At 36.0% G+C, this 72,089-nt stretch overlaps 4 protein-coding genes and 1 long non-coding RNA gene across 9 annotated transcripts; 2 read left to right on the top strand and 3 right to left on the bottom strand.

Annotated features, from left to right (window-relative positions):
• The first annotated feature begins 13,099 nt into the window (after positions 1-13,099).
• Positions 13,100-18,686, top strand: LOC133869798 (uncharacterized). Its single transcript, XR_009900542.1, has 2 exons — positions 13,100-15,982; positions 18,417-18,686. It is a non-coding gene; the product is annotated as an uncharacterized LOC133869798 (long non-coding RNA).
• Positions 18,687-21,729: 3,043 nt separating this feature from the next.
• LOC133868463 (protein NARROW LEAF 1-like) lies at positions 21,730-34,549 on the bottom strand. The gene is made up of 6 exons (XM_062305364.1): positions 34,292-34,549; positions 32,967-33,467; positions 32,052-32,195; positions 25,056-25,296; positions 23,856-24,356; positions 21,730-22,564 (listed from the first exon to the last, which is right to left on the bottom strand). The coding sequence occupies exons 2-6, from the start codon at positions 33,453-33,455 to the stop codon at positions 22,128-22,130; spliced, it is 1,812 nt and encodes a 603-aa protein (XP_062161348.1). The 5' UTR covers positions 33,456-33,467; positions 34,292-34,549; the 3' UTR covers positions 21,730-22,127.
• Positions 34,550-43,348: 8,799 nt separating this feature from the next.
• LOC133869439 (uncharacterized) lies at positions 43,349-44,267 on the top strand. Its single transcript, XM_062306432.1, has one exon. The coding sequence runs from the start codon at positions 43,457-43,459 to the stop codon at positions 43,715-43,717; it is 261 nt and encodes an 86-aa protein (XP_062162416.1). The 5' UTR covers positions 43,349-43,456; the 3' UTR covers positions 43,718-44,267.
• A 2,682-nt stretch (positions 44,268-46,949) lies between these two features.
• On the bottom strand, positions 46,950-52,614 carry LOC133869438 (uncharacterized). 2 transcript variants are annotated; one of them, XM_062306431.1, is made up of 7 exons: positions 52,479-52,566; positions 52,221-52,285; positions 49,527-49,751; positions 49,267-49,443; positions 48,928-49,152; positions 48,669-48,797; positions 46,950-47,340 (listed from the first exon to the last, which is right to left on the bottom strand). In XM_062306431.1, exons 3-7 carry the CDS (start codon positions 49,737-49,739, stop codon positions 47,107-47,109), a joined length of 978 nt encoding a protein of 325 aa, XP_062162415.1. In that variant the 5' UTR covers positions 49,740-49,751; positions 52,221-52,285; positions 52,479-52,566; the 3' UTR covers positions 46,950-47,106. The 2 variants fall into 2 exon arrangements, with proteins under 2 accessions (XP_062162415.1, XP_062162414.1); XM_062306430.1 differs by lacking the exon at positions 52,221-52,285 and having other exon boundaries at positions 52,479-52,614.
• Positions 52,615-61,923: 9,309 nt separating this feature from the next.
• On the bottom strand, positions 61,924-70,559 carry LOC133868691 (pentatricopeptide repeat-containing protein At4g19890). Of its 4 annotated transcripts, none has more exons than XR_009900372.1 (5): positions 70,393-70,559; positions 69,062-69,570; positions 65,525-67,961; positions 64,006-64,135; positions 61,924-62,803 (listed from the first exon to the last, which is right to left on the bottom strand). XR_009900372.1 is itself a non-coding variant. In XM_062305666.1 (3 exons), the coding sequence occupies exons 2-3, from the start codon at positions 69,350-69,352 to the stop codon at positions 65,862-65,864; spliced, it is 2,391 nt and encodes a 796-aa protein (XP_062161650.1). In that variant the 5' UTR covers positions 69,353-69,570; positions 70,393-70,559; the 3' UTR covers positions 65,387-65,861. The 4 variants fall into 4 exon arrangements, 1 of the variants encoding a protein (XP_062161650.1); XR_009900374.1 differs by lacking the exon at positions 70,393-70,559 and adding an exon at positions 69,890-70,018; XR_009900373.1 differs by lacking the exon at positions 64,006-64,135.
• Between the last annotated feature and the right edge of the window lie 1,530 nt (positions 70,560-72,089).

Here is a 72,089-nt window from a genome sequence, read left to right as displayed (position 1 = left end):
TTATTTTTGTTAACACTTTGTGCACACACTTGCTATTTATTTTAGAAGTCAATTCCATTTTTCACAAACAGTGTCGACTTCTGAAATCCAACTCCTTGTTGAATACTGATTGACCTGGTATTAAGATGGTGTTGCTCTGACGTCCGAACGTCTTCAATTTTTATCTATAAGACACTGCAGGGCGTCTAGACGGAAAGTTCTCGTCATCCAGACGAATGTTGCTAACTGATGAACGTCCGAATGGGAACACCACATCGTTCGGACGGTTTCTTGGGAGCCGGCTTCTTAGAGTTGGAATCTGCACAGAATCTTCCTTGAACACTGAAATAGCCTTCATGAAGCTTGTGACACTTGCAACTTGTCATAATACGGCTCTTTCCATATCAGAGAAATAAACTCTAAATATCTAAAGACTCTAAAATATATGGCATCCCTGTGAAAGCAGCAACATTACATAATAGTGATTTTGTCAACAGAATGCTACCAATCAAAAACTAACAAGTGTGAAGCGTCCGGACGGTCTCCTTTTGCAACCAAACAGGTGTAGCTCAGACGGTAGGACGATTAGGTGACACTTCCAGATGCGCATGGCTCTGTCGAATGTTTATATGGCATCCCGCGTCCAAACGGGTACCTTACAGGGTTAAATATCGCATTTCAGCCCTAACCGCCGCACCCCATTTCATTTTTCTCTTGATTTTTGTCGTCTTGTTGCGGTTTTCTCGTAGTTTCTCGCATATTCTCGACTTATTTTGTCCTTTTCTGTCCTTTATCTCATTACCAGGTATGTTGCCCCATCCTTTAACTACTTTTCAATTATTTTAACTGTTTATGTATTTTTATGGAATATTCTTGAGATAAAGACTGCATATTTATATTTATGATATCTGTTGCTGAGTTTGGATTATCTGTTATGGCATTTATTTGGACTGTGTTGGATATATTGCTTGTTTGAAATTTTTGGGAAGTCTAGTTTACTGCCGTTATAATGCCGACTTTTTTTGGACTAACAGAACCTAATATCCTTGATGTTATTTTTGGCAAATATTTTTAGTTATTCTTTCCAGAATCATGTCTGCCAACAGCTCTCAGCGCAGAGTCCGACAGAGGACAGAGGAAGGCAATGTTGCTTCTAGAGCCAAAATTGCCAACAGATCAGTCATTCCAGAGCGGAATGTAGTCAGGGCTAATGTTATTGTAGCTCCCCTAGACGTTACCAGTGAGATTATTCAGACATATAACTGGGGCTACCTCCACAATTGCGCCTGCATCGTACTCACCAGACTATTCAGAGAGTTCTATACTCATCTGGAGGTTGTGCAGGATGAGGACAATGGCATTGTCCTTCAGTCTAGAGTTGAGGGGCATGTTATTTTGGTTGATCCTCAGGTCATCAGCCAGATCATTGGGATGCTAGTGCTTCAGATTTTAGCCAGCCCTTTTAATGAGGTTTTGGTGGCTCCCTCCTTGGGTGATCTTAGGGAGTTCTTTCATACTGTTCCACAGGGCGAGGAGTGAGCTACTACTATCAGAATCTGTGTTTTTCCTCCCCCGCACTGTCTACTCGCGAAGATTGTCCAGCACAATCTCTAGCCTATTGTTAGGAAGAGTGATCTAATCCAAAAGAAAGCTCAGTTCTTGTACGCCATCATTATGAGATTGTCATTCTACTTGTGCAAGCATATTCTTAATATCATGTTGGAGGCCTAAGATGTGAATACGACAGGTCTTCCTTTCGGCTACTTGATCACGCAGATTATTATGCAGTCTAGTATAAGCATCTTAGGAGAACCCAAGATGAAGATACAAGAACCCCTCAGCAATCAGACACTTATGAAGTTTAATGCCTAGCAGAGGCATGAAGGCCAACATGAAGCTCCTCAGGCTCCTCCTATACATGTTGAGATGCCTACTGTAGCATCTTCTTCACAAACAGCTCCTCCACCTCCTCAGTCTGATACGGTGTTGACCCAGATTCTAGCCTCTCTGGAGTCATTGCACAAAGGTATGAGCTCGATGCAGCGGGTGGTTCATTCTATTAACCTCCGTGTGGAGCAGTGTCAGCTGGATATTCAGGAGTGTCTCCAGCACCATCATTCGTCTCATGATGAAGAGGACTATCCTACCCTAGCTGAGGAGGATTGATTTCTTTTTGGTGCTTTGGTTATTTCTTTTGAGACAATTTGTTTTATTCTATTTTTGGATTTTTGTAAAACTTTATAACTCTTGGATTTATTTATTTACTCTGTTTAACCTTGTCCTGCTGTGACATTGAGGGGGAGTAATTTTATTGTGGTTTTTCTAATACTCTATTTTACCCTTTTTCTTTTTGAGACAAAAAGGGGGAGTATTTTTTGATTTGGACCGGGATTGTATTTTTAAAACCAGTTAAGTGATTTTTGTCCCAGCATGGCCACAGGGGGAGTTTGTTAGATTGTGATTGGCTGCATTCTGTTGGACAAAATCACTTCTATGTAATGTTGCTTATTAATCATGGATACTGTTATATTCAGAGTCTACACTTCAGTTATGTGCTTCAAGAAGACTCTGTGCAGAATTCAAGACAGTTAAAGTGCAAGTCCCTTACATCCGTCTGGATGACATGGTATTCCGTCTGGATGCTCATCAGTCAAGCAACATCCGCCCGGACAACAAGAACCTTCTGTCCGAACTCCCATCTGTGTCCAGAAGCTTCGAACTGTTCCAGGTTGCATCGGTTCCAACGTCTCAGCAACACTTCCAGACGCTATTCAGTGTTCTACAGGTAAAATGATTTCCTTTCCAAACATAAATATGGGAAGACAGCTGTAACTGTCAGGATGACATGGTATTCCGTCCGGACGCTATCCTTGATAAGGCAAGACGTGCAAAAGAGTTGCAACCGTCCGGACATTAGTCTCCACTGTCCGGATGCTCAGACCTTATTATTGAAATTGTGTGTAGCAGAAGTGCAACAGTTCGGATGCTAGGGCAACATCGTCTAGACGCGGCTCTATTCAGGAAAGAATTTCAGGGAATTTGGAAAGCCAATTGCACAATTTTCTGTCCGGACGGCCTCAACTACTGTCCGGACACCGCCTAGAGAAAATTGTTTCAAACTCGATTTAAGTCTTCTGTAGCCTATAAATAAAGGCTTCTAGGCATGTAATTTTTAAGAATTCAGTATTGAATCCTATATAGCTTAGAGAGTATATTTTAGGAGTTGTTGTGCTGATCTAGTTGCTCTCAAGCCGTTGCCGAAGTGCTGTTGCTGTGTTCGTGTGAAGTCTATCTTAGGGAAGAGCCCTAAGGTAAAGGATTCCATTGAAGACCCCTTCAAGTAGGTGACTTCGTTGGGAGGCGTTCGTGTTGGGTTACACGTCAGAGTTCAAGGTACGACCACTGCATAAGGGTATGTGAGTGCTACTGCTTTGTAACTAGCTTTGTCTTCTAAATAGTGGATATCCTAGGTTTGGCTGCCCTGGAGTGGTTTTTCTCTTAATTGAGTTTCCACTTCGTTAACAAAATATTTGTGTCATTTAAATTCCGCTTTTACAGTATTTTGTTACACGTGCACACACGCACGTTAAATTAGAAGTCACTTTATTTTCATAAACTAAAGATTCTTGAGTCCTCTTTGGGAAATGGTTGGATAAAGGTATGTGAATTAGTGTTGTGAATTGGATTGTTTTGATGAGCCTATGGTATAGGCCTAATAGGATCCTTGGAAGTGATGATGATCCTAGGTGCGGGATTAGAAATAAAATAAAGTGAATTAAGTAATTAAACAACCAATGCATTTATTCATGTAGAGTAAAGTAGTTGTGTATCATTGGATTAGGCTTAGGCGTTGTATGTATATGTATATATGTATATATACATATACATATATACATATACATATATATGAATTAAATATATATATCGTTTACTTAGTAAATGAATAACAAGCTATAAAAAGAATTAACAATGATAATGTAACTTAATAATAGTGAGGAGACAAATAAAATAGTAAACGTGTCTTAAAGATAATAAAAGGGATAAAATATGATCCTAAACCTAAATGTTAACCTAATAATAGTCTAGGATACTTGACTAGTTTTAGAAGCGGGTAACGCGACGTGTGAGCACGCGGGTAGTTTATGTGTCATAGATTATTGGTTCAATAGCGTAGTCTAACATTGCAAATGTTTGCAAGATCGTGTCCAAATTGGAGACTTTAATTGTTTCTCCAATATAGAGTTCGAGTAACTAGAATCCAATGGAATGTTCGAGTCAAGAGTCCAATGCAACCAAGGTGATATTCTACTCACTGAGAAACTATTATTTTCATATATTATAGAATTGTAAAATATATATATTGTTTTATAAATCCGAACCAACTGTATGTTAAATGTATCTGTTTTGGTTGATTTGAGTACTTTAGAGTATGTTCAAATATATCAAGGATAGTTTTAGAATCTAGTATTGTGTGTTGCATGATTTGGATGAAGTATTGAATTGTTTAGAAAAGTATAATTTAACAGCATGATACAATAAGGCAATACTTACTGGTCAGGCACCGAGCATAGAGCATACAGCATGCAGTAACCCAATAACCCAACAACAGCCCAGTAACAGACCTTGGGGGACCCAAGCCCCACTTCAGCCCAGTTGCATGCATAGCATCTATAGCATGATTTATATTGTGTGATTTTCATAATTACTATGTATAGTTTTTCTAGACGTATTAGTATGCCTAAACGTTTTCTGGTTGCATGATTTAAGAACATTGAGCTTGGATGTGCAAGGGCATTTTCATTGTTTAGGTATGAGTAATGCAGTATCTTGGGAGTAGGTAGGCAAATGTTATTGTCCTTTAATGAGACGTGCTTGCATATTGGAGTTTCACTCTAATGCTCGCATGATCACCTGGCGTTCAAGGCATGACACTGTAATGCCCTAGGATTCGGTGTTACCTGTATTCGGGGAATGATTGTATCTTCGTACTAAAGAGCAAGATTGTAATACCCCGTATTTTAAGATATTAAATAAAATATCTTAAAATAAGATTTAAGATCTAATAATATAAATAGAATAAATATGAATATTTATTAGATAAATATTCATCAATCTTTTTATTCATCAATTTTAAGTATAAACGTTTATAAGATTAAATATTTACTAGAAATATAATAATGAGTCTAATTTATTAAAGAGATTTAAATAAAAGAAAATTTGGATGAACAGTATGTCGATCGATCCACCAAAAAAGTTGATCGATCGACTTTCTACATAAAACAAATTCATGCACTGAATCACCTGGGATTCAATTTTTATTACAAAATCTACCCGAATCTTCATCCTAGCCGTTGGATACGATCGTTTTTGGACGATCTTGGCTGTCCAAACCACTATAAAACAGAACCCACCCCTCACGTTCAATTCATGCTTCAATTCTCTCCAAATCTCTCTCGTTTTCTCTCCCGATCTCTCTCAAATTCTGTCTCACTCTCTCTTGGGTCAGTCCAACAAAGAAGAAGAAGAAATTAGGAGGATCCTTACTATAAGTCTCTTTTCCCCCAAGCTCTTCTCTCCTTCTCTCCTTCTCTCTTTCTCTCCTTCTCTATCTCTCTCTCGGCTCTACCGGCAGATGAAGAGGAAGAAGAAAATAAAAGAAAAAGAAGGAAAGAAAAAGAAAAAGAAGAAAATATAAGGAAAATGAATTTAGTTTTAAATAAAGAGTTATTTTAATATTTTGGTGATTTTATAGTTTTTATTATTTTAAGTATCTAATTTTTTAAGTTGTGTTTTAATAGGGTATTTCAAGTGGCGTATTTAACTAATAAATCACATTGTTATAATGCCCGAGTAAAAAGTCATTATTTTACAAAAGCACCATTACGCCGCCCAAATATTTTAAAGTATTTTAGGTGTTATTAATACTAATGCTGTTATTCTGCCCAGATTTTATAAGAATAAAATAAGGTTACTATTCTATTCACTTATTTTGAAACATAAAGCTCATTATTTATATTTGGTAAGTTATTATGTTTATTTGATATAAAAATAAATATATATGTTTTTTAATTTTAAAGCTTTTATAATGTCATTTTAACTAAAATGGGTATTCTGATTATTATTTATAAATGCTATTATAATGCCCGCATGAAATATGTGGCATTATAATTAATCATTTTTATATGCCGTTATAATGTCCAAACAACATTATATTAATTAAAGATCAATAATGGAAAAAGAAATATTATGCTTAAGGATCTAAATAAATGTCCTGATAAATTCCGCGTAAAAGATTAGTAACAAAATGTAATTTGATCATTTTTATATGCCGTGTTAATATTCAAGTGAAAATAGGAGATAATATTTAGATAGAAAATTATATTAAGGTTTAAAAGTCAGAAATGAAGACAGGATTAAAATGTATTTTTAGTGAATTATATTAATTCGCTATTTGCTTGTATTATATATGTATATATTGCAGTGATTATATCTGTGAACGTTTTCTTGAAGCCAGAAGAATACTATGAGTATTTCTTACTCACTGAGGATGATACGTGTGGTTTAGTCTTTAATGACTAGTGATTGTTGTTTTATTTAATTGTATGCATATGGTTTGGCATTTGATATATTTAACATGCTTCGGTTGGAATTATGTATATGATGTTTGCATGATTATACTGTGGAAAAGTTATGAGTTATGAATGGGTTAATAAAAAGATTGGAGGTTTAGGTACCAAAGCGTCAGTGAATTGAGGAGACCAATGGATGAACTGAGATTTAAGTACCAAGGCATCAAGCAATTGACTAGACCAATGGATAAACCGAAAGTTTAGGTACCAAGTACACTAATAAGACCGACGAATAAACTAAAGGTTGAAGGATTAATGATAATAAGCTGTCGGGCACAAGGCCCCGTGGTAGACTGGCGAGCACAAGGCCCTAAGAACCAACAAGCATTACAGTTTAATGAGCACAAGGCTCATAGATAACCCCTTAGCTAAGCACAAGGCTTTAGTAAGAATGAATGCAATTATATGACTTAAGTAGATAAAGAGCTAAAGTAGATAAATGAATGTGATTAAATGCATGGGGTGGATATAACTATCATAATTTGATTGCAATGTATATGGTTAAATAGATCAGTGTATCATTATGGTTGAGGACCGTTGACTCACTCGACCACAGCATGAGATTGTGGTGTTAACCACAATCACATGTGAGTTTTTGCAGGAATAAAGGAAGCAGCTTAAGGACAGGACTTTTAGTGTATAATCATTATTTGGAGAAAACACTATTTATGTATTTATTAAGTGCCGCATGTGGCACATATTGTATTATTTTGGAATGTGATTATTATATCATAACAAAAGGTTATTATTTTTAAGGTTATTCAGTCATCTCTGATGTGTCATTGTTAAAGAAAAATTATATTCCGCTGCTAATTTATAAATCTGATGAATTAGTAATGTCACGTGGAAATCGAAAAAATTTCACTTACGTTTTTTTGTAAAAAGCGGGGCTTTACAAAGATGGCATTTGTTTTAAGCTTGATGTACCTAGATGTTGACGTTATTGGTTGGGGTATCAGTGTGTTTTTGTTGGGAGTAGGTAGATGGATTGTCGTTGGTACATCAGTAAGATGTGCTTGTATATTGGAGTTTCACTCTAGTACTCGCATGATCAACTGTTGTGCCATAGTCATGAAGTCGTAATGCCCTGAGGCACATTGTTGTCACAGTTGGTACCGTTGGATCTCTATGCATTTGGGCTACCAACATAAAAGTATTATTGTAGATGAGTCTATATGTAGAAGCTTCCAAGGTGGGATGATTGGAACTTTTATATATGTTCACAGCTACATAGTATGCTTTAAATGTTTTCTTAATAGTCAGTGTTTGCTATGTCAGCTTTGGGGGTTTTTCAAACAAAATTTTATAAAATCGGTAGCTGTTATAGTGTACGCAAGACTAAAAATGAAAAGTTAGTTCTTTGCAAAAACTCAATCAATTTTTTATCACTGAGGTCTCGGTATGTTTTATACTGAGACGGTGAACTCATTCTTTCACCTATGCAGGTGTGGCTACCACCACAACCGTGTAGATGATGTTCCTTTGGCTGTAGGTACTCCGGTATAGTTGATGGTTTGGTAGCAGTGTACTTAGGATGTTATAACTGAAGCTTGCCGCGACGGTCGTAATTGCTGGACCATGGGTGTTCTCTGTTTTATAGGTTTTATTTATGGCTTGTAACGCTTGTGTCACTTGTTATTGTATAAAGCCATTTATGTTATGTATTTAATTTGAAGAAAGACTTAATCAAATAGTTATTAAATGGCTTTTTATTGTAAATAATTTGTGATAGATGATAAGTTGTGATTTCCGCTATTCAGGTTTATGTTTCCCGCTGCATAGTTAGATAGACGTTACTCTGATTATCAGGTGCATGTTATGGGGCATGTGCCATGTTGGCTAAGACATGTAGTCATGCCACTGTGATGACTTGTTTTATGTTTGTAAAAAAAAAAAAAATGGTCGTCACACATGTGGCTTAGTTGTTTGGACGGTTAAGTTACACGTCCGAACGCACGCGGTTCTGCCGAGTGCTGATCTGGCAATGGCCGTCCGGACAGGTAAGTTGTGCATTCCAGACAGATGCCCTACAGGGTTAAGTATCGCATTTCTTCCTAGCTGCCGCATACCCTTTTTGTCGTCTCTCTATTTTTCTTGAGTTTTTAGTGCTTTTTGCTTGCTTTTTCTCGTGCTATCTCACGAGTTCTCGTCCTCTTGTCTTTTTTACATATTATCTCCATTCCAAGTACTTTATTCTATCTTTTAAATTCTTTTCAGTTTATTTGAACTGTTAGAATTTTTAGACTCTTTTGGAATATTTTGTTGAGATAAATAATGCATGGATTTGCTTTTATTTTCTATTGCTAAGGTTGGTTTAATTTTGTTCTGTCAGTTATTTGGTTTGGGATATTTGTTGTATATGTAATTTTTGGGAAGTCCATTTTACTGTCGTTATAATGCCAAAATTTTTGGGGACTAATCAAACTTCTTTAGAATTATTTTTGGCAATATTTTTGGTTATTCTTTGCAAAACCATGTCTATTGGCAATTCTCAGTGCAAAGTTTGACAGAGGACAGAGGAAGGCATTGCTGCCTCCAAGGCTAGAATCGCAAATTGGCAAGCTATTCTAGAGAGGAATGTGGTTCAAGTTGATGTCTTAGTGGCACCTCTGGATGTTATTGATGACATTATTCAGACTTATCACTGGGGCTACCCTACAATTGTGCTTGCATTGTGCTCCCCGGGCTGGTGAGAGAATTCTATGGGCATTTGGAGGTTGTAAAGGATGAAGACAGTGGCATTGTCCTTCAGTCCACTGTAGAAGGACATGTATTTCAAATTGATCCACAGGTCATCAACAGCATTCTTGGTGTACTAGTGCTTCATATTTCAGCTAGTCCTTCATATTTCAGCTAGTCCTTTCACTGAGGTTGTGGAGCCTCCTACTTTGGAGCAACTTAGGGAGTTCTTTCATGCTGTTCCACAGGGCGAGGAGCGAGCACATACGAACATCAAAATCAGTGCCTTTTCTTCCCCGCACCGCTTGCTCGCGAAGATTGTTTAGCACAATCTATTGCCCACAGTTCATAGGAGTGAGCTGATTCTAAAGAGGGCTCGTTTTTTATATGCTATTGTCATGAGATTGTCATTTTGCCTGTGCAAGCACATCCTCAACATTATACTAGAGTCCAAAGATGAGCATACTACAGGGCTTCCTTTCGCATGCTTGGTCACGAAAATTATCCTTCAGTCTGGAATAGACATCTCTGGAGAGCCCAAGATGAAGATACAAGATCCCCTTGGCAGTCAGACCCTAATGAAGTCAAATGCCCAGCTAAGGCATGAAGGCCAAGATGAAGCTCTTCAGCCTCCTTCTCTTCATGTTGAGCTGCCTACTGGAGCGTCCTCTTCTCAGACTGCTCCTCCACCTTCACAATATGATGCAGGTTTTGCTCAGATTCTAGCTACTCTAAAGTCTCTTCAAGGAGGTATGAGTTCTATGCAGCGGGAGGTTCACTCTATCAACCTCCGAGTGGAGCAGTGCCAGCTTGACATTCAAGAGTGTCTTAAGCACCATCATCCGTCCCCTAATGATGAGGATCATCCATCCCTTGATGAAGAGGATTGATTATTGATTTTTTTGGTGTTTTGGTGTTTTATTTTTTAGACTATATTTATTTTTATTCTTGTTTATTGTTTATAAACTTTTATAACTCTCGATTTTATTTACTCTGTTTACCCATGTCCTGCTGAGACATTGAGGGGGAGTAATTTTTAGCTGGTTTTTCTATACTCTTTTTTACCATTTGTCCTTTTGAGACAAAAAGGGGGAGTAATTTTTGTTTTAGACTAGGAGTGTATTTTTAAAACCGGTCAAGTGATTTTTGTCCTAGAATGGCCAAAGGGGGAGTTTGTTAGTTTGTGATTGGCTGCATTCTGTTTGACAAAATCACGTTTATGTAATGTTGTCATTTTATTAGGGATGCTGTTTATTTCAGAGTCTTCATTTCAGAAATGTGCTTCAAGAAGTTCAAAGAAGATTCTGTGCAGATTCTAAGTCAGAGAAGTCGGATCCCAAAGCTTCCGTCCAGACGGCCCAGTCATGCGTCCAGACACCCATCAATGTCCAGAAGTTTAGAACTGTTCAAGGTTGCATCCGTCCGAACGTCTCAGTAACGCGTCCAGACACTCATCAGTGTTCAACAAGAAATCAGATTTCCTTCTCAAACACAGATATGGGAAGACAGCTGCATTCTTCTAGACGACAGGGCAACACCGTCCGGACGCTATTCTTGATAAGGCAAGACATGAAGAAGAATTGCTACCATTCGAATGTCAAGGCAACACCGTTCGGACGCCAGTCCTTATTATGTAAATTACGTGCAGTAGAAGTGTAACCGTCCGGATGCTAAGGCAATACTGTCCGAACGCGGCCCTGATATGGTATTGCGTGAAGCGAGTTATGGAAAGCCAGTTGCACAGTTGTCCGTCCGGACGGCCTCAACTTGCGTCCGGACGCCACCTAGAGAAATCAGAGACAGACTCGATTTAGGTCTTCTTATCCTATAAATAGAGGCCTCTAGGCATGTACAATTTATAGAATTTGGTATTGAATTCTTCATAGCTTAGAGAGTATATTTTAGGGAGAAATTGTGAAGATCCGCTAGCTCTCAAGCTGTTGCCGTTGTGTGCTGTTGTTGTGCTAGTTATTAAAGTCTATCTTAGGGAGGAGCCTTAAGGTAAAGGAATCCATAGAAGACCCCTTCAAGTAGGAGACTTGGTTGGGAGGCATTCACGTTGGGTTACGTGTCATAGTGCTAGATACGATCGCTGCATCGAGTATGTGAGTGTTACTGTCTATGTACTATCTTTGTCTTCTGATAGTGGATTTCCTGGGTTTGGCTGCCCCGGAGTAGTTTTTCTCTTAATTAAGTTTCCACTTCGTTAACAAAATATTTGTGTTCTTTAAATTCCACATTTACAATATGTTGTTACACATTGTGCACATACACACACGGTAAATTAGAAGTCATTTATTTATCATCCTTAGATAGGAGGTGGCTAAAGCGACTACTTCCCACGGACCGACTTCTCAAAGTCGGAAGGAAGGTAGCTCGTAAAGTCCTCCTTCAGATAAGGGGGGGTAGCTCGAATATCGAAAGCGGTTATCCTCCCTTGGATAGGGAGCCAGCCCTGACAGGTACTCTCCCAAGTATAACTCTAACGAATTTACAAAAATTTGCCTAAGTTATTGGGGGGTAGCTCACAAATTTTATTATGACAACTTAACAAGCTTTGTTTTGTTCTGGGAATCCTTTTATGTGGATTCGGTTGTCCTCCCTCGGATAAGGGGGTAGCCTTGAATTGACTATCCTCCTTCGGATAAGGGGGTAGCTCAGAAAACCAAACAAGAACTATCCTCATTCGGATAGACGGGCAACTCAAATAAATACTCCAACATCTATCATAAATGAGTTCACGAATACCAAACTCATGGAACTTGTTGAAGTCTGCATGAACAATCAGACTTATCTATCCTCCCTCAGATAGGGGGGTAGCTCAGAAACTCAATCATGGCTTGATTCATATAACTTCAAAAGTCATAACCGGAACACTCACGTGGAAATAAATTAGAAAAACCATTTTCAAACTTATTGAGGCGTAGGTCGGTATTATCATACCCACCAAGTACCGAGAGAACAATTTTTCATTCAAACGGAAATTTCATTACAAGAAGTTGGAATTTTCATTACAGGGAATTTGAAACAGCAAAATTCCAAAACAAAATTTAGAAAGCAAAAATCCACAAGACAAACAAAGAACAAAAGCCTAAGATGTCCTATCTTCAGTATATACACCCCAGAATCTACGACACCAACTTCACCAACGCCTTTGGTTGTAGGATCAAGGTCGTGCCTGGAAATTAAGAGCGGAGCTAGCCTGGCAATACCACGAGGACACAAGGCACTTTCACTCTAGTCGAAGACATTTAGAAAATCGGACGACCGATTGCTATGAAGTTAACGCTTGGGATTCGAAGTACCCCTCGTGTAAAGACTAAGAAAATAATAGGTAACTTAGCAAATTAATAAATATAATTTATTAATTTGATGGGACCAATAGATAGATTTTTAGTAACAATATTTATATTACCAACGTATAAATGAGTTGTGATAAATAATGGAATAAAATAATAAAATATTTCTAATGGGTCTTTAGAAAATAATAATACATAATTAATCGCATTAGTAAGATGTAGTTGAATAAATAATTAATTATATTAATAAAGGTGTGGTTTAAATAAATGAGGGGTTACTTATTAATTACTAAATGATAGAAATAAAATAAGGTGGGGTCCTACTATAATAAATAATTGATGGAGGCTTTAAATAAAAGGAAATCCTAGCTTGCCACATGTCACCACCGGGTTGATCAAGAGAAGATTACATTATCCTCTCAACCAATCCCAATGTGACACATGGCCACCTTATCCATTCTTTTCCTTTTCTTTTTCTTCCCTATCCGGTTATACCCCCCCCCCCCCACTCTCTCTCACACCTCTTACTTTCTTTTCTTCTTTTTCTCTCCTCTTCCCCCTCCCCCGATCCCTTCTCTTCTTCCTTCCTCTTCTTTTTCTCTCTTCTTCTCCCTTCCTCCCTCACTGTCACACTCCAGCCGACAGCCCCTTCTTTCTCCCTTCTCTCCCTCTTTCACGCATAGCCCCTCCCTTGTTTTCCTCTTCCCTTATCGGCTAAATCTCCTCTCCCTCTCCCTGTTCTGCATGGCCCAGCAGCCCACCCGAACCCTCTCTACCTCTCCCTCTCCTTCTGTCTGACTCACCCACCCACACACACACTGGTTGCAAACCCAGACCGTTCCCATTTCTTTTCCCTCTCTTCCCTCCACATCACACACACGCACACCCAAGAGAGATCGATCGAGGGAGATCATCGCCGTGAGAGATGCTGGCCGTGTTGTTGAAGAAGAAAAGTTGAAGGAGAAGAAAACTGGGATTTCGGCCATAGGGGAAAAATCACGAAATCATGTTAGGATCCAAACTCCACTTTGTGATTTCTTTATACCTGTTTAAGCAAGAGCTAAATTATTGGATCTCTTGTGCTTGAACCAATTGTGGGAATCAGTTTTAGGTCTTATTTGAGTGATTGATTGTTGAGGGTAACCGAATGGGTCATGGGTGTTTGATTTTATTATGATTTTGGCAGTTCCTTGTCTTGAGTTGATTATGGGTGTTGTTGGGTAAAACTGGTTGGGAATCTTGAATTTTTGAAGCTACAACTGATTTGGTATTTTGGATTATTGATTCTTGACCGAATCAGTGAGTTCTTGGATGTTGGGTAGATGCTCTTGTTATAGTTGTGTGCCTTGTTAAGTTATATGATATTTTGGAAATATTTGATGTCTGTTTTGGTTCACAGAATGAGTTGTTAATTTTGAACATATACTTAGCCTTGAAGATGGATTTTGGTTGATTAGGCTTTTGATTTTGTAGTTCCTGTAATCCATGGGCCTTAGCCGATTGGGTGGTTTTCTTGGTGTGTTTGAGTCTTCAATGGTTGTCTTAGATGGTGATTTTATGGGTGCCTCTAGGGATTTCGAGTTTGTGATAATATATTTATGTTTTGATAATTCTAGTCAGGTTTTGGTTTGTATTTTAAAATCATGGTTGATGGAACCTTTGGAGTTTAACCTAAGTTGGAATCTTGGAGTTTTTATGATTATTGGTTTAGAAGATTAATTTTATAGGGATTGTTGTTGTTGTGGAAAATTCTGGTTGGGGTTCTTTGGGTTGGCCGAATGGTGTTTATTTTATGGGTTTTGATTCTTGATTTTTGTAACCTATGATTAATGCTTTAATGTAAGTGGTTGATGTTTGAATGAAAAGTGATTATGAAGGGTAATTTGATGGAAATTCAGATCTGGTTTGTGTTTGTAAATTGGGGGATAATGGTGTTAATTTATGGTTAATGCCCTATGGTAGATTATAGAATATTGGGTTGGATTAGATCCAATTTTGGAAAGGAATTTGGTGAATGATTGAGGTTTATGATTGTTGAAGTTTTGATAGTTTGATGTGAAGAATTTTAGAGCTTAGCTTGGTGATTTATAGTTGAGCTTTGAGGAATATATGGGCTAATTTTTATGAGTGATTTAATGGAATTCAACTCTGATTTGGATTAGTAGTTTAATGATGCATGATTAATGTTTATGTGATAGGGATTGAGGTTAATGTTTGTGGTTGATTGATTGGTATTTTGGTGTTGATTTGGAGTGAACTATGATGTTAAAGTTAATGTGTTAGATCCTCTTGGTGTAAATGACAAACGGGATGAAAATAGAGAATGGGTTAATAGTACTATATGTTAGTATTTTGGCCTCATTCTGTGTTTGGACAAAATCACTTAAGTGTAAAGATGCTGTAAACAGGGATTCCACTATTCAGAGTCTGCAAGTCAGAAGCAATTCAAGTTCCCTGTCAGCCATCCGAACGATCGAGCCATCCCGTCTGGACGCCCATCTGTCCACTGTTCCATCTGTCCGGACGACGTGTCATCCCGTCCGGACGCTAGACAGACCAGCATCGTCCGTCCGGACGAAGTGTTCATTCCGTCCGGACCCCATACTGTATCGAGAAGTTTCTGTGCCAGCTTGCATCCGTCCGGAAGTTTCAGCATCACGTCTGGACGCCTCCTAGTACTCGATCAGCTTCTGATTTCTTTCCAAGTTCCAAGAAAGGGAAGAACAGTCAACCGTCTGGACGAAGTGGTATCCCGTCCGGACGCGCGTCTCCTTAAGGCAAGAATCACAATTCAAATATGACCGTCCGGACGTCTGACAGCTGTGTTCCGGACGTGCGTGCATCAAAGAAGGAAATTGTTGATTCGACTTCAACCGTCCGGACGACTGCCTATCATGGTCCGGACGCGCGCATTACCGATATGGAAATTGCGTGTTGAAGAATAGCCGTCCGGACACTGGAGTACCTTATAAGGAAATTACTTGCAGCGGACGTGCGACCGTCCGGACGATGTGCCATCCCGTCCGGACGATGTCCTCAAACAGGAAAGATTTCCAGCGAAATTTTCGGAAAATCTTGTCGCACAGTTGTCCATCCGGACTGCCCATGTCCACCGTCCGGACGGTGCCCAGGTATATTTTGCCTAACGCTCATTTGAGCCCCCAGCCTATAAATAGAGGCCCCTGGGCACTGAGAACTGCAAGAATTCAGTGTGAATTCCATTAGAGCTCAGAGAAGTCATCAATCCCTCTAAAGCCGTTTTACAAGTGTGTTGTGCTATAAACCGAAGTCTATCTTAGAGGTCGGCTCTAAGGTAAGGAGTTCCATTGAAGACTCCTTCAGGTAGGTGAACCTGGTTGGGAAGCGTTCGTGTTGGGTTACACGTCAGAGATCAAGGTACGACCACTGCATCGGTACATGTGAGTGTTACTGTCTTGTATCTAGCTATGTCTTCTGAATAGTGGAATTCCTGGGTTTGGCTGCCCCGAAGTGGTTTTTCTCTTAACTGAGTTTCCACTTCGTCAACAAAAATTTGTGTGTCATTTACTTTCCACTGTGCTTTAATTTTTGTTGACACTTATGCACACACTTGTTGTTTAAATTAGAAGTCATTTCAAATTTCAATTTTCAATATACAAAAGAGAGTTCAAATGATTTATTGAAATCTAATAGGTTCCCTACTATGAGTTATTTTAGTGTTGTAAGTATGCTTTGGGGCTTGGATTGATTAAGAGACTATCTATGAGGATTTTGGGTATTGGTTGTAATAGAAAGTAAAGGCTTAAATTAAAAAGTAAAGTAGTCAAATGGGTAGGGTTATGGAATTTTAGTTAACTCGATTAAGCTAACCAATTGAGTCATTAAGGCCCTATAATACCTAATTAATGAATAAAGTTGTAAATGAGATGATTTCTAAGGTGGAAGTGTCATATGATTGTGATATGCCCTAAAATAACCTTAAGACATCAAATGTAAATTAGTAATATTATGGAGGAAATAAATAAGCTCTGGATTTATTAGTAACGTGATTATATGATTAATGCGTCTCTCTATGTATTATGGAATACCTAAGTGTATTGGTGTTGTGCTTAGCTTAATAATCATCCTATACATATATGTATGTATATACCTATATGTATGTATATACCTATATGTATGTGGACCCAATACACTTAGTTAGCTTAAATAGATAAACAATTATAGACTTATAGATAATAAAAGAAATAAATACGAACCTAAAATCAAGGCTTAACCTAATAATAGTTTAGGATGCTTAACTAGACTTAGAAGCGGGTAATGAGACGTGTGAGCACACGGGTAGTTTATGAGTCATAGAGTATAGGGTTCCATAACGTTGTCTAACGTCATAAATATTTGCAAGATCGTGTCCGGATTGAAGACTTTTTAATTGGTTCTCCAATGTAGAGTCCAAGTAACTAGAACACGAGAGAAATGTTGGAGTCATGAGTTCAATGCAGCCAGGTGATATTTTACTCACTGAGAAACTGTTATTTTTATATATTATAGAATTGAAAAATGTATATGTTTTATAAATATGAACCAACTGTATGTTGAATATATCTGTTTTGCTTGGTTTGAGTACTTTAGAATATGTTCAAATAATATCAATGATGTTATGAAATGATGTATGGATGGGATGTGTTGTATTGATTTAAAGTGTTCGAATGTGAGCTGCGGTTGAGATTTAAATTATGCAAAGTAGAATAATAAAATTTCATGTTGATTGGTTTATCGTATTTGAAGAAAGCATGATTTGCAAAGAATAGGAGTATAGAGTTTGAACCGTAAAGCATAAAGCATGAGCATAAAAAAATGAAAGGGAGGATAAACCTCGTAAGGATGAAAGGAAGGGTAAGTCTCAAAGGAATGAAAAGACAATCATGAGCATGCATATCATTGTTTAAATTGTGTAATGTTTTCATGATATAGAATATTGTAGTTTTGATGCTAGACGTATTTGTATACCTAAGAGTTTTACTGGCAAAGAACTTATGTATACTTCTATCGTCTAGTTGCATGATTTAAGAACATTGAGCTTGGACGTACAAAAGTATTGTCATGGTTCGGTATGAGTAACCAATGTCCTGGGAGTAGATAGATGAACTATCGTGGCACATCAGTAAGAAGTGCCTGGATATCAGAGTTTACTCTAGTAACCGTACGGACAACTATGTGCCTTGACATGAAGTTGTAATGCCCTGGGATTCGGTGTTAACCATATTCGGAAAATGATAGTAAGCTCGTACTAAAGAGCAAGATGGCATGTTTTAAGCTTGGTGCACTTGGTTGTGACGCTATTGGTTGTGATACCAGTGTGACTTGGGAGTAGGTAGATGGAGTGTCATGGTACATCGGTAAGAAATGCTTGGATATCAGAGTTTTACTCTAGTAACCGCATGGACAACTATGTGCCATAGACATGAAGTTGTAATGCCCTGAGGTACGGTGATATCACAGTTAGTAACGTTCAATCTGTGTGCATTTAAGCTACCAACATAAAAAGTATTATTGTAGGTGGGTTTATACGTGGTTGCCTCCAAGCCATTGGAACTTCTACGTATGGGTCCAACTACATAGTATGTTTTAAATGTTTTCTAATAGTCGGTGTTTGCTATATCAGCTATGGGGGTTTTCAAACAAAATTTTATAAATTGGTAGCTGTTATAGTGTACACGAGACTAAAAAGAAAAGTTGGTTCATTGCGAAAACCTAATTAGTTTAATATCACTGAGGTCTCTGTATTATGTACTGAGGCAGTGAACTCATCATTTCACCTATACGGATGTGGCAAACCCCCACAACCGTATAGATGATGTCTCTTTGGCTGCAGGAACTCGGGTCGTAGACGTGCATTTGGGATATTATGACCGGAGCTCGCCGCGACGGTCGTAACTGCGGGACCATGGGCGTCCTCAGTTTTATAGGTTTTGTTTATGGCTTGTGACGCCTAAGTCACTTGTTATTGTGTAAAGCCATTTCTGTTATGTATTCATATTGAGAAAAGACTTAAACAGATAGATGTTAAATGGCTCTTATTGTTATTAATTTATGATATACGTTTAAGATGTGATTTCCGCTATTAGGTTTGTATTTTCCGCTGCATAGTAGGTAGATGTTGTACTCTGATTTACCGGGTACATATTATGGGGTATGTACCATATGTTGGCTTTGCGACACATCGTCGTGCCACTGTGAGGATCCATTTGTATTTTAAGAGATTAATGATTAAGCAAATGATTTGTATAAAAAAAAAAATGGGTCGTCGCACCTCGTCATGGATATTCATGAAAGGGCAAGAAGCCACAAGTTTAAAACTACAATACATTACAAGAAAGACAAATATTTTTGAGAACTCCCAACAGGAAGTTCAAGCTTGTGAAGGTGCGAAAATAGTCTAAGGCGCGACTTTTACCTTCCCAAGCCTTCGTGCACAAGATATAGCTTGCCTCCACCAATGGACCCCGCACCATGGGAACCTCACCAGACGATCAACGGCGTGGAATCCATCAGTGGAAAGGCAAGCTATAACGTCAAACACCTAGACTTGGGTAGAGAAAAATCGGTTAGGAGACTTCGCTATTCTCAGTAATCGATTCAAGCTTGCGGGTACACGCAAGAGCCTTCTGCACTAACTTTCGCTACCCAGGCCTGCATGCACAGGATGTAAAGCATCAGTCGCACAAGCTTGGGCAACAAAAGCTGGGCAGGAGACTTCACCTACAGAATCTTCAAAGGAGAGCATTTTCTAAGAGGAGACTGGTTTGAAGAAAGTTTGAGAAAATTGGGAGAAAAGAAGGGTATTTATAGGGGAAGAGTCATTTATGTATTTGCGGATTATGGGACAATTAATATGCCAAAGGGTCACGCATTCACAAGAATCGAAGGGGCGTCCATCACTATTTCAACCGTCGCACTTCGAGTCGCCGAAAAAAGTGCCCCTCATCAATACGGACCCTCGAGCCCAACGACTCGAAAATCAGACCGTCATCAACCTTAAATGCTTCGAAAATAGTTACAGCTGGGAAATTAATCCCTAGAAGGATCTGGCCCTTAATTCTCTTCATCTCAAACCTAAGATAAGAGAATTAAGGGGTAACTGTTGGGGAAATATCATTCCCCAAGCCGAGCGAACCGTGTTCAGAACAAACCCGATTAGACCTGCCTTGACTATAATGAATCAGCCGGATGGACAACAGCCCGGATACAAGTATTTGTACTCGGAAGGTGTACCAATTACCTTACCAAGAGTGCACCTCGGTAGTTGAGGTAGTGGGAAGCTTAGTGCTAGTAGATGGTTGAACCGGGAATGTTGTTGCCCTATGTAACACAAAGTACACCTACCCCGATGAGTATGGGGATTCAGTGGATAGAATCTTCAGCATTTATTAAGATCTCCAGCATTTACTAACCTAAGTGCTCAGCGGGGTCAGATCAGGCCAGAGGATAGGTTAGGCATCAACACAGTACACCTAACCCAAGCCCTGTACGCCATACCAATAGTTTGGATGACAAGCCTAGTCACTATTTGCATTGTACCGAATCACTGTACATCCCATACTAGATGATCAACACATCCCATACTAGATGATCAGCAATCCCGCCAGCCAAACCCCGGCATGCCTCTGTTGTTTTGTAGATCTCTATCCGGACCCCCAAAGAACTAATCAGGAGCTGACACGTCACCATACCAGAAACTATATCAACAAGTATTATTCAAAGTATTTCTTTCAGACATTTTATTTGGGGTTAGGTCCTGAGTTTATGCTTTTTCTAATTTTCAACCCTCTAACCATGCATAAATTATAGGGATTTTTCGATAATGTGGTCTAGAAATAGTTGTTAGTGTGCAATCGTGGTATATTAGTTGTCTTAATTATTTTTTGAAAAAAAGTCCAAATACTCTCTTCAAACTACCACCTAATTAACAATATCTCTCCAAACTACACAAAAATTATCAATATGCCCCCAATGACGAAAATACCCTTAATAAAAAAAAATTAAAATATATATATATAAACATCCACTCCCTAGCCATTTGGAGGCGGTTCGGAAATATGTAATGAGGGAGAATCGATTAAGTGTATATGGCCATTTGGATGGCGGCTCATCAAAGTGAGTAAAATTGTTTTATGCTTTGTTAATGCAGAAAATCATCCGTGACTACACACGCCTAATCCTTGATCTGGAATCCCTGGAAGACAACCAAACATCAGAGTGGTGTGCCGCCGAAGGGGGAGGGGGCGGCGGTACCACCTCTAATGCTTAAGTCAGTAAATATATCAAGGAAAGAATGAAAAAGATAAATAGATATTAAGGCATGAGAGAATACATGGTACTTGCTTTTAGCCAACCTTATATAAATGCAGTCTTAGTTTGATTGGATGCCTTAGTAAGGCAAGTATCTCAATTAGTAAATTATTTGACCGAGTGGGCCTTTGATCATGTTGGGAGTTTCCTTTTGCATTCACTGCTCTTATGAATATTCTTGTCTTTGTTGAAGTACTCTTATTTTAGATGATTCCATTTTGTAGACGTTCCTTTCCTTCTTTACGAGAGTGCTTTGTAGTTTTCATAATCATGGAAATTTGTTGCCTTCGGCGACATGTGTGTGCCTCAAGTTAGGTCCTTGCTGGGTTTGCAGGCTTCTATGTGACCCAAAAATTACGCTTGGGCTGTATAGATGATATTGGGCCGACTGTTTGTCGGGCCGATGGAGAATGTGGGCCTAGATTCCAGAAATCATTAGGCAACATGAGGTGCTAAATACAATTGGCAATCTTTTAACTTATACAAATCACGCACACTCACCACTCACACCACTCACCACTCACCATGTAGTGTGTATGTGCGCGTGAGGAGAGACACAAGACTCGAGAGAAGAATGCAGAAGTGGAAGAAAGTAGGTATGTCCAATTTTGTCCTTCTCTCCATCCTTCATAAATTTGCAATAAATAAATAAAAAATACAAAAATTAAGGACTTCTTTGAGAAATCCAGTAACAACATTCGTCAAGGAAAATTATGAGTTTGCTTTATTAACCGTAGGATACATATACAGTGTCTTACAATTGAACAAAAAAAAAAAAAAAAAGACTAATTTGGAAGTAAATAAACAAAAGCCACTAGCCAAAAATAACATTTTACATTCTTTAACTTTCAGTAGCTGTTCATACTCCGATTTGGGGAGTGCTTATGGTACACTGACTTTACCAAATGATACAGATCCAAGAAAAACTAAACACAAGTACCACCTACACATTTCTCTATGAAATATTGTATGAACATATATAACCTATTGTTGTAACCTTCACCAAAACATGCTAAAAGGAATGGTAATTGATCCAAAGGATGCATGAACCTCATATTTTTGTAGCAGTTTTGACACTTGACAAAAGATAATAGTGCAATTCAGATTTCATAGCCCAGCAATTTGAAGCCGGAATGGAGGAATAATTATAACTCATTCATTCATCATAAGACAGCTCCTCCAAGGAAAACGAGTCCATCGTCTTGTCCCCACTTCATTTTGGTTCTTCGATGTTAAACGGAGAATTAGAAGGCTTTCTCCTCTTTGATTCAGACTCACCTAACTGCAAAGAAACAAAAATCTCTTCATCAGAGCCATTCCTCAATGTTGAGAGATTTTTGGATTCTGGATGATGATTCTCTTGGTTATTTTGAAGAACTGGAGATCTGGCCGCAAAACTTGAAATGAACTGGTGCTCTACATTTGGAGCTGTTTCAATCCCATTTTCTATGCGAAACTCCGTACGCATGAATGGTAGATTCTGTCCATGATAGGACTCACTTTCAACTGGAACATGCTCGAGATTCAAACCAAGTGGCTCAAAGATCTGTTCAAGTTTATCTTTTGATGGCACCCGGTCAGCAGGAGATGACTCCCCAACTGTAGAACCCATCCCTGCTGCTGAAGCATTCCTCTGCTCTTGCAATGCAACTATATTACCATAAAACAATTAAGAAATTATCACTAGTCAGTAATAAATATGCAGACGATATTTTGGGTATGCAGAGAATATTTTGCAATCACATACTTCCACCCCTTCTCCCAAGAGGAGTGACCTCACAAGTTTTCTCAATGCATGTCTCTTTCAGCTGATTAATACCAACCAATCAGGCTTAACACTCTATCTTATCTCGAAATTCTCATCATTAAACCCAAAATGAGTATACTTAGCAGCATGTAAAAGCATGTCATCTATGCTTGAATATTCCTCTTAACCAGGGTATCACAATTATAAGAGAGATTTGAACCCTATAGCTTGGTCCTAGATAAGATAAGATAAATGCTCTACAAAAATTACATGCCAAAGCCTAATCTTCCAGGCAATCTCTTGGGTGAATGAATGATTGGTACCAAATCACAAGATGCATATTCTTCAATTAGAAAGTAAGTTTACAGAAAATAAAATAAAATAAAAACAGTGACCTCAATTTTGACCTAGTTTCAATTCTAGCAATGTTAACCCAATAGTTCTCGGTAAATGTTTCTTTTACACCCAACCATTTAACACCATCAACTGAAAAGAATGGGAAATTGGAAGTGACTAGCACGACTTTTTGTGCTTTCTAGGAAAACTTGTATGAACAAGACAGTATTCCAAGAATAAACAAGGGTACTGTTATATACTCCTTGTGTATTATTAGGGTTGCGTCCCTCTGCACTTTATTAATGAATTGACATTACTTATCAAAAAAAAAAAAAAAAAGCAGGGACTGCCTACCTATAATATCACAACTCTCCCTCTACGAGTCTCTGATTCACTAATTTTCTCTTTTTGCCATATTGTTTATACTAGTAGTAATCAAAAGAAGTTTGCAGAACTGTGTCTATAAATAATATGGTCAGATGCCACCCACGTGGTCAATCCCCTTACAAACAAATGCCACGCCCATAATAGCTTGAGTCCAAACCTTCATCTTTGGAAGGAGAAGTAGCATTGGGCAATAAGGCTATTAATTTCTACCTTTTCAACTGAAGGATCTTCATACTAAGATAACATTGCTACAATCCAAACTCCTTGGAAGAAATAAAAATTAGGGCCAAGTCAGAGGGTCAACTGTAATTAAGTACTTAACCAAAACGTTATATACATAAACTTATCCTTGCTTTGGGTGATATGAGAAGTATTCCCCTTCATTCCGCACAAAACTGGCCACAGAAGTAACCAGGAAGCTACATACCAAAAAAAATAAAAAAATAAAAAGTATGGCTCAGAAGCACAAACCTTGAAGCCCTCCACTGGTTGTGATGAGATCAAGTTCAAGAAGCTCAAGAAGGCGCCCAAGATCAACTCCACTAGTCCAGTTTTCTGGGGGTTGTCCAACTTTTAGTTTTAGTCGACCCCGGTTAGCCGTCCCACCCCAAATGATCCCAACCGGTCGTGGCTTCTCCCTATTCTGACCAGTTAGGAGAATGAGGCTTCCACTATCACCTTCAAGGTCAAATGTCTGCCGATTCTCTCCAACAACAAGAAAATCAGTAAAGAAACAAATTCCTTTTTCATCGTTGTATTCTAGGGCATAGGCCAGTATGGTCCCAGTAGTCAACCCAGAACTTCTTCCAACTTTGACCACTTGCCTTCCAATGAGACTGTTAATGGGAGATTGTAAATCTATAATGTTGACATCACCTATCTCACCCACACCTTTTACGGATGTAGTTACGTTGTTCATGTTAAAATCTTCTGTAAAAGGTATGAAGGCCCCATCAGCTCGTACGAATGTTTCTGCAGGGGCACCAAAATGTAATGGGCATGTATGGGGATCAGAACGCAATAAGAAACCCATTAGCACATATGTGAAATTATCGAAAAATCTTGCTTAGTAAGATATTCAATAGAAAAGGGGCAGGTCCAACGAGGAAGGTATCCAAAGTAATCAACAATACTCCCAAATTTCAAAGTAAGCTTGACAGATTAAACCAGCACAAAACCAAGAGATCCACAAGGAAAAGGAGGATAAAGACTTCTGCAGGCAAAGCTAAAAGAAGCCCTCTCCCTCATATTGCAATACATAACAAAAAAATTCCATAAATTTAAGCCAAAAGTATTTCCTGCCTTGATGATTTTACACCCCAACCTAAAACCTTTACAAGCAACATTAAGTATCTACCATCTCTCTGAGAAAACAGCAAGTCATGAAAATCATAACAAGCATTAGAACACTTGCTAGCCCCAGTATTCTAATCTAGTTTCATATTCTTTTTTAGCTTTTCATAGTCTTCTTCAAGAAGCATATTCGAATCAATGATCTCAAATAATAATTTTAGACAGCAAAATAGCACCTTCCTGGATTTTACTGAAGCATGGTTCCACAATGGGATTCATAAATTTATAACAAGCCCATAAATGAGAAGATCTTGCTCTTTGCTAATGACGCCATGGGTCCACATAATTAATAATAACTGCAAATTGAAACTACATTACCTGGGTTTGTTCCAGCAAAGATGCCATACCAAAGATCGTCTGTAATAAATGATGTTGCCCTCTCCACAGCACCAAGATACACTCCAGGTCCAAGGCTGGGTGGCAACGGATGAAACATTTTCTGGTTTGGGTAGTCCAAATCAACTGCCACATGCCGATTTGTGAGAAAACCAGCCTGCCTATTTCCTGTTCGGCTTTTCACAATAGCACCCAAGGTTCCATATGTCTCTTGGCTTGCAACCTACACAAGAAAAAAGAAATTAGGTAATTTCAGGAGTGAAACAAGACACAAGTCACTAGTGAGCAACAGATCTCATTAGCAAAATTGAGATTCAGGGCATAAAAGAGAGTAAAGAACCTGGGAAAAAGATTGTAAACTAGTTTCAATTAAAAATGGATATTGAAAAGAATTCGACCAAATATACTATTAAATATCATTGAATAGAAAAAATAAAACCAAATAATGCCTCCACCAATGATTAAAACAAAACATACTACACAATTTGAAGTTAATAGATATAGATAAGCTAGAGATAGTTGGAAAGATTAACCATATTCTGGAGCATAATGACCACATTCATCTACAACAATAAATGACCACCAGTGTTTGGTGCAGCACCTACATTTTGTTGCATTCTTCTTTCTTTCCTTGGTCTTTCGTTCCGTCATATTCCTAATAACTTATCCAATTACACCGTATTAATGCACCTTTATTTTATCAAATGGACATGGTCTAATCATGTGGGTGGTATTTTATCACGGTGTCGCATCCCAAGTTTTTATGGATTCCTTCTTTGTTACCTGGATCAACCCCAAAGCCATAATGTCTCAAAATGAGGAGGCCTAGCTAAGCTTGAGATAGTTGAAAAGATTAACTATGTTCTAGGGCATAATGATTAATCCAGAAATCACAATACTATATGGATGAATCACCAAAACAAGGATAAGAAGCTTTACAAATACCAAGCAATAGAGTTTGTGATAAGAACCCAAAAATTGGGAACTCAAAAGGACTTGTTATTGATAATTTTCTTGATGATGAACTCGTGGATTCAGGTTACACTTATAGGCTAACTTATTTGGGTAAACAAGGAAAGGAAATAACATTACAAGGAAAGGAAATAAACTTATTGTCTTGCCATACTGAAAATAGGTTGAAGGGGGAAATAGCCGTTGGAGGCTGGACAGGATTGGCGCCAGCTGCTACTTCCCTTATTGGACAGCCGCCTGCCTTGGTGAAACCCTAATTGATAATCCGAAACCCTAAGGCCTCGTTTGGTTTGCGGATTAGACCCATGGAAAGGAATAGCTATTCCTACGGAATAGCTATTCTTTTGTTTGGTTGTATATTATTTAAGGGAATAGTTATTCCCACGGAATAGCTATTCCCTTACGAAGAGGAATAGGTATTCCACTCAAAAAGGAGTGGAATACCTATTCCTTTCCTATGGGAATAAATTAAATTCGTCTTTTGCCCAAAAACCCCAACCCTCTCAACACCCAAGTCTCTTATCCCTCTATCTCTCTGTTTCTCAACTCATGGTGTGTTTGGATACGAAATTTTGACAATAAAATATAATTCTGATTCTACTTTTTTCAGAAATAAATCATATTTTATTCAATTTTTTAAAAAACAAATTATATTTTATTCAACTTTTTATAAACAAATCATATTTTATTCAATTTTTTCTAAAAAGTCAAATCTCAAAATTCGCAAACAAAATAAGAATTTAATTCTGATTTCAAAAATTCATCACTCAAGTGCACCATCAATATCTTTCTCCATCTCTGCAATTATATTCTCATCCCCCTCTCTCTGTTTCTCAACCCAACTTAATTTGTTGTGGGGTAGTCTTTTTTTTCTTTTTTTCTTTTTTTTTTTTTTTTCTTTTTTTTTTTTTCCTCCTCCTATGATTTAGCCTACAGAATGCACTTAGACGTAGCAAAACGAGTACCTCTTAATATCGGGGGAACTCCAATTGCCTTGCGGATGTTTGAGAAAAACTTTGTAAGCAAAGAACGAATGTTTGTTACTGAAAAACAAATAATAAAATAATAAAATAAAAAGGGCTTTGTAGATGATTTATTTTTTTATGATGATTATGTTTTTTTTTTTTTTTTTCTCTTATAAATCATTTTACTTTGTAAGCAAAGAATGAATGTTTGTTGCTGGAAAACAAATAAAAAAGAATAAAATAAAAAGGGCTTTGCAGATGATCTATTTTTTTATTTTTTTATGATGGTGATATGATGATTATGTGTGTGTGTGTGTGTTTTTTTTTTTTTTTTTCCTTATAAATCATTTTGTAGCGTAATTGTATATGAAAAAAAAAAAAAAAAAAAAAAGAAGCCATGAACTCTATGAAATTAAAAAAAAAATAAAAAAAACAAAAAAAATAAAAAAAAAAAAACAAAACAAAACAAAAACAAAAAAGGTCATAGTATGATTGTTTATGTTTCTTAAATAAAGAAAAAAAGTTCTCAAGAATACAAATTATATTTGTATTATAAGGGTATTTTAGAAAATTTGATTATAATATGATTCCATTCACCAATGTATTGCACTGTATCAAACAAAAGAATACATATGCAATGTTCTATTCCACCGTTACAACCAAACAAAAGAATAGGAATAGTTATTCCATTCCACCTTCATCTATTCCCATGAATAGTTATTCCTTTTCCTAATGGAATAGACATTCCGCAAACCAAACGAGGCCTAATTGATAATCTGGAACCCTAGTTGACAGTAGCCGTTACTTGCCAAATATAGTTCCTATCAGTTTGCCAGCTAAAGGAAGCAGGTAGCAGAATATAAGCAGCCAAAAATCCTATTTCATAACCTTCAAAAGACAGCCAAGACTATAAATGACTTCCTAGCATACACCAAGTATCTTGGTTTTATTTTTCTTTATCTTTTTCTTTTTTACCTTTTTCTTTTCTGATTCCAAGATTACCTTTTCACCAAACTTATGTTTTACCAATAAGTGATGTCAGCATATTATGGAAAATGAAGTATGGAAGAAAGCATTTGAAATTAATTGCCATATCAGGAAACTCACTTGATTGTTACAATTATAAGATTGCACATAATGGTTGATTTGTATCACTTTTTTTAAGGAATATAAATATTCAGCAAAATCTGTTAAATTAAACTTATCCCAAAAGCTTAAGCTAATACGAAATGATGAATTTAATCATTTAATTAATACCTTAACACTCCCCATCGCATGTGGGATCAACCCCCTTCGCCTAATAAGTGAGGCCCAACACATAAAATATTTATTTGAAATATGAGGTAAATAAGGGATTCAGGGTTTGAACTTGTTACGAAATGAGAAGTGGAAAGAAAGCTATAAGATGGAATGGAGCTACCGACTCTGCATAGCTCATTCCTCCTCCTCCATTCATTAAATAGAAAAGACAAAAGACAAAATACAAGAATATTATGTATTATGACAGCTATAGGAGGATACCTCACTAGGACACATGGCCTTCTTCTAGAAGGTTTACATATCACTCCTTATACTCTTAGGTTACATATTATTCCACAGACATTTATATCTTCACTCCAACAGAACATTTTACCACATTAAATCACCACTTACCCTAAAAACTTAATGATATAAAAAATTGTGAATTTAATCATTTAATTAATACTTCATTAAAATATACCTTTCAATAACAAAAGAATACATGTCTAACTAGGTCATCACAAATCAATTAGAAAAATTATAGATTTTCATTTTAGCAGGTTTAAGTTCAATCCCCTTGAGTGCAAACAATTCTTTGAGGCCACCCCCGCGAGAGAAAGCCTGAGGTTTACCCGACTCATGTGGAGGAGGCGCTTTGCACAATGTCCTGGGGATCTAGTTGTGTTGAAGCCCCGGATACCCAAGTTATAAAAATTAAAAAAAAAATAAAATAAAAAAATAAAAATAAATAAAAAAAAATAGTAATATCCCTCGCCACCATCAAATTGTTTCCTGATACGTTGTACCATTTATTAAATGTGCAAGAGATAACTGAGAAATGTTTTGCCTCACTGAATCAACAAGAGCATAAAATGATGACACATCACTAATTGAGATATAATTGCAAAAGGACGTTTAAGAGAAATTCATTAACAGGACTACGTGTAATAACGAATCTAGAATGAAATCAATTTGTTTTGTCCATTTTCCTACCCTTAATTGTCTTGTTCTATGCTAACAAACAGCAAGCTGTTCAAGTTCATATTTACATCATAAAAACAATTTATTTATAACGATGAAATTAGAATGGAACAGGTTTGCATTCAATACTCATAGCCATATCAAAGGGCAAGAGGCAAACACATCTGTTTTCTTCCCACATGGAATGAGGTGCTAGTCTCAATGATGACACTAGAGCTATCCAGTGTAACATTGCCATTTGCTAATACAAGCTTCCATACTATACAATCCCTCTCAGAGGATATATTAAGTTAACAATCAGGTCAATTAGAAAATGAAATTTATTCACTCAACTAAATCTCTTAAAAATAGGGTGCTTATTAATAACAAACTTGTAACCCATATAATAAAACAGAAAGAAATGAAGATTCATGTCTTCTTTAAAAGCATAAAATTGTAGTGTTAATCAGACATAAAATTATGATGCGTTGTTAATCACACATAGAAAGAAAGAAAGATTCATGTCTACCCCAAAGTATAAAATTGTGGTGTTAATCACACAGATATCTGCACTAAACCATCAGCAAACGTTATTGATCTGGAATCTAATTGTTGGCCATGCAATTATTCACCATGTAAGATAGCCAGAGGCCAGATTGTATTTAATCAATGCTGTTGCATCAACAGCAATGGCGACAGGACCAAAGAAATTCAGGAAGAACCCTTTTTTTTGTGCTAACTTATCGAGGCAAACAAAATAATATACCGATAAGAAGAGAGAAAAAAAAATGTGAAATAGTTACAAGTTGAGATCTTCTCATTGCTTCAGGTGAGTACTTGTTACCTTCCCACTCTAAGGTGGTCCAGATTCGCCATTTAAACAGTGCTGATTTACAAAGGGCTATATAACTAAAAACTTCACTTTTTCAGCCCAGAAATTAAGGCCTCGATATTTCGATTCAACCAAATCACAAAAAAAAAAAAAAAAACAAAAAAAACAAAGGACTTGAAAAAGAGCTTAGGTTTTTATCATTTCACATTTCACTAGATGGAAGAGGATGTATTTTTCAAACGGTGAGAGGGTGACCTTAATCAAAAGTACTTTATCTAATCTGCCTACTTACTTTATCTCTTTTTACCCTCCCAGTAAGTGTTGTCAATCGCATAAAAAAGTTGTAGCGGGACTTTTTGTAGGGTGGTATTGGTGAAGAGTTCAAATTCCATTTAGTTAATTCGTCTAAGGTGTGTTCTCCGATCTCAAAAGGAGGGTTTAAGGTCCGTAATTTACTTTCGTTCAACCGAGCTCTCTCGGAGAAGTGGCTTTGGCGTTATGTTCATGAGAGAGAAGTCTTATGGAAGATGGTTGTGGATTCTAAACATGGCAGCACACGAGGTGGGTGGAGTTCTAATGAGGTGCACTCTAATTTCTATTTAAGCATAATAAAGATGGTGTAGCCGCCCAGTGTGTTGTTTTTTATCAGTTTTATCAATAAAAAACAATCTTGAGGGAGTTTTTCTCCTATTCCCAATAATTCTTTGAGTTTTCTAGGATTTACAGAAGAGTTGCGAGTTTCTGTGTTTTTAGATTCTTCTTCTCACTACGTCACGCTGCAGTATTACCAAATCTTGTATCCAGCTGTTCAAAACCAATTATCACATATACTAGAAGAGAGTATATATAGCTTATTTGGGTAGTTACATACCCACTTTTCATAAAAAGAGATACAAAAGTTAGATCCACTATTGGAGCGTTCCAAATTTTCACTTTATCTATAAAACATTTTTAAAAAAAAAAAAGTCTTGGTTGACAAAACCCCTAGTGTTTCAAATTTTCACTTTATCTATATAAAGATAAAAGAAAAACAAATCATAGTTGAATAAGCTAAATTTGTAATAGACGCTTCATTGAAAAGATTCTAGAACCTACCATCGGTTAGCACAACAAAGGTTGAAATATAAACTTACTAGTATTGTTTCAAGTTTAACAAATATCTTCATGATTCACTTTAAAAATGGCACAACACTAGGGATAAATAATAGTAATGACAAGATAGTTTGATAACCAAAATGTAGATTTAGGGAATAATTTTCAGAAACTTCTACTTCTATGCAGCAAAGACTGATCAATGCTTTGACATGGCACATTCCAGAATTCTCCAAAACTTGGTAGAGTTGCATACACTATCTTTTGTGGGATGCTGTATTGTAAATAGGGCGGATGCTAAAGCACCCAGATCAACCCAATCACCCGAATACAAATATAATTGATAAACAAGTATACCTGCATACAACCATTGTGCACTATATTCCAGGATTTCATTTTTCATTGAAAAAACTGAATTTGACAATCAGATCCAAGATTCTCATATTAAGTTCACAAATAGAACTTTCAAGCAGCAACACAGTTGCAAGATTTTACACACACTCATGGTTGTTAATGTATACATATTGCTAATGACCAGAGTTGGTAACATATAGATTGATTTTCTTTAATTGCTATTTAATGACTCCAAAATCTAAATATTCCAAACTTGAATTGCGTCTCTTCCAATTTCACCAGATTCAGGGGAAAAAAAATAGAACTCCCTACCGATATTTTTAGACATATACTCATGGTCCAAAGTATCAAAAAAATTCCATTTTGTTTACTCTTGACTCTTGCATTAACACAAACAAATTAAAATTAATAAAACACTATCTAAAAGCACCGATCCAACACCAAATTTCCTTGGATCAACAAACCTGACCTGTGCTCTAGTCACCATCAAGTTGCATCCAAATGTCTCCTCTATAATTTAACAAGCATATAAAATAGGAGTTTTGTTAAAGAGAAACAAACTACCTGCGAGCCAGAACCAATGCATGGATCACTTCCCCTCAAGCCATCTACAAGCTCTGTATATAATTGTTCTTTAGGAGTTGGAGCAGGTGCGCCAAAATAGGAGAATTCCACAACATCCACATCACACCATACACCTCCTGGCCCCTGCCACAAATATCAAAATGGAACCTCAACTTCCAAAGTAAAAAATATGAACTCGCTTCATAACATAGCAAGCTTAAAATCTCAACAAAAAATTGAATATTCAATCCAATTTCATTTATAAAGCTGGATATGTGTAACAGGTCATACTTTTTATATTTTTCAACCCCTCTAGATATTTAATGTCTTTCAATGATGTCTGTTGATTTCCAAGAGGTGGTTATTTGGACTAGGATAGTAGGTAATGACCAATCAAATTAACCGAGGATTCAAAAGATTATAAATAATTAACCACTAGATTTCCTTGAAAGAGTATATGTCAGTCTAAGTTGGAGGGCTGCATGGGGAAGAATTTTGACATTGGACGATTTTCGTAAGAGAGGAAAATGAATAGTGGATTGGTGCTGTATGTGTTGCGGCTACTAGATGAGTCAGTAGATCACATTTTGCTCTATAGTTCGGTAGCTAGAGAGTTGGGTATAATTTGTGAAATACTTTGGAAGAGGAAGTATTTCCTTGTTCACCACTAGTCAGCGCACATGATTTTATAGAGGAGTGACACAGCTGTTAGGCAGAGAATTAGGAGATTTACAAAAATGAGGAGAGAATGAAGGCCTTTAAATCTATCAGGAAAGTCAACCATAGCTCAAACTATCAAGGTCTGCTAATAATTCAGAATGCAAGTCCACTATGTCTTATGCGGATAAAGAAAGGAAGATTTGGACTTCCAAAGGAATTGAGCTTAATCTAGATTGAAGTACCAAATTTCCCCACCTCAAGGGCAGCAGGTAGACACTGGACGTGGTTGAGCCATTGCCTGTGAACCTTATGGGCAACAAAGACAAGAATAGCAGGAACATCTGTCAGCACGCCCCTTCGAATTCGAAACCCAATTGCAGTGCCAAGACTAACTCGACGAAGGATCTTGCTATGAAATGCCCTAATGGTCATCAGCTCAAGCAAGGTGGTAGCTTGCTGCCCTGTTGGCAACCGCCCCAGAATTTCAGGCAGCACCTCCTTTTGAAGGTTTCCAAAGTAGTTTGCCCTATCTTCTGCTGCATCATTTAATCGACTTGAAGTAGGCCATGAGAAGTAGGCAGCACTGCTCTCAGAATGCTGAGGACCTGATGCATAGGGTTGATGTGGCGATGAACATGAGAAAGGTAGATTAGGATAGTAGTTCCTTTCCAAATCTAGAGCTGATTCCTCTGATTGTGTTGATCCCGAGTGATGAAATCTTAAATCCAGTCTGGTCCTTTCCATCTTTCAGCTCTCCTACATAATATTCAATGTCTTAGAAAAAACAAACTTATAGTAATGGAACTCCATGAAACTTTCGAATTATGCCAACAAATTATACAGCAAAGAAACATGATGATTGTTACAAACTAAATTAACAAATATAAAACAAATCCATTTAATCCACACAAAAAAAAAAAAAAAAAAAAAAAAAAAAAAAAAAAAAAACCCCTAATAAAATCGTCAAAAACAAATGCGGACTAATAAAAACTTAATCCAAATGTAAAATCTAAGAAGTTAAAGAAAATAAGGACCCAAATCAACAAGCTCTCCTACACAGAGAAGCTTCATGCTCTCCAACTCCTCTATCAGAGACGATACTAATATGAGCTATGAAGGTCAATAAGTAAGTCAATTTCCACGCACTTAGAAAAAGGAAGCGGGAGACCAACAATATTTTGAGGACGCACCCAAGAAAGAAAAACATAAAACAATCAGCATCTCTACCGTCTTCAAACCTCAAATAGGAAATAAAATTTGATAAAAGGTATATGAGAAGTGAGCCCGCTAGAAAAAGAAAAAAAAAAAAAATGGAAATTTAATGACACAAATGCAGACCCAGATAGGAAAACAAAAACTTTTCATGCAGAAATATAATACTGAAGCAAAAAGGACAAGTGAGGTAGCCATAAAGCTGGAAAGAGAGAGAGGCCGAAGGGTCCAACATTGTGCATAAAGAGAGAAGAAATATTAAACCCAGAAAGCAAAACACACCAAATGCACAGCTATGGCAAAAGACCAGATAGAATATGCGAAAAAAAAAAAATTGCAACTTGAAGGCTTATTGAGAGAGAACTCACCGGTCAGCAATGGTGGAGCTGTGACGGAGAACTCAAAGCAACTCCTCTTGAAGATTCTCATGCCCTAGCACAGATTTCTCGCCACACCCATCATCTACCAGGTCACGATCACTTCATCAAAGAAAGTAATTGACACCCTGCATAGAGATTAGTATTCTATGCCTGCAGAAATGATAAGAGTGAGAGGAAGAAATATAGTTGGAAAGAGAAAGGCTTAAATCTATAGAGAGAGAGAGAGAGAGAGAGAGAGAGCACTATTTTAAGACAGAGAATCAAGAGAACTATTTTTGTAGTATATGCTATTTTTGTAGAGTAAAAAAGTAGATTGTAGTACATAATACAAGAACTATTCCAGCATAGATAATATTTAATTCACACTTTTCTCCTTTCTTCCTTTTTTGTGGACTTTTTTTTATCTTTTCTTTTTGCCTTTTGTATGGAACCATGGATCACAACAATTGCTGGTGGGAGGATTTTAATGGAGGAGAGATGGGCCATGGATATTGAGGAAAATAATTTTCTTGAATCTTTATATATATTTAGATTGTTGGGGGTATAGGCAGGCCATAGGGGCCCATCCACGTTTGCTCCCCAAAAGTAGCACACCCTTCACCCCCAAATAATTCAATTCCCACCCCTATTGGTGTAGGGTAAGGAAAAAGATTGTACTCTTTTGTTCTTCACACATTTTTATTTTATTTTATTTGTTTCCACTAATTTTCAAAGATAATATATATGTCTTTTTAATTTTATTTGTTTCCACTAATTTTCAAGGATAATAGATATGTGATCCTTGCTTATGTCTGGATTCTCTGATGTTTTGAGGTTATAATTAAAAGATTTTTTAAAGATTATGATGGGAATTAAGAATTTAGTTGGTGGGGCATAAAGGAAAGAGTTGGAGAAGTGCAATCCTATCCCTTAAATATCATTACTACTTTTACTTATCTTCTTTAATGGGATTTATCTCAATAGTGAAATTATAGAGCCTTCTCTCTCTCTCCCCCCATGTAATGGTGTGCTACTTCTTCATTTTCCATGACAGAGGCTATCTAATAGTAAACTTGTAAGGAAAAAATTGTCCAATTGTCTTTCTTTCTAGAAGAATCTCTCTCTCTCTCTCTCTCTCCATGTGTCCCACATTTGTCCCTTACATTATCTTAAACTTTTATCAGTGACATTATCTTCATCCCATCTTTCAATTATTAAATTATGATCATTCTACTCGTATTGAAATGTCAATAAGCAAATGGGAGTACCTTATTATATATATATACAATGCTTATAGTTTGTTTGTGTGTGTGTGTGAATATGATACTCAATATGTGAATCACTAAGTTGAATTCTTAGAAAATCAATTCTAGTAACTAAACAACATATATACTGCAAGATATATGAATATTTAAAATTTAAAGATATTCTTCTTTTTTCACTCAAATGGAATTCCTTTTTAATCTCTCTAAAAATAAGAGATGATTTAACTCATCCCAATTGGCAGGGTTGGTTCGTTGGGTACGTACACAATTGAGATGTTTGTCTAAGGTTTTCTAAGAAAAAACATTTTCTAACAAATGATATAGAGCAATGCTAAACGCCAGCTCAGGTCCTCTTTGTGTCCTTTCAAAATTAATTATCTTTTAAAAATACCATCAGATTAAAATTAAATAGTGATTTATTACGAATTCAAGAGAGACATGAGTCTTATATTTAGCATTACTCAATGATATATTATCATGTGGTTAAAGAGTTTATTTTACCAAGCTGTTTTCTAAGATAGTGTCTAGATCGTTACGCCATATATGAAAATCATAACTTACTTAATAAGGAATTTTGGTACCTTAGAGTATTCACAGCAGATACTTCATAGCATCTTCTATTTCCTAAATATAGAGAAAAATGTCTAAAAGAAAATCATAAAACCCTCCCTACAACAGCTTCCTTATATGTTCCTTAAACATTAGGAACGCTACAATACTACCTAATGCATTGAGTAACATTGTAGTTTTCTCATTCCTTTGTTGATTCACAAAATACATTTTTCTCTCCCTTCAACGTTTTTCCCTTGTCTCATTCTCAGCTCCCTCTTCCCCTCCCACCTCTGCAACATCTTGATTCCATATTGAGAAGAGATAAATTAGCTCACATAGAGTGAGTGATTTATAAAAGATAGTTATAAGTGTTAAGTCTCACATTACCTAGTTAGTAGGTGAAACTGGGCTTGATAAGGAATTCTAGGGAAGCTTCAAATTGACTAGTCATTTTTGGGTGATAGTGCAAATGTGGCTAGCGCTTTTTATTGGGTCGTTACAAATAGTATCAAAGTCACTTAGTAACGCTATGTCATGTGGTACTGGAGCACTGCATGACGTGGCACTGGCGAAGACGCTAGGGATTTAAGAGGGGGCTGTTTGTAACATTCCGGCCCCATATTAGGAAGAGATAAATTGGCTCACATAGAGTAAGTGGTTTATAAGAGATAGTCATGAGTACTAAGTCCCACATTGCCTAGTTATTAAGTGAAACTGGACTTTATAAAGAATTTTGGAAAAGTTTCAAATTGACTAGTCCTTTTGGGGTGATAGCACAGATGTGGCTAGCACTTTTCCTTGGGTTGTAACTAAGCAATGTGAGACTTAGCACCCATGAGTATTTTTATAAACCACTCACTCTATGTGAACTATTCATCTCTTCCCAATATAGGACCAGGGTGTTATAGCCTCTCTCTCTCTCTCTCTCCTCCCCAAATTCCCGCCTCAGGGACCATGGACCCGTTGGCGCCAAAGTTGCTGCTAAGCCCTCCAAAACCCTAACCCTGATCTAGATCTCTTGCAAAACCCCACCATTTGTTTGCAGAGGTCATCATCTTGCGGCAAAGAGAACCTGAGGTCTTCTTCTTGGGTGATCCACGTTGTCGACACCGAGAGGCAGGATCTCTAAACCTTAAAGGCCTCATTTGGTTTGCGAAATAAGTATTCCATTGGATAACAGAATAATTATTACCATGAATAAAAGAGAGTGGAATGGAAATTACAAAATTGAAATTCAATCAAAATTACAAAAAAAAAAAACCCCACATTATATATATATATATATATATATATATATATATATATTGAAGAAAAAAAAAACTTAAATTATTTAAAAAAAAAAAAATTGAAAACTAGTGGGTGGTCGGCCAGCCACTGTAAAGGAGGAGTTGGGGTTTCGTTTTTTCTTTTCTTTTTTCTTTCTTTTTTTTTGAAAAAAAAAAAATTGAAACAAAATAAAAAATAAGAGTGGATTTTTTTTAGAAAATCTAGTATTTTCTCATTGGAATAGTTATTCCTCTCATTTTTTTAGAGAAATATGTATTCCTCTTTGTAAGGGAATAGTTATTTCAATGAGAATAACTATTCCAAGGCCTAGACCCTTACCAAACATAAGAATGATTATTCCATAGGAATAGTCATACTATATTGGTTTATTCTGCGAATCAAACGAGGTTTAAGTTGATTAGGGGTTTCACAGATCAAGGGTTTTGGTGGGTGCGAGTGGTTGTGCTAAGGGATCAACAGTCGTGACCGGCGGCAAAATGAATAAAGATGAAACGAAAATTTCCTCAAGAGAAGGTGAAGATGGCAGTAAAAAAGAAATGAATAAAATAAAATAAAAAAAAAAAAGTAAAAAGTATTATTTTAATGGTATAAGGAAAGATCATGGGAAGTTGTTGTGGAGTGTATTAATATAAGGAATTAAAAAGTAGTTTGATTCCTTACATTTTGAAAAAATTATTGGGTAGTTGATGGGAATGCAATTAGGACCATTGTAGTCACAATTGAACAAAGAAAAGAGAGAGGGGGTCCAAATTTAATCTCATATAGTTTCTTTCTTTTTAAAGAATTAGTTACTTTACAGAGAATGAATTTTCTTTCTTTATAAAGAAGAAAGAGACGAGATCCCATTCTGCATTTTAAAAAGGGAAAATATGATGGAATCCATGTGCTTTACTTGATTTTGACTTTTGGACTACGGTTCTCAATTTTACAAATTTAAAATCCAAGTTTTCAATCATTTATACCTGAAACTTTTATCTATGTTTTCCTTAAATAGATAACAAAAATATATGAAAATACAATTATATCTTTCTTATAAAAGGTTTTTTTAAAAAAAAATAAAAAATGTTGGGCCATTTATATAGCAACAATGGTTGGGCACGACACAACTATAGCCATGGTTGGCACCCAACCGCACCCGCAACTACAGTACCATAACCACAAACATTATCACAATCATTGTAGCCTTGGGATTTGATTCATGTACTACACCATCACAACAAGTGTACAACAACTCCTTACATGAGGGTGGGTCCTAGTGTGTGGGGTTCACTCTCATGTGAGAGATTGTTGTACACTTGTTGTGTTGGTGTTGTAAATCTAACATTTTCCTTGTAGCCTCTATCACTATGTCTCTTGGCCGCCATCGTTGTGCAACCCTTTACACTCACCAATCGTGCTGGTTGGGTCACCCAACCACCATGGTCAGGCATGACCTAGCCGTGGGTACGTCATGCCCATACATCCTTTTTTATTTTTTTGGTTTTTTAATTTTTATTTTATTTTTTTATATATACGAAGAACGTAATTATATTTTTCATATCATTTTTTTTATTTATTTGGTGAAAAAATAAATGAACATCTCAGATGTAAAATAATTGTAAATTTAGGTCTTAAATTTGTAAAATTAAAAACTGAGATCTAAAAGTCAATATCAGATGAATTACAAGGGGTTACATTATATTTTCTCTTTAAAAAAAGAGAAGGATGATTTCTACATAAATTTTTTTGATATTGTTTATATTATTATATTAACATGAAAAAAAAAAAAGAAGAGAAAAATCAGATTTAGTCCATAGGTTTTTATCTGATTTGAATTTAGTCCTTAGATTTTTAATTTCAAGAATGTGGTCCTTATGTTTTGCTCAAATTTTAAACAAGCCTTTCGATCACTTTTTTTTTATCAAAATGAATGGTTTGTCATATGTGTCATATGTGTGTCAATTAACACACAAACGTTTATATCAATACCTAATATCAATGTCACATCTTTATCAAAAAAAAAAAAATCAATGTCATATTATTAAGAGTCAAATCATCCATAAAAAACAAAAATCATCTTCTTTGTTATCTTAATCTTCTAGATTTATAACATTAGAAAAAAAATCCATTAATTTTGATGTTGAGATAGACCCTGGCATATTAAATGAGACACACGTGACAAATAAAAAATTATTAATTTTGACGGTAAGGTGATAAAGGGACTAATATTCATTCGTTTAAGATTTTGAAAATGGGTTTTAAAACTTGAGTAAAACTTAAGAATCTTATTCTTAAAATTAAAAACCTAATGACTAAATTCAAATAAGGCGAAAACTTAGGGATTAAATATGATTTTTTCCAAAAATACAAAAAAAGATGTGATTCAAATTTTTGTTTGAACCCTTAATTTATAATGCTGAAAGTTATATTTTTACTTTATATTTATTCAACTATGTTGACGTGGCATATTAAATCCCCTTTAAATCAGTATTTATTAGAAAAGAAAAAAGAAAAATCAAAGGCTATAAAAGATTAGTGTGCCACTTCTAAGAGGGAAATGATATTGACTGAGGAGCATCTCCTGTATCATAACTCATAAGTTTGTTTATTTTCATTGTATTTATGCTCGAAAGTAAGTTATTAATGACAGCACAATCTTGGTCGATTGAGAGAATTGAAAGAGACATGTTACATGCATACGTGGATCATACAAATTTAATGATTGATTTAAAATATATATATATATATATATATAAAGAAAAATCATTTCTGGACTTGAAAAGGCAGAATTAGGATTGAGACAAAACAAAATTCAAGAATGCAATTATTGGAGAGGTGTGTCGTGTGTGTACCCATAAATGGGTTCCACCACAGTCTGACCCTTCAAAAAGATGGCTGATTTTGCAAGGCCACTCACCTGCTGGGTCTTGTCGGAGCCTGAAACTCAAATCAATTACAGGATTGCCAGAATGCAAATTAAGCATGCCCTACATTTTACACCCAAAATAAAAAGGGATTCCCCTCTTCCATAGCTCTGCCTTCTCATTCCCATTTTTGGTCTCCTCCTTTTCTTTCTCCTCTTCTTCATAAATAGCCAGGCATATCATATCGGATCCAGCTCCCCAATTATTCTGTGTCCAAAGAAGAGGATGCAAAGGGTAAACCGTTATTATTTTTAGGTATCCGCATAGTATTATTGTAGGGGGGAAAAAGCGGATGCGGTTATTATTTTTATGTATCTGCATCTACATTATGCGACTATTCTATGCATATGCACGGTTATTACAGTTATTATATGCTACGTGCATATGAGGTAATGAAGTTGTAATTCATGCTTCTAATAAATACAAAAAAGATATTATCTATAGGTGAACACTATTATTCAAATTACACTTGCTAATCATTTTGCCATGAAATTTTCATTGCATACATTATTTAGTTTCCTGCACCATCTATCTATAGTTGGTGAAAGGAAAAAATAATAATAATAATAATAAAGAAAGAACATAGAAGGCAATTAAATCATAAGAGTTTCCTAGCGGTGAAATCCAACAACATTACAAATCCAACAAATATTAAAAACATAAATTACAAATTCGACAAACATAAGAAAAGAATAAATAAAAACTATCCGAAATTTAAAACATAAAATAAAGTTTAAATGTAACACTTTCATAAGTACTGTATGTTGATGGCAATAGATCTACAACACACTATGAATCCAAATCAGCACCCCTACAGGTACAAATTATGAAATCAATTAAATATAAAATATAATGACAATTATATTGTAAGTAAAATATGACAAAATAATAACCTTTATTACTAACAAACTTCTAAGCAAGAGAAAGAGATAGTGCAGTCCATAAATTTGAAGTTGGAGTTTGAGGCTCATCTACAATAGAAAAAACTTGAGTTAAATGATCAAGCTAAGTAATAAAAGATCTTGAGTTAAATGAATAAAAGTTTCAACTATTTTATAAACAATTAAACATTTAGGCAAAACTTCAATTTACCCCTATGAAATTGTCACCAATTTGCAATTTTACAACCAATGTTTTAATTTTGTTAATTGCACCACATTAAGTTTCAAAAAATTTCAATTGAGAGAATCTATTCAAATCAACCGTCTAACTTAACGAAATTTGGCCCATGTGCTGCGCATGTGCCCTTTTTGACAAAATTGCCCTCTTCAAAACGGTGACATTTTGTAAGTCTTCTCCAAGCTTCAAAATGGCACTGTTTTGAAGACAAGCCCTAAAACAAAGACGGCCTCATAAGGGAAGACGGCCTCGACGGAGATGGACTGGCGGCGTGTGGGTCGTCCGTGACGAAGATGGACTGCGCGGTGGATGCCAGCGCGGAGGCCTCCTGGCGTTGGCCAAACTCCAAAGTGACATTCTCTAGGTTTTGAAGACGATCCCTAAAACAAAACCTAGATCTCGTTGGGGAAGATAGCCTCGATGGATGCCAGGGCGGTGGCTTCCTGTTGTCAGGGACACAACTTCACCCTAGCCCAACCACCTCAACCTCCAGCAACAATGCCGCGTCGTTGAACGACTCGGCCGAAACCGACAAAACAAAGTACTGCCGATTTCGGCTGACGCCAAGAGGCCTCCGCGCTGGCATCTACCACGTAGTCCATCTCCGTCAAGGACAACCTGCTCGCCGCCAACCAATGGACGCCGTCTTCCCCGACGAGGCTGTCTTTGTTTTAGGGCATGACGTTTTGTATCAAAACGGTGCCGTTTTAAAGAGGGCAATTTTTAAGAAACGCCACCGATAAGTGCAGATAATAAACTCCTAAAGAAATCCAACATATGTCCCTCACCATTACGACTTAAACATTGGAGATGGTGGTCATCGCCGCCCTCCCCTTTGGGACGCACTACTCTAACCTTTCGTTGTCTTACAAGGATTCCATATCAAAATCTAGGCATGCCTAATCGTAGTTAATTTTCAGCATTAACAATTTTCTCTCTTTATTTTTTTTTTTTTTTTTTTTTTTTTTTTTTTTGTAGATTCTCTCTCTAGAATTTTCGGATTGGAACATATATAGCTGGAACCTACGAGATTTTGCACACATATTTTTTCGAGTTAATTCCTGTAATTTCAAAAAAATAAATAGAAAGATTCTTTTAAGAACAATTACAATTTAGCCCCCAAACTACCATATTCTACGAATAATTTCTCGAACTACTAAAACTTGAATTTTAGCCTCTCAAACTATCAAAAAGTTTCAAAAATGCTAAATTTAACGAAAAATGCATATAATAACCTTGTCATGCGTCATTTTTCAATTAAAAAATAATAATTATAATTATTTTTTATTATAAAAAACTAAAAATCTAATCATTTTAAAAAAATCACTCTTTTGTAGGTTGTTTTTATTTTATTTTTTTTTAAAATTATTAACAGAATTGTTGTCATATCATAGAGTCAACAAATAACCCTCTAAAACAAATTTTATTTAATAAATATTGCATACTAAATCTATCGACTAAATTTTAATAAAATTTTATCCAAAATTTGCGATCCAATTTACATTTTCATTCGATTTAATCAAGGTTGTTTTAGTTTTTTATTTTTAAATTTAATTTTTTTTAATTATCATTTTTTTAATTGAAAAATGACACGTGGCAGAGTATAATTCGTTAAATTGGGCATTTTTCAAAGAGTTTGGTAGTTTGAGGGTCAGAGTCCAAGCGTTAGTAGTTCGGAAGCTATCCGTAGAATGATGAGTAATTCGATTTGTACATTACGCGTTTATACAAAAAATGATATGATTTTTAAAATCACTATCGGGCGTGTGATTGATGAAATGATAATTTTAAAAGCCACCTTATTTTTTGATGGACACTTAATGTATTAATAGAATTACTTGTAGAATGATTTGTAGTTTGTGGGTTTAAAGTGTCATTTTTTCGTTCTTTTAAGTAATGGTTTTAAAATTAGACCAAAACATCGACGTGGCACGATCAGGAAGAAGCACATGGATTCCAGCCCTCTGCAGCGTACCTGAAGTCTGAAGACCGAATAAAAAGAAAGAAAAGTACAGAGATCCTGTAGGGTTGGGAGCGACCCATCGAGGATGTCGGGTTGCGAGCGGCTCGAGCGGGCACTGGAGGAGTGCCGAAGGAGGGTACCCGCGGGTCCGGGTCGCGAGGCGGCGTGCAAACACCTGAGCCGGGGCCTGGCGCAGTGCCTGATCTCAGAGGCCTGCCCGGACGAGTTGGAGGCGGTGCGGGCCCTCTGCGCCAGTGGTGGCACCGCGCTCAAGCGGGCCCAGTGCCAGCAGGCCGAGCTCTCCCTCTCCCTCTGTCTCTCCTCCCTTCAACAACAACACCCATGACACGCATTTTCCCTTCGGTCTGGACTCTGGTCCTTGATTTTGATTTTGATTTTGATTTATTATTATTTTTTTTCTCGTTTTTTTGTCAGTTGATAAATGTATTTTTCTTCGTAAACGCGTACGCCTTTCCTTTGTCCACGTCGGCGTTTGCCATGTACTCAATTCCATTGATGCGCGCGCCGTGGCAGCCTTTGATCAAATGTCTCCAATCTTATCGACGGGAATGGAATTTCCGCCTTTGGAGGTGTATTATTGGAGTGAAAAAGAAAGAAGCGCAAACTGACAAGAAAAATAAAACCATGATGAGTTCGAGTTTGACAAACGATTGGAGGAGTGGGTGTGGAAGAGAGTGATAATAATCACTTTGGTTACTTCCAATCACTAGTATGCAATTTGGACGCTACTGGGATTGCACTTTCTTTACCCCCAAAAAAAAAAAAAAAGAAACCCCTTTTTTTCTTTTTATTTTGGCCTCAATCGGATTGTATATATATATATATATATATATAATGATGCTACAAAGTTTATCAAGTATTATGACTCTGTGATTGATGGGTTCTCGTTAATGTGTGATTTGCTGTGTTTTTTTTTTTGTTAAGAAGGGGGTGATAATAGGTTTTCACTAGGAGTTCCTAAGCTGCTTGACAAAATGACTCAATGACTTTTCTTAAGCTTAATCGACTCCTCCTATAGAAGGGTTCCATGATCCCCATTATTCTAATCATCTAGCTTATTCAACTAATAATAACCAACTCAACAACCTCAAGATAAAGAAGGATAACACAACGATAAGGATTAGGATGGCCAATCTTATCAATCCTCGTACTTATTAGGACTGGTTTGGTTTCTAACAGTGATGCCCTCCAATTTAATCAGTTTTAAGTGACACTTAATTGAGATGATTAATTTGAATGGGGTTACTGCAGTGGTTAGAGCTCGCTTTTAGTGGACTTAATGATGATAGAAGAAAAATGCGATTTTTTCAACTCCTCTTCAACTCTTGCCTATAACCTAACTAATCAATTTTTCTGCAAAATCTAGTGCTTCTACAAGTATTCTTCTACTTCTCATTCACACTGCGGATGATTCTTTTACACCCTTTATACATCTCCAATACTCTCTCGCCTTTGATATTTAATTTTTATTTTATTTTTTTAAAAAAAATAAATCATATCTTATACAGGTCACACCATATCCATCTCCAAATCTTACCTACAACTTGCTTTTTTATGTGGAGAATTATGGACAAATCTTACCTACTGATTGTTGTGTGCAGGATCTATACGGATAGGGAAGACCCAATATCTCTTCAGGCTCCCTGAGTTTATGCCACTCACCAGTCACGTCACCACTATGTCTTTAATTGCCTTTAGGCTTCAACTCTTAATTTTCTACTTTCTTTCTAGTGGTCAATTTGGATATGTTAATCCTGAGTCCTTTAATTGTTGATTTAGATCTACCATTGGATTTTTGTTGTTAATTTCCCTCGCTCTACGTGGTTATATCTTATCATAAGTAAAGTTGAGTTACTTTCTGAAATGCTCCAAACTCAGCTTTCAACGACAATACAAAATATTTTGTTCAAAAAATGTTATAAGTGAATACAATACAAATGGAGTAATCAAATCACAAGGATTTAATTGCCATCACCATAATATGAAAATATATTCTAACACAGCCCACCTCAGCACTTCTTTTTGTACAATTCTGAGGAAGCAACTTCCATGGCAATTACTTTGCCCAAATCAATACCAATTCGGACAGATCATGTGAGAAAACTTATATGTATGAAACCCACTTACCTAAATAAATTTTAAGTTGTTCAACCGAACAGGTAGATCTCATATGGAGGTACCTCTCATATTATCTGTCCAAATTGCTTCAATTCGAGTGTAAATCTCAATTTATAAACCTATAACCTTTTCGATCGCTAATCAACTTCGCATTCTGATGTTGATGGGTAGGGATCTTGTTGATAGTTGGTGCACAAATTGGTTATTTTTTCCTATATCAGTGGCAAAGAGAGACTAATTAATAGTGACTCTCTCTCTCTCTCTCTCTCTCTCTCTCTCTCTCTCTCTCTCTCTCTGTGTCTCTGTCTCTCTCTCTATATATATATATATATAATGCTATTTATGTAATCCATGTAGTGGGAGAGAATGAACTATGGAGTCTGAGGAGGCGGGAGATAAAGTGATCTCTGTTCTGCTCATATCCCTCGACACGCCAATGTTGCATTGTCCCAATAACTAGGAACTGCAGTCTAAACTTTGACTGAAAACAATTGGAATTGAAAAAAGTTTAAGATTGATGCAAGTCTGAATATTATTTAAAAATCGAAAGGAAAAAGGAAAAAGTTGATCCAAGAATTATTTTATCATGTAAAATAACTGGGAGATATTTTTTTAGAGAAATTTTAGCTTGTCTGCTATTTCAGGAGATCCTTAGCCTATCTAATTTTCTTTTCAACCTATATGCACACACACAAAGTCCGATGCTTAGAAAAATCAGAACATGTCAGAATGCAAAAATATGTAAATGCCCTTGATTTGTGATATTTTTAAAACATGTTATTCTTGATTTATATATATGAATACAAAGGGTTACAGGGTGCATCTTTATTAAATTTTTCCTTACAGATTATTCAGTATCATTTATATGCTACATTTTTCCAATTATATATAAAGTAACATTATTTAGTAGATTGTTATACAACTATCATACAATTGAGATAACATAGAAGTAAAAAAGCAACTCTTCATTTTTATTTTTTTTTACAAATGCTAATTAAAATACTGATTTTTATTGTTACGTCATCCCAATTATATGATAATCGTATAACAGACTGCTAAATAGTATTACTGATATATATATACATACCATGCCATCCTTAATGGCATTATATAAGAGCATATATCGAGTTAGGAAGGTAACCATACCTGGAGGAAACATAAACACGTGCGTACATGTGCGCATACACATCTATGTGCTAACCTGTAAAGATGGTTAAACAAGTCTAAGCCTGCAATGAAGAAACCCAATAGTATCTGCAAAATCATTCTGTAACATAGTATGGTAGCAAAGATACAATGATGTTACACTAAGTCAACTACCATAACTGTTTTTCTTTTTTTCTTCTGTTTGAATTATACTTCAGGGGAAAACATGGTGGCAATCTTCATCTTTATCATACAGGTAAGTTAGAAGAATAGAAAAGTCATACCACCATCAATTATAACACACATTCGTCTACGATTATTCATACGCACCTTTTTGAAGAATCTATTTTCCCTCAAGATATATGAAGGCTTCAGGTGATTATCCAAAGTAAAAACCTTATAACTTCAAGATAAAAACCATTTATCCAGTAGTCTGCATTCATTTACAATTTATGTAGAAAACCTCTCTCTGTCATGAGGAGAAGAGTAGTCAATATCAGGTCCAAGAGGAATGATGCCAAATGGATTAATAGAAGGATGGCTTCCATAGTAATGCCGCTTGATGTGTTCCATGTTGACTGTACTACTGATCCCATGCATTTGAAAAACGTCCTTGGTGTAATTGAAGAGATTCGAGTACTCACGTAGCAGTTTCTTGTTACACTTGAAGTGGACAGCATATACCTGTGTCATTATACAAACTCAAATTTCTAAGATACTTGAAGAATCTCTTATAGACAATCGCCAGAGTTTCAAATAAGACCAAGAAAGCAAGAGAAAGCCAATACCTGAATTATAAGATCTAGATTAAACAGATGCTGCATCTATATATGGCCACAGTTTTTGCAAGACCCAGTCTAATTAAAAAGGAACGTTAACAGGGATTTTTTTTTTTTCAGACTTAACTATGTTTGACTCCCTTTATCTCAAAATGAACTCAAATTCCTCATATCATATATGTTCCCATTGTGCATAAACAAATTTTTTTAACAGTTTTCCTCGTATCAAGTCTTTTTCTCCAAAAGAACAAACAGGGTTGCTCAAACACATTTAATATGTGAGAGTTGCTAAGCCATTCTGGACAAACCATTGCAATGAAAAAGACTACAAGGAATTACACGAGTTGTTTGGTAATTGCAAACAGCTCTTTTTGTGAGGTGCCCATGGTAAACTCCAGGCTAAAGCGTACGTCTCCTTGAAATATAGAGTTCCTTAGATTTTAAAAAAGGTTCCAATTTCATTCCTAAAAGCTTTAATTCTGAGCAATGTAGTCCCTCCATCCAGTGCGATGCCGTCACAGAAATTGATGACATGAAAATCATTGTGATGAACCCTGTCATCAAATTTTGTGACAGCATTGTCAACCTGATAGTCGGAAGAAAGGAACGAAATTAAAACTTTTTAAAAAAATCTGGAGACTGAATTGGAATTTATCCTATGTTTAAGGGATGAAAGGTGAAATTTAGGCTAAACTTTTTTATTTATGCCCCTCTTAGTTGTTCAGTAGAAAAGACAAAGATTGAGTCAAAAGTTGAGTTTGGCATATAAGTTCAAAGGGAGGTGAAAGCCTACAATGTCCTATGTGAAAATCTGATACTAGAAGTTACTTGGAGACAAACTCTTGGACAATTATAGTGGTTCCTTTGATAAATGAATGCTTATTTTATTTTATTGTTTTATGAATAATACATGAATGTTTATTAAAGAAGGAAAAAGGAAAGGCACAACTAATGTACACGGGCACTGTACTAAAGGACCCCTCTAAAATTACAAACTAAATTATTAAAGTATAAAAGAATTCAAAAAGTTCCAAGAAAAAAATGGAATGCTGTCATCAGCAGACTTCCGATGAAAAAGAAATATGATGGTTCTTTATAGAAACTGTTTTCTGTTCGAATTATTCAGACAGCCACAAGATTAGAAACTGTTTTTTGTTCGAATTATTCAGACAGCCACAAGATTATCTAAATTTTCTAATAGGCTTCATTTGTTGCTTGAGAGACATAGATTACCTCATCAAATCTTATGAGGGTGACAAACAATCGAATATCTGTTTCAGACAGTTTGTTCCCGCATATGTACCGTTGCTTGCCAAGTATCTCCTCACATTTGTCCAAAGCTTCATACAACTGTTTCACGGCCTGCCAAAAGAAGGATCAATTAAAATACTTAAAATTAGCATAGTCATTGGCAGAATTCCTTTCGAGAATGCAGACACTCCACTTCCCCATTTAACCTAAAATTGACAATGGCATGAAAAAAAACGCATACCTCTTCATAAGGCTCTTGCTTCCTTGCAAACCCACATTTATAGACACCATTGTTTATCCCAACGTATATCCATTCATTACTCTCATTAATTTGGGCTTGCAAGTGAGGAGGATAAAGGTCCAAAGCTGCATTCTCTGCTATATCATTGAATTCAGTATTAAACATGCGGATTATCTCTGAACTCTCATTATTAACAATTGTCTGGAGTTTCTTATCCCATAGTACCTATCATAGAGCAAAAACCCATAATCTTAGAGATTCAAACATCTATTACCAGCAAAAAGAAAAAAGAAAAGAAAAGAAAAGATAGCAGAGGAACACTTCATGTGGGTAACATACAGGAACAGTATACTTTCCAGTGTAGTTTGTACTAGCAAGCTCGTAAAGTTCTCTAATACTTTTTGCTCCATTCAAAGGGTCAGGTTCAGCTCCTGGTTCCTCTGTCTCCGAAGCAGCAAAAACCCATCCCATGTGCTCATCAGTTTCCTTTGTTCTTTCCCACTTGGGTTTGACTGACTGAGCATAAACAAATAAAAAAATATTGATTTGGTGTTAAAATTTGGTTCCACCTCTGGAAACTTAATATGAAATTCACTGACCGTGAAAGTAATGGCTTTGTCAAGTCCTTTGATCTTCAAGTATGCAAGGCACCTGGAAGCCCATGGGCACGCATATGATATGTACAGATGATACCTTCCAAATTCTGCTGGAAATTGGGATTTCGGATCTTGTGAAATAAAATTACGAAATGTTGAAGCAGTTCTTAGGAAAGCACCAGAATCTGAAGTCTCATCTACTGCAGATCGAGCCATTTGAACAGAGTGCTGAAAAATACGTAATTGAAGAAACTATCATCAATTCCAACATTTTACAAATTAAAAACTATAGAAGCATATAGCCTGTCACCATATGGTTGAAGTAGCATAACAAATCAGCAAATTGTATATGATGATATGAGATAAAAGCCGTATGAAAAAAATAAGCTCAATATACAAAATTACAAGCCCACACAATAGTATCCTAATTTTAAAAATACTGATTAATCAATTTGCCATCTCTGTCACTATTTTATTAATTTCAGCACGAATTCACTATGTAGTTAAAAAATCTCATCTAAAAGTGAAAAGAATATCCTTTCCACATCAAGAGTAAGTAGCCAACTGATGCGGATATCTTAAGTAAAATCTAACCCACAAAAAAAAAAAAAAAAACCCTCACTTCCATGAAATACAATTAATATAAATATTACTTGCTCGATTGCCAGAGATCCTGGCGAAAAAAGTCAAATTTTGAAGTTTGGAAAGTACCGATAACCCAAATATTTTGTTCCAGAGAAAAACAATTGACTGATGAATGAAACTTGAAATCGTTCAACAATATTTGCAGGCTTCACCAAAAAAGTGTTGGGATTATGTTCATATAATGCAGCAAAAGAATCCTAGGAATTAGCTTCAAGAGAGCATGGTATGGATATATGCATAACAAAAAAATATGCAAGAGATACTCATATAGGGTGAAAAAATCGGCTACTCCTTGGCAAGGGGGGCTGATTTGATTTTCTCCACCAAACACACCCCACACAGCTAGAGTTAGGGTTTGAGACCTCTAAACCTTCTCCCCAATATCTGATTAGTAACCAAGAGTGTGGGCTCACAAGTTGTGTGCATTTCATGCCTACAGAAGCGTCCTATTTGTAAGCACATTTAAACTAATGGAAGTTGTTAGGAAAAACCCTAGCCACCACCCCATATACACGGTCATTAGGATTTATTGTGCTTGTGTAAATTGGGTCAAATCCAATATGGGTAATAATCAGCTTGGAGAGGGGCCTAGAGGGAAAATATTAACTAGCTCCAATAGGCTTAGTACATTTGTCATCTCATGACTTATCCTATGTTACTATTAATTATAATTGATTCCACTAAACAATTGTAATTGTACTCTAGTATTTTATTTTTTATTGTTCAAATATTCCCAATGACTTCTTATATTTTGCATTTGACCCCTCTATTAAATAATCCGTAGCCAAATTAAAGTCATAAAATAACTGTCACTTTAATTCACTACCTTTTATCCTTGAGTACCCAATTTAATCCCTTTATTATTCTCGTACTTGTGAAATCTCATTTCACTTTATACATAAATTTTTAGTAACTCTTTACTAAAACACTCAGGCCCGAGATTAAGAATAACCAATTCTATTAAATCATATGAAGGAGATATTTCATATCGCTTTCATTAAATCAAAAGATTATGGATTCCACCTTAAAGAGTAGTGTTCCCACAATGCTATATGTGATCACCCAACGCACTGAAATTTTGACCATGAAAGATCTTACTCCTAAATGTATTAAAGTGATCTCCACTTCATATTTGAGTTCACATTCTTCTCAGAATTGAGAGTCAATGCTACAAGTAATCATGAGTTCAAGTTATTCATATTGACAGTCGTTATGTTAGAACAACAACTCATGTAGTCTGTTGAGTGCATTGTATCCACACCAACACATCAATCAAAAATCTCAACTTCACATGATCAAGATATATCATCATGATTGATGTGTAATAGTCTTATCAAATGGAATGCCTAATTTCATTACTGACTACGAATAACAGTTTGTAAGTTACAAGGTTTATGGTTTAAGATCTTCTGTGTGATAATCTCATTAATACAATTTAAACCATATTCAATGTAATTTATGGACTTCACATGTAAATGATAAATAATAATCATTAAATACATACATATAAACAGCAATATGTCCAATGTTCTTGAAATAAATCAGTAAATAAATAACTTTATTTAACAAAAATTAAAATGTCATATAAAGTAATTAGGCTTTAAGGCATAAACCCTAACACAAAGGTATTAGATTCTCAATAATATCAATATAGTGTGCCACTAAATACTGCTATATTAGCAAGAGATAATTTTCTTAACCCAAATATTTTGTTCCAGAGAAAAATAATTGACTGCGATGAATGAAACTTGAAATCATTCAACAATATTTGCAGCAGGTTCACCAACAAAGGAATTAGATTCTCAATGATATCAATATAGTGTGCCCATAAATACTGCTCTATTCTATTAGCAAGAGAGACAATTTGCTTCTGTGGGCTTAATGCCAACAACCTAACTTTATTTTGCAAAAAAAAAAAAAAAAAAGGAGGAGAATTTCATGCTATGTTTCACGCAGCAAACCTAAACTGACAAAAAAATTTACTCATTATTCATGGTGAAAAAGCATTGAGATATATGGGCCTTAAATCATATTCATGTCAAAGTTACCCACAAGTGATTTTCCACAGGAACAAACGGATCAGACCAAAATCTACCCTTCATCAACTTCCTTCGTAACTACAAGATTTTGAATCCAGCAGACGGAAAACAACGCATAAAATAAAAAGTTAAGAATTATTCTGAGATCCATAGATATGACATAATTAATAAAAACTGTCATCACAGTTCTGATAAAGGGAACCCAATTTAAAGAACTCCATGAAAAGAAAAAAGAAAAAAAAACCTTTTTCTTATGAGCAGTTAGTGTTACCTTGGAAGAGAATTGCTGGATGAGCTGCTTGTTTAGAGAAAATACTGAGGGGTTTGTGGAAAAGAGAGACCATGGGATGAAGGAAAGTGGGCTTTATTTTAGTCTTTCTTTTCTTGTCAGCAAGGGCCGCGCGCGAGACAGGCAAATATAAAAATGCAATGGGAAAAAGGAAAAGTAAAATAAGATAAAAGACTTTAATTTGTAATTAGATATGTTCTTTGATTACATTTTTTGTATTTAAGAACCCAAGAATTTAATTTAATTTTTTTTTATTTTTTTGAAATGAATTTAATTTTTTTTTTTTTTGAGAACGAAATGATGTTTATTGAAATCAATTTTTGTTTTTTCATCATAAAAATCTTATTTATGATTTTTTATTTATTCTTTTACAAATTATTTTATAAAAGCACAATGGAAAAAATATATTCATGCCGATCAACTTTGAATGGGACTAATAGTCTCTTATTCATTAATGAAAAAAAAAAAAATAGTCTCTTATTCATAGCTTTGTCACTAAAAACAAATATGACTTAGATTTTTTTTTTTTTTTTTTTTTTAAGACATTGCTCCTTTTTTTTTTTTTTTTCATACATTGCTCTTGAGTAAAATCTTTACTAGAGTTATTGAATATGATATATACATTGGTAAAAGTGCTATTAGCTTCTTTTTTTCTTTTCTTTTTATATCATTCATTTTTCATTGCCTCAGTGGTTGGTGATCATGTAAAAAAAAAAAAAAAAGAAGCTCATTGAAGACTCTAATTTCGATGATGAGTTGGAACTAATTAGTGGAATTGTCCTAACACATAAACATTTGAATGGATAGGGAGGATCCATATATGTAATACCTCAGCCCTAGCTCTAGTTAAGAGACTGAATAATTTGGACCCTATAGTTAGTTGGAATCAAATTGGACTCGGTCGAAGTTAAGTTTGGGCTTGGAATAGGAGGTTCAAACCTAGGGTCAGGAAGCCCTAGGATTCGAACCCTTTTTTTTTAGGTTAGAACCCGATGCGAGAACATGAAATTTTAGGGTTTTCTCAAGCATCAGACAATCCCTAGCCTCTATATATTCATCCTTAGTCATAGCCTAACCTCTTTACATGATTTTCGGGGTTCCTAGAGGCTATCAGTGCGTGGTTTGAAGCATGAAGAGGAGTTTTGACCGTTCTCAAGTCATACTTGAGAGCTTCTAAGCCCCTTAAGGTGGGTGATACGTTATTTTATGATGTTTCAATATGTTGTACACTAGAATATCACGAGGTCAAAACCTAGGCCTTTTTTTTCTTTTTTTGAGTCCTTTGTGTGCGTATGATCTTTATTCTTTCAAAGTATGCAGTGTTCGTGGTAATAAGAATCTGTGTAATTATGATGTATAGACTTAGATATTATGTTTGTGGTTGTAGATGGTGTTTAGGTTGAGTTATTAAAAGTCTCAGAACCCTTAGGAGTCTTCCTAGGGTCAGAGTAGGTTGTTTTAGGCTTCTAGAATGATTGAAACACGCTAGATTGATTTCTGCCCAGTCAGGTTCGAACCCTAGCAGCTCAGGATCAAACCTGACAGGTCCATGATCAAACCTGGACAGCACAGGTTCGAACCCACACTGCCAGAATCGAACCAGACCAGTTCTTGCAACTTGTTTCATCAGTTTTTGAGTTATAGGTTAGGATTTTAGTCTGGTAGAACCTTTTAACTGTTAGTTTATTGACTGTATTCTGTTGACAAAATCACTATATTGTAAGTGTATTGCTTTAACAAGGATGCTATAATTATTCGGAGTCTTCAGAATATTCAGAGATTATTTTCTCAACTATTGAAAGGCCTTAATATGACAAGTATCAGTGTCACAAGCATCAAGAAGTTAATTTCCGGATTCCAGGAAGATTTTGCGCAGTTTACAACTCAGCAAAAGTCGGTTCCCTAGTTGCCGTCCAGACGCCATTTAGTGTTCAAGAAGATCCTGAATAGCTCATGTAATACTCAGGAATATCGCATGTTTAATTATTAATTCATAAATATGAATTTATAGCATGTGTTAAGATTGGTAGTTTTATCCCTTGGCTTTTTACAAGAAATCTTTACATATATATATAAGTATTCGGGTGAAGAATCAAACTCGGGTATTCAAAATCAATCGATATCGATCGATCGATTCTACATTCGATTGAGTGACATTAGATTGAAGACGATCAATCGATTTATATTTAATCGAGCTACAACTGATAAATCGATCGAACGATATGTAATGATCTAATCAATCGTGCAAAAATAGAATCTAACAATTTTATATAAAATGGTCGAAGTCGATCGATCGATTTTGTAATCGATCGAGCGATTTAGTAATTTATAAATGACTAAGTCGATCGAGCGATTTTATGCTGTGTAAATAAATTCCCGAATTCAATAGATCGATTTTCTATTACAGTATAATGTATGTTCGTGTAAACAATGAATCACGATTTTAATTCAAAATATCTTTGAACCCACTTGGTGTGGATGAGTTCAGAGGATTAAAAACGTGTTAGTTAATTTAGTTAGTAGAGTTTAGTTCGTTTATAACTAAGTTTGATTAAGATAAGATATGATAAAATCTTAAGATAAGATTTTATTCGTTTAATCAATTCAAGTAGACAACTGCTACAAATCCGACCCTTGAGGACGTGAAATGCTAGGATGATTTCAACCATTGAAGTCCTTATATAAACCATGCGTGGGTGCAACCTGAGGTGGAAGAAAAATCAGAAATTTCAAGGGGAAACGATGCTGTTTTTGCTTACCGTTCTTCCTCTTTTTGAGTGTTGGAACTTTAAGTTTAAACTTTCATTGCTTCTCTTTCATTTTTTGTGATCATAGAGCTAAGTTTGAAGCTTTTAAAACGTTCTTAAACTTAAGCAAAAACTAGTTTTTAAATCTATAAAACTATAGGAGCTTTTGGACAGCATCTCTCTCTTGGTGTGGAACGATTCTAGTGTGATTTCAAGGAATTTTGATCAGTAGAATAGCAAGCTAAATAAGTAAGGATCTTGGTTTATGTTTTTATTTTGATAAATAACGTATTGGAATGACTTTGTTTAAGATAAAGTATATATATAAAACCTGTTGTTAAGTGTTTGGAGTGCTATGTGTGTGTTAAAGAAAGGAAAAGAGGAGGCTGGGCTACTGATGGGATTCGGCCAATGCAGGGAAAAATGGTTTGGTAGCTGAAAAGAGAAGAAAAGAGAGGAAAGAAAGAAGAGATGGGAATGAATATGTGTGTGTGTGTGGTTCGGGCAGTGTGTGTGTGAGAAGATGAGAGATTTTTGTGAGAGCTTGGTTGTATTTTGGTGTTGGAAAGCAGGCAGTGTGTGTGTGGAGTGTAATGTGTGTGTGTGTGTGTTGGGTTATTGAATGAGTGTAGTGATGTTTGTGCATGTGTGTAGGATATGAAGAGGGCGTAGTAATGTTTGTGTATTTGAGTGAGTTGGCAATGAGTGAGAGGAGAAGGTTTTTAGTGTAAATGAGAAAAAAAAAGAAAAGAAAGAAGGAAGTGCAGTGTGTGTGCGTGTCAGGTAGAGAGAGAGAGAAATGTATATATGTGTGTTTAAAAGTGTGTTTATGTGGAAAGGAAGAGAAAAAATGGATACTTAAAATATTTATTAAAAGTTATGATATATATGTATGTGTGTATGGATACTTAAAATATTTATTAAAAGTTATGATATATATATATGTGTGTGTGTGTGTGTGTGTTTAATGAATATGTATACGTAAAATGTATGGATTTTATGTATAAATATGTATTGATGTCTTAAAAACAAAAGGGAATATATTTTGTGAGGAAAAGATATTTTTATAGAACACTTTTGCTATTTTAATATCTGGCGTTTAATATAATAATGTTATTATTCAGTTTAACTTAAATAAACAGAATAACGATATTTTATGCCCTTATATTTATTTGTGTATAAGGTGTTTTATAAATATTAAAGGAAGTTATATTTATAGCGATGTCCAAACAAGACATTAAATAAGTAGGTTCGTTAAGTATTGTTTTAATTAATTTATTAATGCATAAATGTAATTATGCAGTTACTTGGATTTATCTTGCGAACGGAACTGTAAGTATCTTTATACTTACTGAGGGTGATGCTGGTGGATTTTTCCTTAATATTGTGTTAACTATTTTATTTATTTGATTGTGCATGTGATTTTACATATTTTATATTTTAATTAAACTGTTTAATAACGAGCTGGTAGGTAGAAGGGGTTATAGGCCAGTGGTGAGACCACCAGATCCCGTTTGAACCTAAATAATAACCTAACGCTGGGACCTTTGACTTCCAGCAACAAACAATTAAACATTAAGTGAGGGGACGGTAATCCCTGGTGAACTCGCTAAGACTGAACCTATGGATTTATCACGAGTGGAGTGTAAGAAAGATGATTATAATTAAGACACTACATATAAAACTGTCACATTACTGCTTTATGATTATGATTATGTTTATGTACAATTTATGTCTATGCTTCGTGACGTAGACTATATATTGCATATACATGTGATTATGAAGTTAAATATTCATTGTGCTGCATTATATAAATAAACCAGCATTCATTATATTAATGGGAACAGTTGACCCACTTAGGTATTTTCTTTTGTATTATTCTTCTCCCCATGTTAAATATTAATACAGGTTATGAAGATGAGAAATATCAGGACTTCTCAGAAGGCTAGGCAAATCCTGATAGTTGGTGTTGAGACTGTGATGTCTCCAGTTTTGTGGGTTGCTATGCAGTAGTCCATTATGGACTTATGACGGATATTATGTTTATATTTCTGTTGTATTGTAATAATGATACTCTTGTTGACTTGGTTGTTTTTATTCGTGCCTTGCATGGTATAAGTCATATCTTATGTGTAATGACTTAATTACACTTATTTTTATTATATGAAGTATTTTTATTAGAAGCTCTGTTGTGTTGATTATGTTTTAACCTAGATGTTAATTGAATATATTCCGCTGCTACTTTATACTCTGTTGACATCGTTGATGATGTCATAACGGCACATGCAAAAATAAAAAATTTTCACTTACGCCTTTTTGTAAAAGGCGGGTCGTTACAGCTCAATAGACATTGTTGATGAAGACAGCATGCAATCATCCGGACGCTAGGGCAACACCGTTCGAACGCGGAGACTGAAGTTTAATAAAGAAACACGTTATGGAAGTCAGTTGCTGCTTGCTGTCCGAATGCCATCTGTTTAATTCCGGACGCCGCCCAGAGAACTCCGAATCAGTATTGTAATAGGTCTTCTAAAGCCTATAAATAGAGGTTTCTAGGCTTGTATTATTTACAGAATTCGGTACTGAATTCCATTGTGCATAGAAATGGTGTTTAGGTAGAAATTGTGAGATTTGCTAGCTCTCTAAGGGTTTTTCTTTGTGTGATTTGATCGTTTGAAGTTCAGTTTAGGGAGGAGCCCTAAGCTAAAGGAGTCCATTGAAGATCCTTTCAGGTAGAAGACGTGGTTCAGAGGCATTCGCGTATAGGGACGTGTGAGAGTTAGAGGTACGACTACTACATCGGGTTATGTGAATATTATTGCCTTGTAACTAGCTTTATCTTCTGAATATTAGATTTTCTGGGTTTGGCTGCTCCGAAGTGGTTTTTCTCTTAACTAAGTTTCTACTTCGTTAACAAAATATCTGTCTTCTTTTAATTTCGCATTTAAATATTTTGTTACACAAATTGATCACACATTTAAATTAGGAGTCTATTTATTTTCACTAACATTAGGGTTTTTGCAGATGACCATTTTGGTGAGTTCGAGGTTGAATTTGTGGACTTTTCCTACAACTAGGTGAGTGAACCTCAAATGGATATTATTATATGTTTTGCATTCTTGTGCACATTATATTGATATAAATGAAACATGCATGACTTTTACTTGCACAAACTATATTTTATAAATGCGTGAACTCGTCTTTTATGCATATGATGTATTTGTATTAATGGAATGGGATGAATGTTCATGTATGTATTTTCTATCATGCATGCATATAACAAACATAGTTGTATCGTATGATATGACCTTGTGTCATGGGCTATTATTATATGTGCAATATCATATGATCCAGATTATTTTCTATTTTGCCATTGGATCCAAGATGCCAGTTGAATGACCAGCTCAATCATGTACGCATGGTCGTCATGACCGCACAACATTGTTAGAAGCGTGGGCCACCCAGGGTGGGACCTGATCGGGCTGTTGAATGATGGCCGCTAGTTGTGCGCTTTGGAGCACTGATGTTGTATTACAGGTTTTTACAAAAACACGCAAACCCTATCTATATTGCATTGCATTCCTATTCATTATTTTTGTCAAATGCCTTACACGACGACATGTTTCAACTTAGAAAACCTTTTTGTTAGACTATGAGTTCACACAATAGATAATTGCCTTCTATGTGTTATTGACTCACTAAGTTGTAGATTTACACTTGATTTTTCTTTATACCTGTGAATTATAATTGTATTTTGCAGTTAGTCAATAGCTAGATGATAGATCCTATTGTTGTGCAAATATCTACCTAAATAAATAGGTAAATAATTGTACATTTTACTCGCAAGTGCACAAGATCAAAACAATAGTATAGAAAGCAAGTACGAGATCATTCACATGATGATTGGTATAAATTATGCTTAAGGAGAATTTTCTAAATAAATATTTTGAATGAGATGAGATAAAATATTGAATTGAAATAATAAGAAGAAAATGTAGGGTTTCGATATCCTCCGCTAATCATACTCAATTAAGATTCACAATATGCACATTGCTACAATTATAACATGATAATTAATGTTTGCCAACCTAAGGGCATGGCATCTACTCCTTATGCTGAATTTGGATCCTCTCCATTTTTCTCAATTTAGTTATAAAGTAGAGACATAGTTGCCTTTTAACATTCTATGAAAATGTAAAAAGACAACTATGTCCCTCCTTTATAAGTAAATGGAGAGGATCCTGTTCCCCTTATGCTATTGATCTCCTTAAGCAACGAATTACGCATGACATCTACTCTATTTTTTTTTATTTTATTTTTTTAATTTCTTAAAGGATTTAGCATGACATCTACTAAGCTGTTTTTTAAGAAAGCATAAAATTGTGGAAATCGACAAACAAATGGAGCTTAGAGCATGGCATCTACTTCCGGTTTTTCATGTTGATTAATCCAAGAAATTATGATGGAGTTCTTTCGTTACTTTATTATGCCCAGAACTCAGCCATCCAAATTGACATAAATAACAAGTCCATACCACATACATATGATGATCAAGCATAAACACGTGAGGAATTCAAGAAAACAGAAAATAATCAAGTTATGCATTAAAATATGAATTGTAGCAACAACGCCAACTTAAACCTTAAAGAGATATGATTAGGGCATCAATCGAGCCCTAACTAAAGTATTAGCTACACATAATTCAGATGGAAATCATTCTCATAAGAAAATAATATAAAGAAAAAGAAAAAGAAAAACTAAAGAAAACTGGAGAAAACCCCTTCCTTGATGTAGCCTTTGATTCTTCCCAAATCTTGTGTGTCTTTCTTCAATGGTTAGATGTTTGTTTATAAGGATTAAGAGAACCCTAGAAGCCATAGTAATCTCACAAAATTCGGAAGTCAGTCTCCTAGTCCAAGTAGGAGACTGAAAATCCAATCCAAGAAGGAAAAAGATTTCAAATTCGTCCAAATTTGTAGTCATTTATTGTGGGATGATTTTGGCATAGTACAGATCCGAATTAAGAAAAACTTATTTCAAATATATTTGTTTCTTTTTTTATTAGGTTTCCAACTCTGCTAATTTCATTGCAATCCGATACTTGAGTAGAAAGTTATGATTAAAATAAAGAAACGTGCTCATTCTGGATTCTTTTAAAAAATAACAGATTTTGCCGACTTCTCTTTTCTTAAATTCAAATTTGATTTGAAATTGAATCTTTTCAAAAATGAGTTTGCTGACTTCGTTTTAATCTTGGAATTTGATGGATTTTCTTTCAAAACCTGTAAAATACAAGAAAATACAAAAACAATATAAAATATCAAATTATAACAAAACTAAAAGATTAACATATGTGAATTAAGGGGCTTGAATGTGTAACATTCAGCACTTGTCACCTATTAGACGATAGTATGTACTTATGGAGGACGTAGTCAAGATTGTCTTTGAGGAGCTAGATTCCGAATGGTTGCACAACATGTAGGATAGTGACGGAGACACGTGTAGCAAGATGATTGATATTATTTACTTAGTATCTTATTAATAGTAGACCTTGATATTTGGCATTTATTTAGGGATTTTGTTTTGTTTGGAGTTTACTTATTGATGGTTTGAGGATATTTTGCAGATTTGTTATGTTTTGTTACTTTCTTCCCTTAAAAAAATGATAGCCGAACTTAAAATGCTTGCTTCTGGAGTAGCAGTTGACTATATGGACGCGTATGTGTGGATTGGAGGCCACCGCAATAGTTTCTATTAAATTTGGTTCCAGCGGTTGGTTTTTTTTTTTCGACAAGTACTGAAGCCTTAAGGTCTCCAAACAACAATAATATTGCTAGGGTTGGCAAAAGACATGGTTTTTCAGGGGATATTGGGTAGCATTGATTGCACGCATTGAAAATCGAAGAATTACTTGACTTGGTGGAAATGTATGTTTTCTAGTCATTTTCATGAAATAACAATGATTTAGGAAGCAATGGATTCATATGATATATGGACATGATGCAACTTTTTGGTTTAACAGGTTCTCAAAATGACATCAATTTTCTAGCTTACTAAAGGGAGTCCTCCTCTAGTTAATTACTGAATCAATAGCCATAATAATACAATAGGATATTATCTCGTTAATATTATATATCCACAGTGATTGACCTTCGTAAAGACAATTTTATGTCCATAAGGAAAAAAAGTCAAACATTTGCTACGGCCTAAGAGTTAACAAGAAAGGATGTGTAAAGCTTTGTAATTGTTAATGGACTGCATGTGGTCGAAACCGTAAAACGCTCAAAGACGTTATGAAAACATAAACAATATTGCATAACATGATCATTGAAGACGAGCACAATACTGAAGATGCTATTAACGTTAGAGGCAATCGAACTCATTTTCAACTGCAATCGGATCTCACCAAACACTTGTGACAATTGCATGGTCAATCTTAAGAATTAGTAGTCTTATTGTATTTATCAGCTTTTTCAAGCTTAAGATCATTGTCCGTCCATTAATATCATCTGTCAAATATCAATTTTAATTTATTTTTATTGAGTGTATTTTGTCAAGTAATTATCTACTCAAAATATATAATAGACAATGACTATCTACATGACCTGTTATATAAAAATTCTAAAGCAATCAAATAGTACCTACCACCTGATTAATAAACATCATAACATTGCTTAAAATTGTTCAACGCCAATAATCAGGCATGATATTGAATTTCATTTGACAATTGTCTTACAAAAAGATGGAAGCCAAACAATTGCTTGCTTCAGTGATTCAGCTAAAAAGATGTTCCTTTGCTAGCTAAATCCCAATAACTTCAAGAAAAGCCAGCCCTGAATGATTTCACCTACCCAGCAAAATCTATCAACAAACCACACAGATTCTGAGTAGAGGGCTGCCTACCACAATAGAGGTGGCCAACCAGCAGGAGGATGAAGCACAAATGGCTTAAGCGATCTACTTCAAAACCATTGGCTGCAGCAACAGTCATAACGATGCCAACAGTTGGCTTAGTTCGTGTTTGGGATTGAGTTAAAGAAATTTAAAATGTACTTTTAGTAGTTAAAAAGCTGTGCCAGATAAAAATAGGTTCATTCGGTAAAACACTAGGAAAAAAAAAAACACTTCTTTTTAGCTCTAAAAAGGTTGAAAAATGCGTTTAGGGGGAAACTTGTAAATGGGGCTTCTTTAAAAAAGTTCTTTCAGGCTTTTTCTATAGACTAGCTATATTTCTGAACACAATCCGAAACAAGTTCTGAAGGAAATGACAAATATATCCTTTCTCCCACGTAGTCCAAAGAGAAGAGGCAACAGGGCAGCTTCTCAGAATCACCAAAAAGTATGGCCAGTGAAGTTATTCAGCAGTGGGCATTCTTCCATGTTGCTATCAATATACAGTTAGCTGCAAGTTCAGTGGACTAATGAAGTTCAGTGGACTGAACTGACCATGTTTCTACAATCTACTCCCTCAAACAACCCACAGCCAGGAATGATTCCATTTCTTCAGTTCAGTATTATCTGGTGCAGCTTTGTCTCCATCAAGAAAAACAGCAGAATTACCTACATGACAATGTAATAATCATCATAAGTCAGAAACTTCTTTATCACTCAGACAAACTTGTCAAACATAAGATTTCATTCATTCAAGCAACAAGTATTTTTAAGCTCTCCTGTATAGCACACTTGAAACCTGCAAAATTAACAATCATTTCAGGAATCCATATAAATTCAAACTGGTGAAAAGCAAAATCTGATAAAAAGAATGATGACAATGAAATTCAGGCATAAAACCAGGTCATTCCTTTTAACCTGTAAAGCTGGGCAAAATAAGTCAATATAACCAAGTAAGTTTTCTGTTACACAATAATTTATTTATTTTTAATTTTTTTTAAAAAAATCATATGAAAGCATTAACCCAAACAAAGCTCTGTTAATTGTGGAGACAACAACAAAAAAGAAAGGAAGCACATCCAGACACAAGCACCCCACAAATTTTAGTCACATTCAAAGCAGAACAAACACAATCTACAACTAAAGTAAATTCATTACTATCCTACAACCAGCAAATCATGACCACAACTATTGCAGAATAGTTTTATTTAAATAACAAAATCATATGCAGATGATGAATCCAACTGTTTTAGTGACCCAAAAAATTCTAATTAGTGGGCACTAAAGCCCTTTGCATATATGCATTGAGAGTAAAACGCACAATATGGACATACTATAAACAAAACTTATCACATTTCTGAAAGTTCATCTTGTTCCATGCAACCTTTTTGCCAAAGAAAAAAAATTCAGATTTTTAATGCACAAAAATATGTCACTATGTAAATACAAGTACCAAATTCTCTAGGTTCAGTATAGCTAAAGAAACTTGAATTAATATAGCCAGGAGCATCTTCTTTGGCACCCACTTGTGAAAGGGCCTCATAGCTTATAGTTTGTGAATGCTTAAATCCCTCTCTTTTAACGAAAAATAAGGGGTTTTGACAATCAGTTGCGCATTAGGGTCTTGATCTTGCATCTGACCTACACCATGTAGTTATTATGTGATCTGTCCTGCTGGTAACTAAGATGAGACAGAGACAGATCAGTAGCTAGACTCACAGTAAACTTCTTGGGAGCCATTATACTGTGTCCTATGTGTGTGAGTAAGTTGGTGCCCGTAGCTGATGAAGGCGCCCTGCCTATCCTGGCTCTAGTGACATGATTGAAATCTGTAGAGGTCGTCCGAGTGCATTTTTTTTATTTTATTATACCTTTAGATTTTATTCCGTTCCGTCACCATCCATGAAAGACATGCGCTCGTAGCCGAAAGTCTCATATAGAATTCTTTGTGATAGGCAATGGAAATTCTTCTTTTGGGCCAACCATATACGCATCAAATGCCTGATTAAGATGAAATAAATAAATAAATAAGAAAGGAGTTTATTTAGAAGCTAACAATGCCTAAAAACTACCATACTGCACAATGAAATACAAGTATGACCTATTAACCCTATGGTGGACTTTGGGATGGCAAGGAAGCTCCTTAACTTGGTATAATACAACGAGTTGACACCCCTAGTCAAATTTTTGTTATTAAATTTGTTAAAAATACAGCTATTAGTGTATTTTCATTTCTCCAAGCATTTATACATTATAAGCATATCCCACAACCCACCAGATCTAGAAATATCACACACTCACACCCCACATAAGATAACTTTCAGTGACATACTCTCCAACTAAGGGGAAGCACTAATCCTAAGTTTTATAAATCTGAGTATGAATGAAAGGAAAGGACGATGCTTAAAATTAGCTCCACCCATAAGTACTCCTAAGCAATCCCCAACCCTTTACGTCATTTTTTTGATACCCACACACAGGCTGAAAGATCAAAGACTTAATCCACAACCTCCATTAGATGGAACAACACAGATCATGAACAGTTTGAGGAGGAAGATCGCTTCGCGGCTGCTGTACAGAGGGAATCCAAACCCAGTAATAAAATTTCACACATTTCACACTACCCACCATTACAGTGCAAATATTGGCTTCGATGGAGACAAGACAAACGAAACAAACAAGCTCAACCATGGAAACAAGTAGAAAGGAAAGCAACCCACCTTCAACCGAGCGAGCGAGAGAGAGGAATCGTGGCTTCAATGGAGAGCCCAAACACCAACTTCAATCAATTGAGCCAGAGAGAAGAAGAAGAGAGTTTTTTGTGAGACAGAGGAATGAGCTTGCGAGAGAGAGAGAGAGAGAGAGAGAGAGAGAGAGAGAGAGAGAGAGAGAGAGAGAGAGAGAGAGAGAGAGAGAGAGAGAGAGGAGAGAGAGTTTCAAACAAAAAGAGTTGAGGGTCAGAGAGATAGTGAGAAGCGATTAAACAAAGGAGAACAGAAGCAACAATGGTAATTCAGATTTGTTGAATCAGTGTAGCAGAATGTTGCATTGGAGAGCGGGAAGAGAAGCTGCAGGTAGCAGCCTTATCACAATAATTTTTCACCTAGCTTGTGGATTATTCCAAGCCCAAAAGCTATATGATGAAGTTTATAAAGGGCATAAGACACAGAAACATAGATACTTCAAATGACACATATTGCTAACATTGAAATAACTTGTCCTTCATTCAACATATCACATTCAACCCAAGTAAGATGTAATCGAATTTCTATAAGAGTCAAAAGACCCAGAATGTGTACAATTACCAATTAATTACCAAATCAATAAATATTGAACACTGATTCTGACACTTCCCCAGTTCAGAGCCTTATTTTTATTTTTGGCTTTTACCTTAATGAAGATCTCCCAGTCATTTGCAGAGAAAAGTTGGAGTTCAAACGTGAACTCATCAAGGGGTATACTAAAGAAGAAAACACCTGTGGCCAATCCCTTCAATTATTCAATGCAGTCACGACACGTTTTGGTTGTTATTCAGAAATGACTGAAGGCGTTATATGGAATGGAACTCTACAAAATACATAATGACATTCACTGGCTTATCATGCTGCTAGGCACCTGAGCCTTCAAGTTATCAACAGTAGGAAGAGGAATCAAACTACAAAACTTGTTTTAGCAGCTCAACTTTTCAACACAAATGAATTCACCCATCATGGTTAAGCAACAGCTGCTAAGAAATTCCTTTAGAGATCCTCTCGGACAAGTTAGAAACAAGAGCATAGTTGTTGGTCTTGTAGCATGCAGTCGTGAATGCTACCAAAGTCACACGATCCACATTACGGTCCTTATCTAATAATCTATAAAAGAACAATGCTGCTATGCCCACTTTTCCCTCACAACAAAGCTTCCTGACCAAGGTCTTAACTGTCTGGATCCAGAGCCTTTTGTCTAGCCTTTCCAATATGATCATGGCAGTAGCAGAATCATCTATTTTGCAATACTCGTAAGCCAAGGTCAGCCGAGTAACTTCACATGGGGATAGCCCCTTGTCTATCATGGTGTCATATAACCGGCGGGCCTCATCCAACTTAAACCCTTTGCAAAGCCCACTTATAAGAGCACCATATGTAATACTGTCCGGCGTACAGCCATGATCATTCATCCTATGAAAATACTTTACAGCCAAGTTAACATTTTCAACCCTACAGTACCCACATATCATGGATGTATACGTCCGCTTAGTTGGAACCAGGCCTAGCATTACAACGTCTTCAAAAAGCTTCTCACTCTCTTTCAATCTCTTTTGCCTACAGAAGGCAGCAATCAGTGTGGTATATGTATGAATATCAGGTTGAATGCCACCTTTGATCATCTTATTGAAAAACACCAAGGCATGCATAGTATCTGCCCGTTTACAGTGCTCAGATATGAGGATAGTATACGTGACCCTATCTGCTTGCAATCCACAACGAAAACCCTTCTTAAGCAATTTATAAGCCTCATGAACCCTTCCCCTTTTGCAAAGGCCATCACAAATTGCATTATATGTACAGATGTTAGGTGTGAAACCTTCATCATTCATTACTTTCATCAACTCATATGCTCTTCCGAAATTCCCTACTTTACAGTGCCCATCAATGAGAGTAGTATATGTGTTGGTGTTGGGGACCAATCCCTGTTCTTTCATTCTGGTTAACAACATCTCAGCACGGTTCAACTTGCCCTCTTTGCAATACCCGCTAATCATGGCTGTATATGTATGAACATTTGGCTTGTGATTGTCACTCCGGACAAGTTTCAGAAACAGTCTAAAAGCCTTCTCAGTCCATCCCTTCTTGCAGAGCCCATCAATCAATGCTGTATGAGTATACACATTAGGTTTCCAACCTTTCCTAACCATTTCCTCCAACATTTCAAATGCTTGCTTAATGCTGCCCCTCTTGCACAACCCATGAATCAAAGACGTGAAATTAATCACATTTGGTGCCAAACCCATCTCAATCATCTTATCAAAATACCAACAAGCTCTATTCACAAAACCCTTCTCAGAAAATGCACTGATAACTAAAGTAAAAGTTGCATTATCTAGAACAAAGCCTCTCTTAAGCATTTCACTCAACCACCTATCTGCCTCCAAAATTATACCCATCCTACAATAACCAATAACCATCAACTTATAACTGCAATGATCAGGAGACACTCCTCTCACACACATTTCCTCGAACAAGTTCTCGACATATTCAACCAAACCCATTTCACACCCAATGCCAATCACACAATTTAACGTGCAAGTACTTGGTGCCAAACCTTGGTTTCGCATCTCAATAACCATATCAACAGCCTCCCTTAACCTCCCAATCTCAGCAAAACTCCTTACCATACACTGCATCACTTCATGAGCCCTCTCCATATTCCCATTACCAATCAATGATGTGGCGCATACTATATAAAGCCGCATAAAATGGCGAAACTTGGCAAACCCAATTGCCCAGTAAAAGAAACTCAACGCCACCATCGACCCCGCCTCAGCAGCGAGTGAAGCAACGACTGTAATGGCCTGTTCTTGGGTCAACAAATCAGCCTCCTGCTGAAGATTGAGCTTGGGAGGCGATGTTTTCACATGGGGTTGTTGGTAGAAAGAGTCACAGACCAATGAACAGACTACTCTGACAAGAGAATTGGATTGTGCTGATAATGATGGTGATGAAGAAGTGGGGAGTGCTGGAGTGGTGCCAGGGTCATGATCATGGTGGTAGGAACATAGTGCCCTGAAAGGTGTGTAGAAGAGAGAAATGGGGATTGGTATGGCACACCGTACACCTCCTGGCCCCTGCCACAAATATCAAAAAGGTACTTCAACTTCCAAAGTAAAAATAAGAGCTCAGTCCATATCATAGCAAGCTTGAAATCTCACAAAAAAAATTGAATATTTGAGCATCCAGTTTCATTTTTATAAAGCTGGAAATGTGTAACAGGCAATACTTTTTATATTTTTGAACCCCTCTAGATATTAATGTCTTTCAATGATGTCTGTAGAATTTCCAAAAGGTTGTTATTTGGACCTGAATAGTAGGTGATAACCAATCAAATTAACCTAGGATTCAAAAGATTATAAATAATTCTCAACAAACCTATGAGGAAGATTAGAAGCAAAGGAAAATGTGCCACAAGATTCCTTGGAAGAGTATATGTGGGTCTTTGTTGATGAAAGGCTGCATGGGGAAGAATTCTGACTGGACAACATAAGAGAGGAATATGCATAGTGGATTGGTGTTGTATGTGTTGCACCTAGTGTTTAGTCGGTACATCACCTTTTACTCCGTAGTTCGGTAGCTAGAGAGTTGGGTATAATTTGTGAAAATGATAAAGTAAGAGGGAAAAGCATACTTGAGGCGTGGTCCCTAGCCGATTGAACTACCCCTAATTCTCTCCCTAACAGCTATATTACTCCTCTATAAAATCACGTACACTGATTGATAGCAAACAAGGAAAATCCTTCCTCTTCCAAAGTCTTTTACTCACGAGAACTTTAGCAAACAAGGAAAATACTTCCTCTTTCAAAGTGAACAACTTTGAAGAGGAAGTATTTCCTTGTTTGCTATTAATCAGTGCACATGATTTTATAGAGGAGTAATATAGCTGTTAGGGAGAGAATTAGGGGATTTTACACAAATGAGGAGAGAATCAAGGGATTTAAATCTATTAAGGAAAGTGAACCATAAAATTCAAACTATCAAGGTCAGCTCACAATTAGGAATGCAATTCCACTGTCTTATGCAGATAATGTGCAAAGAAAGGACGATTTGGACTTCCAAAGGAGTTGAGCATAATATAGTTCTGTTTAAATCCTTCTTCAAAAAAACATATAACGAGATCATATAAAGACATTTAAAAACCCAAAGCAAAGCCAGAAGTACCAAACTTCCCCACCTCAAGGGCAGCAGGTAGATACTGGACGTGGTTGGGCCATTGCCTGTGAACTTTACGGGCAACAATGACAAGAAAAGCAGGAATATCTGTCAGCACACCCTTTCGAATTCGAAACCCAGTTGCAGTGCCAAGACTAACTCGGCACAAGATCTTGCTGTGAAATGCCCTAATAGTCAACAGCTCAAGCAAGGTGGTAGATTGCTTGCCCTGTTGGCAACCGCCCCAGAGTTTCAGGCAGCACCCCCTTTTGAAGGTTTCCAAAGAAGTTTGCCCTATCTTCTGCCGCTTCATTTAATCGACTTGAAGTAGGCCATGAGAAGTGGGCAGCACCGCTCTTGAAATGCTGAGCACCTGACACAGAGTGTTGAAGGCAGCGATGGACATGATAAAGGTAAATTAGGATGACTGCAGTAGTTCCTTTCCAAATCTAGAGCTGATTCCTCTGATTGTGTTGATCCCGAGTGATGAAATCTTAAACCCAGTCTGGTCCTTTCCATCTTTCAGCTCTCCTACATAATATTCAATATCTTAGAAAATAGTCATGGAACTACTGAAATTACAAGGTTCAAATTTAAGATTTATTATCAAGTCTATTAGAGGATATTTTTGAATTATGCCAACAAATTATAGACAGCAAAGAAACATGATTGTTACACACTAAATTAACAAATATAAAACAAATGGACAGCTACAAGAGAACTAAAACAAATCCAAATTTAATCCACAGAACATAATAAAATTGGCAAAAACAAATACGGACTAATTAAAACTTGATCAAGAAGTTAAAGGTAATAAGGACCCGAATCAAGAGCGCATTAGAGAACCTACAAGCTCTTCCTACACAGAGAAGCTTCATGCTCTCGAACTTCCTCTCTCCGAGACGATACTAATACGAGCTGTAAAAGTCAATAAGTAAACAATTTTCCACACACTTAAAAGGAAGCGGGAAGCCAACAACATTTGAGCACGTACCCAAGAAAGTAAAACATACAATAATCAGCATCTCTACCGTCTTCAAAGCTCAAGTAGGAAATAAAATTTGTTAAAAGGTATATGAGAAGTGAGCCCGCTAGAAAGAAAAAGAAAATTGAAATTTAATGAGACAAATGCAGACCCAGATAGGAAAACATAAACTTTTCATGGCAAAAAGAACAAGTGAGGTAGCCATAAAGCTGGAAAGAGAGAAAGACCGAAGGGTCCCATACTGTGTATAAAGAGAGAAGAAATATTAAACCCAGAAAGCAAAACATACCAAATGCACAGCTATGGCAAAAGACCAGATGGAATATGCGAAAAAATGGAACTTGAAAGCTTATTCAGACAAAACTCACCGGTAAGCAATGGTGGAGCTGTGACGGAGGACTCAAAGGAAAGCCTCTTGAAGATTCTCATGCCCTAGTACAGATTTCTCGCCAAACCCATCATCCACCAGGTCAGGATGGCAGTTCACAACCACTTCATCAAAGAAAGCACTGCAAAGAGATCCTCTATGTCTACAAAAATGATAGTGTGAGAGGGAGAAGTGTACTTGGAAAGAGAGAGGCTCTAGAGAGAGAGAGAGAGAGAGAGAGAGAGAGAGAGAGCGAACTGGCCCAGTGCCTGGTCTCGGAGGCCCAGCTCTGCCTCAGTGGACCTGGAAGCCCACTAAAATCGTATGTGGGCCTTGGGTTCCAGTTGGGCCGGTTGGCCCACCTACTTTTCGGAATAGCCGTAATAAATCAATAATCCATTAATCCTAATCCGGTTTAAAGCCAATTGGTTGACAAGGGGATTCAAACAATTTTTTTTCATTATTATTTATTTATTTATTTTATATATATAAAACTACCTAAAGGGGATAAGATTCCCTAGAATTCCAAGCGTATTCTACATGGTAGATTTCTACCAATCTCAACTATTGGTTGGGAATTAATGGTTGAGATTTCCCTGATCAACAAATATTACTTTTAACAACTCAATAGTATCAGTAGTTTTCATTAGGGGTGAAAATACGGACCGATAATAATCGCTCGCATCTGCTATCTGCACATGTGGATGCGGATAACAAAATAATTATCCGCATATGCAGATGTAGATAGTGATTTTAAAGAATGCGGATGCAACCGCATCCGTTTGTTACCTTATACTCTCAAAGCATCCAACTCAAAAACATAAGTTAATAAAAATTAATACATTTGAATTATGTATTATTAACCTCTCATTAATTTTGAGCCCAATTGATCACATTAATTTGGAACCCACCTGTATTAAATAGCATGTCTTTTTTTCTTTGTAAAAAATAACCTAGGAATTATAGAGGAACGTGATGCAAAATAAAATTTCATAATAAGACAAAAAGAATTAACGAGAAATGAGGACCTTAATTGCGCATGTGAACTTTGACATTCCAAAATACATTGCATCTAAGGGTAAAATGACACATTGTTATTCATCTCCTAATTTAACCAAATCTTGGGATTAGCTAAAATGATGATATTCCAAGATCTTCCTCACTACGTACCAAGGTTTCATTATGAATAAAATTGAGAACTTTACAAATGCCCAATACTAGGTTTTTCTTTCAACATTCAATCACAGATTGTTTCCATCTTATTTGTCCCATTCAGGGCCGGCTCGATATATTTTGGGGTCTAAGGCGAGAATTTTAAATGAGGCATTTTTCTGTGGGCCCCACTCTCAGTGATGGTTGTTTTGTAGAACTGTGACTTGTATTTCAACAAGTCTTTTTCCATGGGCCACACTCTTTTCATTGGCTTCCTTGTAGTCCACATCCTTTTAGTTGAGTCTATACCTAATAAGAGAGAATGTATTGTTTTTCTGTTGGTATTAATTATTATGTTCTTGGGCCTCTAACTATTTATTTTTCTACTGAAATTAAAGAGTCTACAAAGAAGAAATCATGTTTCTTTTATTTTATTTTTAAAACCATTCCAGATTATATATATTTTTTTTTTTTAACAAACCTATCTTTGGGGGCCTCATTCCATTGGGAAAAAAAAAAACCTTTCATCTTATGATTAGGCTTTTG

The sequence above is a fragment of the Alnus glutinosa genome, chromosome 5 (genome assembly GCF_958979055.1).
Source record: "Alnus glutinosa chromosome 5, dhAlnGlut1.1, whole genome shotgun sequence".
NCBI lineage: Eukaryota > Viridiplantae > Streptophyta > Magnoliopsida > Fagales > Betulaceae > Alnus > Alnus glutinosa.
Note: the sequence above shows the minus strand (reverse complement) of the source record. Positions and strands in the feature narration are given on the sequence as shown.

Excerpts from the sequence above, each read along its gene's own strand:
- LOC133868463 (XM_062305364.1), bottom strand. The coding sequence starts at position 33,455 with ATGGAAAGGACCAGACTGGATTTAAGATTTCATCACTCGGGATCAACA. Across the intron at positions 25,297-32,051 it reads GCATTGGTTCTGGCTCGCAG|GTTGCAAGCCAAGAGACATA; the intron begins GTAGTTTGTTTC and ends TTTCTTGTGTAG. Across the intron at positions 24,357-25,055 it reads CTTTGCTGGAACAAACCCAG|AAACATTCGTACGAGCTGAT; the intron begins GTAATGTAGTTT and ends GTGCCCCTGCAG.
- LOC133869439 (XM_062306432.1), top strand. The coding sequence starts at position 43,457 with ATGTCGGGTTGCGAGCGGCTCGAGCGGGCACTGGAGGAGTGCCGAAGG.
- LOC133869438 (XM_062306430.1), bottom strand. The coding sequence starts at position 49,739 with ATGGCTCGATCTGCAGTAGATGAGACTTCAGATTCTGGTGCTTTCCTA. Across the intron at positions 49,444-49,526 it reads ACAAAGCCATTACTTTCACG|TCAGTCAAACCCAAGTGGGA; the intron begins GTCAGTGAATTT and ends GTTTATGCTCAG. Across the intron at positions 48,798-48,927 it reads AGCAAGAGCCTTATGAAGAG|GCCGTGAAACAGTTGTATGA; the intron begins GTATGCGTTTTT and ends TTCTTTTGGCAG.
- LOC133868691 (XM_062305666.1), bottom strand. The coding sequence starts at position 69,352 with ATGAAGCGGCAGAAGATAGGGCAAACTTCTTTGGAAACCTTCAAAAGG. Across the intron at positions 67,962-69,061 it reads ATCTACCTGCTGCCCTTGAG|GGGCCAGGAGGTGTACGGTG; the intron begins GTGGGGAAGTTT and ends TATTTGTGGCAG.